Genomic DNA, 72089 nt, shown 5'->3' with positions numbered 1-72089 from the left:
ATGAATGACTAGGATGAGGAAGGGACAAATCTTAAAATGTGGTCCTACATGTAACAGTGAATGTGTGGAAATCAAGACTGATGTAAGGCAGACAGTTGTGACAAAAATTCATGAATTCCACCTTTTATTTAAAAAGACATTGAAAGCAGAAACCACATTATTGTACTTCAAAAAGTTTATGGAAAATGTTTATTATAATTTAATTCTATTTTCCATGAACTTTTTAGGAGTACCATCTTATGTATTTTTGGTGACAATCCGTAGACTTTTAAAACTTTATAAATATCTTGCTTAACCCATGTGTAAATCCTTCATGTGTGTGATTTTTATTATTACCTATGTAGTGTCTTGTATTGATGAGAGTAAGGGCTTTGACTGTGTTAGCTAGACATAATAATGTTGAAAGTATAAACACCACTGATGACACGCGTTTCAAATACTGTCTAATTTAATTCCACTAACTGTCTTACTAGTGCACTGTAGGCATTTCTAAAAGAAATCCTGCAGGGTATAAAAGTTAGGTAACTTGCTCAAAATCACAGAGTGGTGGTGACCAGGAAGCAAATAGTGGCCTTATAATCCACTCTGTAGACTGAGCTGTTAGCATTAGTCCTTCTGAGACAGCCTTGAATCTTGAGCTTGCATCCTACTCCAACCACTCATATAACTTAGAGAAAATGTATTTAGTCTCTCTGAGCTACATTTTATTTCATGTACCAGATGTATTATAAGGCCTAATTTATTTACAGCACTAGAGTCTATCTTGAGCATCCATGTGCACTGGTTTCTTTTCCTTCCTAAAATGCTTGTCCTTGGAAGGTGCAAGGAAGAAGAGAGGTAGCACTTTGTTAAGTACTTTGATGCCAGATTTCAGGGTGAATCTGTTCAGGAATAAAAACTGTGCTGACTGAGAAGAGGAAGCCTGGGTTATCTTTAAATGTGGCCCTGTGACTAAACTGGCACAGCAACAGAGTCCCTATAAATGCACATGACCTCATGACTGCACAGTCTTCTTGTCTTTGTGACACTGTTTGCGCATTCTATAATATGTCACAGCCCTGTTGAGAGGGCTGCTGTGAGGATGGCAGTTTATACCAGCAGGAGGTAGTTAAGATTCTTAAATTGTCCTTCAGTATTCAGAGTAGAAACTCCCTATAAAAGCAGAATTATAATTCCAAAAGTGTTTCTATAGTAAAAATGTTAGAGAGGATAGAGAGACTGATCATCTGGTACAAACTTACAATTAGATAGGAGGAATAAGTTCTGTATAGTAGGGTGACTGTGATTAAAAATATCATTTTAAATATTTCATCATAACTATAAGATTTGAATGCTCTCACTGCAAAGAAATGATAAATTTATAAAGTGATGGAATTGCTAAATACCTTGATTTGATTATTATCAAATAATTATCAAATGATTGACATTATCAAATTATTATTGATTACCATACCATAAACCATACATATGTATAATTATTGTGTGCCAACTAAAAATGAAAATTGAATAAGAGAAAAGGAAGAAAAAATACAAAAACTAACATATCTTCAAGGAGGAAATGTAAAGACATACAAATCAAACCACTACAATTAGCTATCTCTCATTCTTTCACTGTGTATGTAAGAGGTGCTTATTAAATATTTATTATCCTGAATTGAAACTTATCTTGAGACTGCCATTTCTTTAATGCACTGCGTGAGATAACTAACTGAATAAGGACCAAACATATGAACAAACGCTTGAGTATAATGAAGTTCTGTTTTGGGAGTGGCTATTAATAAATTAAGTAAATCAGCATTTCAGAATGCTAAGCAGGCACTGAGTGACAAAGACACAAACATTGATAAAGCCTTAGTCATAAATCAATTTCATGGAAAAGAGATTGTCAGACAAAAAATTACTTAGAACTGTGCCAACAATCGTCAAAGAAACAGAATTGCAAATGGCAGATGAGATTTCTGGGAGTCCTTTCAGAGAACTGCTGGACACTGTCTATCAATCTCTCTAGGGGTTATTTGTTATAAGATCATGCACCTTTGATTGCCCTTTATTGACGAGGTTATTTTACATCTCTAAAGGGATGAACTCTAGAGATTGTGGCAAACTGATCACAATGTAGATGTTTCTTACTACTGAAATGCAAATAGATTTTGTCCAATCAGAGTAAAAATCTCTGTAAGAGATATTCATTTGAAGGAGTTTTTTTTTTTTTTGACAGGCAGAGTGGACAGTGAGAGAGACAGAGAGAAAGGTCTTCCTTTTGCCGTTGGTTCACCCTCCAATGGCCGCCGTGGCCAGCGCGCTGCGGCCAGCACACTGCGCTAATCCGATGGCAGGAGACAGGTACTTATCCTGGCCTCCTATGGGGTGCAGGGCCCAAACACTTGGGCCATCCTCCACTGCACTCCCAGGCCACAGCAGAGAGCTGGCCTGGAAGAGGGGCAACCAGGACAGAATCCAGCGCCCCAACCGGGACTAGAACCCGGAGTGCCAGCGCTGCAAGGTGGAGGATTAGCCTACTAAGCCGCGGCACTGGCCCGAGTTTTTAAGATTATTATTTTCCTCTTTAATTGACAAGCTAACCAAAATGTTGTTTAGATGTTCATTTTATCTTCGATGAGAGTCATGATGTCACCATCTTGGAAAGTGTACTTTCACAGAAGAGAACTACTGAGTACCTCCTAGGGAGTTGGCACTAAACTCAAGGATGTCCTTTATGCTAACTCATTGAATATTCCAAACAAGTCTGAAAGGTGGGAAGATTTCTTTGTAGAATTCTCATACAAGGATAAGAGTTCTGAGGTTTCAAGATGAAAACATAAGTTACTAAACATTTATGGAACAACTTGAGAGGTTTGTTACTAGGGAGGGCCTGCCTAACCAACAAATAGTTCGAAAAACAAACTGGAATTTTGGCTTATTAAATGTATAACATGCTTGGGTAACTACCTTGTAATATTAGTTTGCAGTGTTGTATTATAATCTACACAAAAATAATTAAATTTATCCTGTTATTTCTACATTTGAAAGGGAAATTCATCTTTTTATAAAATTCAAAATGTATCTTTCAGAAACTTAATAAAGAAAGTTTTTAACATGCTAGTCTACTGAATTTGCTCTGAACATATTTATTGTGTGGAATACTTGAATTCTCTTTTATTGCTAAAACCTTTAGGCAAGTAATATTTTATAAAATACTTTATAAAATATGCTTACCTACTTTCATTTAAACATATAATTAATCACAAAGTCAAACAAAGAAAAATACAAGGAAACCATTCATTTACTTGTTATCCTTGGCAGCAATACTAAAAACAAACTGAAAGAAAGAAAAAAACAAAAATGAAAATCTTAGAATTTTGACAGGTTTTTGTAAAAGAATAAAAAATACTAATACAAGCAATTATATAATCTGTTTTTAATAGCTTTTTCTGCCTAATCCCACTGTTTCTCTTCCTGTCATCCATGGGTTATCTCAGTAGGAAAACAGCTACTTTTCCCATTTAAAATATGTTATCTCAAAAATTAAAAAAGACCGGCCCGGCGCTGTGGCGCAGAGGGTTAAAGCCCTGGCCTGAAGCTCCAGCATCCCATATGGGTGCTGGTTCTAGTCCTGGCTGCTCCTCTTCTGATCCAGCTCTCTGCTATGGCCTGGGAAAGCAGTAGAACATGATCCAAGTCCTTGGACCCCTGCACCCGCGTGGGAGACTAGTAGGAAGCTCCTGGCACCTGGCCATCTAGATAGTAAATCAGTGGATAGAAGACCTCTCTCTCTCTGTTTCTACCTCTCTCTGTAACTCTGTCTTTCAAATAAATAAAAATAAATCTTAAAAAAAATTTAAAAAAATTAAAAAAGAGAAAGAAAGGGATAGATAGGGACAGTGGGACTGAGAGAGGGAGAAGAGAGGGAAGGAGGGAAGGAAGATCATTATATCCTTAGAATTGCTTCTACAAACTATATTGACTTTGATAAAAACTCATTAATAATTAAAAAGAAAATAAAATACAACTGGACACAGAGAAACCTCAGGAAGGTTAAAAGATTCCCTCTAAAAGTTCAAACTAAGTATGACCTTAAACAGATTAGCAGGGAAAAAAGCATGCAAATGTATTGATATACAAATCTACACAGTAGCCCTACACAAATAATGAGACTGCAAGAAATGCCAGATGCTTGAAGCATCAGTATAGGGAAGAGGGGTGTAGACAAATTAGAGTTGTAAACGATTTTAGAGGAAATGAATGAATCCAAGAGATATGATTCCAACAAGATTTTTTTTTATAAATATTTTATTTATTTGAAAGGAAGAGCTATGGGAGGGGAGAGAGAGAGAGAGAGAGAGAGGGAGAGAGAGAGAAAGAGAGATTGAGAAAGATTGGTTCCACGTGCTGGTTCACTCCCCAGATGGCCACATTGGCTGGGGTTGGCCCAGGCTGAAAAAGTGAGATTCATCTGGCTCTCCCACGGTGGGGCAGGGGCCCAAGCACTTGAGTCATCCTCTGCTGCTTTCCCAGGTGCGTTAATAGGGAACTGGATCAGAAGTGGCATACCCGGGACTGGAACTGGAACCCATATGGGATGGTAGCTTTGCAGGCTGCAGCTCATCCAGTTAAACCACATGCTGGCCCCACCTTCTGGAATTGTAATGAGCCTGACAGACCATTTCTTGTGACAGAGTGCATCAGGTGTGGTGACATTGTTTAGTCTTCTTTCTAGCAATAGATGATGAAATTTCAGTGAAGGAATGGAAGGCCATTGTTTTCTCTTTGGCTGGTCTGGTCTGGTCTTAGGCAGATAAAGGGTTATCAGAGTCAAAAAAAAAAAAAAAAGGGGGGTTATCAGAGTCAAGCCTGCTCCAGCATCTGCTGATTGTCACGGGCATTTAATTTAAAATAAAGAGTATATTGGGGTGTTGCATTTTAAGGAACATCTCCTAGACTTCTTTGCTACCAAAAGAAGAGCAAGTGCACAACAGTTACAGCAAGTAGTATGAGTTTTATTGATAGTTTATCCTTGATAACTAAGTTGAAGTTACACTAAAATATGTTTGTATAACTTTATATAACCTCATATTTGGTATTTATTTATAATCTAGCAAAGATGAATCATAATCTAATTTATTCTAGCATAAGAGGCCCTTAGATTATCCATTATTATGGAGAAGGAAGAGAGTCTTTGGGGTTCAAAATGAGTCTTAGAGCCAGATGAACTTGATGAATTCTGACTTTCTTTTACCGACATTCCTAACTTAGCCAATTTTTCTAATCTGCTAAAGCCTCTTTATTTAGGTATATGTTTCCCTCATGAGAATATTATGAAGATTAGATTGGATTGCATGTATACTGAATTTCATATATAGTTGATCTTCATAATAACTACAATAGATATGATAAAAATAAGTATAACAAGAAACAGCTTTCGCTGAATTTGAGTGATGAGGTCATTCTTGGTTGGTGTAGTGTTTGTGTTCTGTAATTAGAGAATGTAGCCAATGAAATAGAAAATAGCAGAAAGCTGGGGTTTGAAGTTGATAGGAAAATGACTAACCAAGGACAATATTGAAGTGAAATACTAATGTACATGAACGCATACTCTTAAAAGCTAAGATTTTGCCTGAAGGAAAATAGGGAGTCATTGAAAGGTTTTAAACTAAGGAATGTATAGGGAACAAAACTATTTCAACACAAGGAAATGGTAAATATTTGAATTGATTAATATGCTAACTATCCTGATTTGACATTCTGCAATGCATACATGTATCAAAACACATACTGTACCCATTATACAATTATTGTCTGTCAATTAAAAATAAAGACAAAGAAAAACAGTTTATTCAATGAAAAAAAAAAAAGATACAGTTTCCCTAACTAGACTCAAGGCTGAGACCCTTAAAAAATCAAACAGAAGAGTATCACATGTATTTATTTGATATAAGTGATATGGGAAATTTTAGAAATGAAGACCCAAAGAAACAGGATAATTTGTATATTTTGATTCTTTTTTTGAGGAAGAGTGGATTGAACAGAGATTAATCTAGTGGTAATACAGTGGGGCAATATGACAGTCTGTTCTGATTTTTTTTTTTTTTTGATATCGCTATACTTCCAGATAGAGAGAATGCACCTATCAAAAGAGGATCTTATGACTTGCTTCCATGAATGATCAGAAATTTCTTCCTGGTTTTATGATCTAATTAAGGGGAACAGGGTGGAAGGAAGGTAAGTGTGATTTTTCCATTTCTACTGTTTTCTCAAATATCGAGATACAATATTTTGGAATAGTATGACCTGAACTCTACCAAATACTCACATTAGTCCTTTACACTAACAATTTACATATTGTGTGGCAAATGGAATCTTCGATTGATTTCATGTGAACATGGATACTTGTTAAAGACCCTTCTGAAATAAGAAAGATAATGATAATTTGAAGTATCATACAACTTGAGGAAGCAAATGTCATCTGCAAATCTTCTTAAATCATATCCACACATGATTACTTCTTTAAGTACAAGGTTATACCATAGCTACAAATTATTGTGCGTCCAGTTGTTCAGTCAAGTTACCTCAGATATCTACCATACTACAAAGACAGAATTGGGAATTAATGATACTGATTGTTATATTTACCTGCCATTGCACTTTAGAAGGTGGCAGGTTGTTATTGCCATATATCTATCATCAGGGGCCCCTCCTATTACCAGATACACCCTATTGGAATTTCGTGGACACAATTTGACCAGGTAAAGCAGACGAGAGAGGGAAAAAACACGAAATTGGAAACATTCAGTTTCTCTCTCAAAGATTTGAAATTGATGTTAATGTTGAATTTGGCACATATCAGTACATGGATACAGCAAGAGACTTTTAAAGAAAGAAAAGAAGTAGATAAACAAAATGCAAATGAATGTTATTAATAAGCAGAGCAGTCACACGTACACCACATGCGCCTCTCTTCTAAGTTTCATATTCTCACTGGAACTCAAGCATGCTGTGTATTGCTGGGGCCATGGAAGAACTGATGATTCAAATTGCCTGGGTACATGTGCATATGTATTCTTTAAATATAACTTCTATTAAATAAAGCAATTGAATAAGTGTCCGTGTAGGATTAATCAAACTCAGGCCTATCTAGCTGCAAAGTTTCTGTGCTTTCTCCTACCTCATCTCTCCTTCACATGTGGGCCAAATCCTTGGATTTCTATGATTTCAGGGGCTTTATTATTTATTGTTCTGATATTCAGAATAGCTGAACTCATGAACAAACCCTTACATTGTAAATGGATGATCTGCTTTGTCCTCATATTGGATAAACAAACTGAAAAATACACGTCTAGGTAAATTAGGTTGTTTACAAGAAATTCACGTGGCCAGCCAGTCACAGTTGGCCATTATTATTTGTTGATGTATATCATATTGGATTCTTAAGCTCCAACTCTATCAGAGTTCTATAAATGTCAGATATGGTTTAGATTACTGCCCATGAAAATAAAGTTCGTGCACATGAAAAGCTAAAACAAGTATAAAATTAAGGAGGCCAGCGTGACTATATAATGGACCAAATTGGTACTATAGCTACTTATTTCATCATCTTAGCCTTTCACATTCTTGTTTCATAAGAATACCTCAAACAGTGCTTTTGTCTGTAACATAGCTATCCTTCATAAACAAGATCTATGGGCACAGTATCGAAAAGAAATTATTTTCAGTGCAACTAAGTAAATTCTTGAATGCAAAGCTGGTGATAAAAAGAATACTATTTCTTATGCGAAGTAGTGTGAAGATAATTCAAACTATGGTAGGAGATAGCTTGATTATTTTCACCATAATAAATGCATCCATAGATGCTGTTTTCACAGTTGTATCTCACTGGCCTGATGTGGAATTGCAGGGTAGAAGTCAGCCAGAAATAAAGAGTTTAACATTGATTGCTAATATTGTTTGCTTCCCACTTTGCATTAGGTAGGTGAGTACCAACTCTCATATATTTTTCTCTCATTTTCTGCTAAACAATGACCCCTATAACCTGAAAGAAAATTAGTAGTGTGCAGGAAAAATATTTTTTAATGATCCTGAAAAAAGGTTAATTACCTTAACAACTAGAAACTGTTCATTTCTTCTTTGAGTCCCTTTTAATTCCCTTTGCTGCTGTAGCTTATTTGTCAGACATTTATATCTCAAATTATTCCTTTTTTCCTTTAAAAGATCGGGCCCTTTCTAGATTTAGACTTTGGCAGAAAGTTCTTTTATTTCTATAATACAAAATAAAATCCTTGATATTTACAAGATTTATTGATAATCTTTCCATATTACCTTAAATATGAAAATACAAGTAAAGCTAATGTGAAAGATTACTCCTTGTTATGTTTAGCTTAATATTGCTGTTCAGGTGATAAACATGAGTTATTTTTAAGGAAGAAATATGTTATTTTAGTTGTTATATCCAATTTTTGCATTCTTAATGTACTTTTACACAATCTTGATTCTAAAGCAAACCTGACTATCTACCTGTTGGCTGCTAAAATTAATATGACTTTTGGCTTGGAGTTCATTTTATTTTTTTCTATTCTCAAGGATATCTTCTACACATAATTCTTTTTATTATACATGCATTTGTTTTCTGAGGTCAACTTCCTGGACATGGATTATTTGTATATCACATAAGACAAAAAGAAAAACAAACATGAATTAATGAGTGAGACTGTGAATCATTTAGCTCTGTACTCTTCATGGTGTCAATCATATAATAATCTAGGGGTATGCAAAAATCAGATGTCTGCATCAGAAGGCAAAAACTTCAGCAAAAGTGATTGAATTTTTCAATTTCACTGTAATTCCCACCATCAATCAATCAGGCAATCAAATCACATTCATTAGTTATTGTTCTTAAACGTATATTGAGCACAAATCAACTTATGGCACAACATTAGACATTAAAGATATTTACCAGTATGAGAATGAGTTATTTTTATAGGAGCTTATATTTGACATGGGGCACTGAATATACGGACAAAATATAAATATATTTAAGATTGTGTGTGATGCCCATCAGAAAATACATTGTTCAGAGATAGAAGATTTTGAGAAGGTGATTCTCATAGGTCAGTTGTATTTCTGTACTAGCAGAGACAATGGTTCTCTTGTTTCAGATGATCTTTTTATAAATTATTCTATAACATGCAGTTTAGAAAGCAGATACAGTGTGACTTTGAGTATAGGGTAGATTTGTGTGATGCCCAGTGTGATGAAAATAATATTTCTCTCTAGGCTAAAGTTAGGCATGTTTACCTGTAGTTCATTATGGAAGCTTAAGGTTTCATAAATTTAGGGTTTCTTAACTTTCATAAAAACCTAATGTGAGCAAATTATCTATGTCACACTATAGATTTGACTCACAAGAGGGCTGACATAAACATAAAGTTCATGATGCTTTCTGTGCCAAATTCTTTGTCTCTGACCTAAGAATCTTGTGTTTTCCACCAGTGTGTATAAAATTGTGGCAGGCTCACTAGTCATCTTCCAAGCAAGGGGAAATTTTAGGCCTTTCACAATTCCTTATTTTTGAGGAAAGAATCCCAATGATTTGATGATATACAGGTAAATAATTTTTTCCCCAGGATTTGACATATTCATGGTAACGGTGTAATGTTTAATTACTTGGAAACTTGGACTCTGTCGAACTCCATGTAACAAATGACTAGAGATGTTGTTTCTAAAATGTGTAATTAGCTTGTTGGTCCAAGAGTGAAAATAATAGGAAACACACATTTAAAAGAAAAGGGGATTGGGAAAGTTGGGTAATTTAAAACCATAAGTTTGATTTTCATTTTACTTGGATTATCTGACCATAAATAACTCCTAATGACAAATCTGCTATTTTTTGCTCAAAATTTTGTATAGATGATCTTTTCAGTTGGAAATGCTTGTTGTAAATTACATTATTTCTCCACACATTTGTTCTCCAATTGGATTTTTGGCAAGGGGTGTTGGATGTCATCATCTTGTTTCCATACAGAAATGTGTGTACTAGAGCTTTGAAATTACAGCAGCTAGTATTGAAGAAAGCTGCCTATTAAGAGACTTAATCATGGGAATGCTTATGCTCAATAAAAGTTATCAAAAGGCATTATCATAATGAGGAACTTCAGTGCTCCTCAAGTTTAGCACCTTATGAATTATGCGGAGATATTTTTGAACTACAATGCGACACTAAATTAGGTTCCTCTGTCGTTAAAAAAAATTAAAGCATAATCAGTTACTATTCTCTGCTCATTTCTAATTTCTACAATGCTGCCTTGATTTTGTAAACCTACAGAAATCACATCTTTTCCTTACTTCTTTTCCTGTTTTAATGTCACTTTCCTTCAGTATCTGTTTTCTTCTAGGACTGCCTTAAGAAACCAATTGGCACTGGTTATGATTCTTCATGGTGGAATCCAGCAAATGCTATTGTCATTTCTCTTAAGCCAGACTAGTCTTGCAAACAAGCTGCTTCCATATAGTGAAAATAAAAGGGGTAGAACAGAAAGAGGAGATCATGCATATCTTAAAATAAAACAGCCATATGACAGTTTCAGGCCTGCATTTGTAGAGAATTTGCATATATCCCATTAAGCGTGCCTGAGCTCCACTTTCAAATTCTGATGTTGCAAGTCAATTTGCAGAGGTCAATAATATCTTTTTCTAAATGCAAGTTTTCTTATAATTGCACCTCAATAATTGACAACTGGTCCTGACAAAAAGACGAGAAAGACAAGTGTTTGTTTCAGGAAACATCAATATATGGTATTTTGTAGATAGGGACTACTCTGGAAAGACTCTGCTATTTTTGGACCATTAACATCAAGTCAAGGTTTCAAATGATAAATTCAATTAGAGTGGAGTTGACTAAGTGATCTAAAATAGTGTGCATTAGGAGCAATGTACCAGCATGGAGTTCATTAAATGGCAGTATCAATGTGATCACCTTTTAGTAACACAATCAATTTACTGCTCTTTGAATAGTAGTGGTGGTCAGACTAAATTAAATTTAATGTACATTGACCAAGTGATTAACAGTATCTAGACTTACAGTATCTCACAATAAAGAACGATGACTTTCAAGCATACCTGGAGCAAAGAGAAGAATGAATCACAAAATGGGCTAAGTAAGGTGAGGAAACGGGCCTTTTGTTTGCTTCCAAGTATTACAATATTTTTTTCTCCCAAAGCCTGCAAAAAAAAAAAAAAATCAGACTAACAGGAAGTCTGTGAGCCTCACAGATAGTACAAACTGGAGTGCTGCATTGGCAAATTGGTGTTCCATTTTCATTTTCATCAAAGCCTTGCAGTTTTACATTGCTGAATTCCTACTGACGGGTACTATGCAACAGGGCTATTGTGATACCCTATAAATAGTCATTGTTGCTTAATAAGGAAAGTTTGACGACTCAAAGACGGGCAGGCAAAATGGTTTAAGTTTATAACAAGTGCATCTGAATCCTTCATTTTTCAACTCATTCCTTAATGTACGAGATATGAATAAAAGAACAACAGCAAAGATCTTATCTAAATGGTGACCACATGTGTCACTTTCAGATGTATTTTTCTATAATGTATATTTTCTACCCAGAGTCCTGTTGCCTATTAGCATAATATTTGCCAATACTATCACAGCTATGTCCTACATTTCATACTTGCACTTCAAGTGTCTGGCTCTTTGATGAATTGAGGGAAGGGGATGGAATTTAGTGCTGTGTTGAAAATCTTCCTGATATGGTTATGCTTGATATGATCTTCAGGAAACAACAGCCTCTTATACTTCAACACAAATTGGTACTACTGAGAGTCAGAACAAGTTACATACCAGAAATTCTAACCTATAATAAACACAACAGTTGCTACCAAACAAAATATATTCTTCAATGCAGAATTCTTTAAACTTTACCCAGGTTTTGCACACAATCTTTAAAGCACATTTTAACTTATGTTCTATGAAAATTTGACCGCTATTCTGTTAAGTCAGGCTAGGGTGTGCTATAGCTTTACAGCTGAAAGAAATCTGCACCCCACAAATCAAAACAAGATGTTTCATCAGATTATTGTCAGAATAGATAGGAAGAAGGCATGTGTTTGTATGTGTTCATAGACAGGGGTTTCTATCCACTTTTTTAAGGTCCAAGAAAGAAGAAATTTGAATAACAATATTTTAAGTATTGATTTTTACCTACTATAAATATTTCAATGCTCCAAACCATTCTCAATTTAAAACATGTTGATTTCATAATTTAGTAAAACTGCTGTGGTAATTTTTCCTTAAAAATATTTTTATAGGCCGGCGCCGCGGCTCAATAGGCTAATCCTCCACCTAGCGGTGCCGGTACACAGGGTTCTAGTCCTGGTCAGGGCGCCAGATTCTGTCCCGGTTGCCCCTCTTCCAGGCCAGCTCTCTGCTGTGACCCGGGAGTGCAGTGGAGGATGGCCCAAGTGCTTAAGCCTTGCACCCGCATGGGAGACCAGGAGAAGTACCTGGCTCCTGGCTTCAGATCAGCACGGTACGCAGGCCACAGTGGCCATTAGAGGGTGAACCAATGGCAAAGGAAGACCTTTCTCTCTGTCTCTCTCTCTCTCACTGTCCACTCTGGCTGTCAAAAATAAAAAAAAAAAAATATTTTTATTGTTCTCCAAATTTTAAGACAGAGAATTCTGGAGAATAATTAAAATTCTGGACAAGTAAGTATGTCATTAAGAATTTTACTATATAGTTTTTAAATATAATTTATGACATTCAGTTTAGAGTTCAGGTGGAGACACAGTGCTTTTTCTAAAGCATATTTAAAATTTATTCACAGATCACTTTTATGGGAATTTTAAATAATGCAATCATTTCCTTGTTAGGATCCTCCCCATTATCCCAACTTTGAAAGACACTCTCTTGAAACAAAGCATTGGTAAGGAATGAAGCATTTCCAAATTTCATTAAATGAACTTTGAAAATATGCTACACTCCTACAACACCCAGCATTGTCTAGACCCCATGAATATGGAATGAGAGAAAATCAGTCACTATCCATGAGAAACTTGGGCTCATCTTTCTCTCACATAGAAGATGGAATGTGAACCCATATACAGATTAAATTCATAAACTTAGGGAAAAATATTAGTTGGCCTTCACATAAATTGTGCAATCCTAAACCTTTTTCTTATGTACAAAAAACATGAACAGAGTCTCATTTGAAAAGAATCTTTAGTGCTTGTGAGAGGAATGCTGAACATAAGCAATAGTTTACATTTATGAGGAGGCTTCCCTCAGGATTTTTTTATTATTTTTTTATTTTTTTTATTTTTTGACAGGCAGAGTGGACAGTGAGAGAGAGGGACAGAGAGAAAGGTCTTCCTTTGCCGCTGGTTCACCCTTCAATGGCCGCCACGGCCAGCGCACCGCGCTGATCCGAAGGCAGGAGCCAGGTGCTTCTCCTGGTCTTCCATGGGGTGCGGGGCCCAAGCACTTGGGCCATCCTCCACTGCACTCTCTGGCCACAGCAGAGAGCTGGCCTGGAAGAGGGGCAACCGGGACAGAATCCGGCGCCCCGAATGGGACTAGAACCCGGTGTGCCGGCGCCGCAAGGCGGAGGATTAGCCTAGTGAGCCGCGGCGCCGGCCATCCCTCAGGATTTTGAGATAGCTATTTAATTCATTTAGCAAATGGTTAAGGACCACTTCAATGTGCCATTGGGCACCTTTGGGCATCAATTATGAAGACAGGTTTGGCACTTTTAGTTGGAGAAGTGAAGAATTGTATAGAACATTTATGTGTTTTACTAGGCAAAACAGGCTAAGTACATAGAGTAAAGGTACTTCAAAGGAAGGTAGCTTTGATTCCTGCCAGAATCATGTTCTATATTCCTTAACATGAAGGTTACAAAATAGGAAAAAGAAAGAAATATGTTCAGCACAACAGTTGGAACTGCTTTAACACAATTCTTTTTCTTCAAGATTTATTTATTTGTTTGTTTGTTTGTTTGAAAGGGAGAGAGAGAAAGGGAGTACTTTCACACATAGTTCATTCCCCAAATGGTCTCAACAGCCAGTGGTTGGCCAGATGCAAGATAGGAGACAAGGGTTGCATTCAAATCTCCCATGTGGGTATCAAGGACATAGGCACTGAGCATCTTCTGCTGCCTTACCAAGAACATTAGCAGGGAGCTGGATAGGAAGTGGAGTAGCCAGGACTCCCAACTGCCACTCTGATATGGGATGCCGGTGTAGCAAGCAGCGGCTTAACACTCTGCTCCATAATACAATCTCCAACACTAACTTCTTGATTTAGTTAATATATACTCTTAGTTCTGCAGAAATTTAGTGTTGAGTGTTTATGTCTTGATCCAACTACTCTAGAAAGGGGTGCTCACCAACATTTTTTTGTATGCTTCCCTCCAGAATCTCAAAACTGTTCCATGTAAAAGGATATCAATCAAATATTTTTCAACTCATTACTGGAATCCGAAATTATGCTACAAAATGTTTTCTTTTATGTATTTAATATAAGGACTTAAAATCTCAAACACATAAACCCTTTGGGAAACCTGCCTTTCTTCGAATCGGCTTTTCCTTATCATGAGTGCCCTTTTGAAAATGTATAGCTATTTACTCATGGTGTTTGTGAATGGGGGTGTGTATTTATTGAACTCTTGTGGGTGAAAGTGATTTAGGAGGTCAGAGAGGGTGCCCTTTCTCCGGTGTAGTCTTTACAGCTATTCAGCCCTTGCCAGTCAGAATGTGATGGATGAGCTCAGGAACTGAACTCTGACCCTCACTGGGAGAACATGCCCCTTGTCAAAGTATCTCAAAAGATTCCCATTATCCTTTAATTTAAAAGATTCTTGAATTACTTGCAATTTTTGCCTTAAGTAATGAAAACTTCCTTTTCAGTTTAGAAGTTAATAGCAAAATGATGTAGTATTCGGAATAGCCACTCGTGGTATAATATTGCTATCTGACTCAAATAATGTTAATACTACAGACAGAAGTACTAATGGCTACTCACTTATTGTCAAAATAACGGACCAAATTAACCTAATGAATATAATTTATCTGTAGCCTTTCCAGTTCTTGGAGAAGACAAATTGATTGTGATAGAAAAATAAATTGTTTTTGGTTTTATGCTGAATTATTCCTAAGGACATGCATAAACACCGTTTGTTATATGTAAACCCTTTGACAAAAATCACACATACATATAAACTTAAGTTCAGTCAGCATTAACATGTCATTAACTGGATTCTCAAAAATAACTCGATGTCTGACTTTTTCAGTCTCACATCAAGGATGCCATTTGCTGTGCTTTATTCTATTACAGTAAAACAAGCCTGAAAAATGAAATTCCAAACCCCAAGTTTATCTTAGAGCTTTCAAAGATGTCTCTAAGACAATTGTCCAGATGCCTAATCAAGACATGTTTAATCAATGGGAAATTATTAAATACCATAGGAAGCTACATTAAAATTATTGTAAAACAATGTACATGCTGCTGCGCCTTCCTCCATTTAGGTCATTCATTTTCTAAGATGTGGCTATCAGCGAACACCACAGTTGACATCTTTATCTAAAACCATTATGTGTCATTTAAGAGCAAAATCAGTATTGTTCCTATTTCACAGAATTTATCAGATATTAGAATGCTTTTAGCACTATGTCTGGGTGACCTGATTATGACAGATTTATTTTCCTTATAAATTGCTTCTAAAGATAAATATAAGCCATTTGGGAAGAGATTTATTCTTTTCAAAATCAGAAACTCTAGCTACAAGAAAAAAGCTTGCAGTTGAAATAGAAGCAGTATTTAAATATTCAACATTCAACAAAGGACATGACTAAGTTAAGTCTCTATATAATCAGGAAACATGGGATTCTACCAAAAAAATTATTCATGAGGAATGGAAAGGTTAAAAGAGGTGAAATGCGTAAATCTTACAAATTAAACCTCACAAACACAATTTAAGAATAAATTGAAACAATATGGATCTTGCTTCCACATGTATTATGTGTATATCGTAATTTAAACACTGATTTAATTTGATATTTCAAATATTGCTGTGGTCTAATTTGATATTTCAGTTCCAAATAATGGCCCACATGAATGATGATGTTTTATTATTATGCTGTTTATTGGGCCTTCTTCCTAAATTTATCAGTTTAGTTACCCCTTAAATCACCACTTAAATCTGACATTTTTAACCCTTTTCTCCTAAAATGTCATTACAACTTTCCCTAGAGTTTGATTAAATGAAATTATATTGATATTCAGCAGCATTTTATCAGTAATGTTTTATAGAACATTTCCAGGGAGCACACCTCTAAGCACATGCAGATACTTTGGGTAATCTGAGAATGGTATTCTTTGGAAGGGTTTATGCAGAGTATCCATGGTCATTTGGGAAAGCTCTGATGGATACAATAAATAATGCTTTTTGGCTTCCAGCAATTTTTATAGAAAGGCTAATCAAGTTTGTGTGACCAAGAATCTAAGTTTTCCTATCTTGATTCTCTCTTCCTTATTTTAACTTCAACAGTCTCTTCTCATCCAGGTATGTTTGGTCCTTTTCTTACTATGAACAAGATCATTACTTCCATAGATACTTGTAGGCTAGCTTCTGTGTGAGAGGTGCTAATATGGTAGGTAGAACACATTTGCATTTTCACAGGTTTAATATTTTCCCCATCAGGATTACCCAGCTAACTCTCAGCCTTGGAATTGTCCTTGGACGAAGGCAAGGAAAACTTTGAGTGAGGAATAGAAGCAAAGTTTGGTGTTGGTACTCTTTTTCTTTTATCTTCTAACTCCCTCCCAAATCCAGAAACATAGTAAATAAACCCCAGTCTTATGCTACCTCTGAAGTCATCATGGATTGATGTTTTTCCTTTTGAATTTACAACAATAGAATATACAAATTGTAATTGTTCTTTATTATTCTCAGATAGGTACACAAAGATCTATCTACCAATTTCCCAGAAATAGAATACACTAAAGATGGGAAAAGTAATAGCATGCACTCTCTTCAAAGTTTCTCTTTTTAAAGTTGTGCAAAAATCACTGGGCGTTTTCTTTTTTGTTTCAGAAAATATGGAGAAAATTTCCTGAAGTGTCCCAAATAAAGTAAGAAAGACACAGATCAATGCCACAATTAAATCTGTATCAAATGAGGGAAAAAAACAATATGTGCAACTGATATTTACAGTTTCTGGCCACAGGCACATAATTGAAATGGTCAAAAACCCTTGCCCTTTGAGAACTCACAAAATAGCACTCAGAATTTGGCCATGGATAGTCAGAATTTGTGACTATAAACTATTCAGAGAAAAGTCTCCTGTAAACATTGTGAAATTTTTAATAGTTTATGAACAAGGAGCTTTGAATTTTCATTTCGTACTGGCCTCTGCAAATGATATAGTCAACTCTTTCTTATGTTGTGATGGAAATTCATTTGTATCCACTTGGGTTCTCCAATGCCTGGAAGCCAAAAAACAAACAAACAAACAAACAAACAAAAACCAAAACTCACCATGAGTAAAGGACTAGACTTGGAACAGTCTCTTTAATAACTGAGCTTTCCTGCCACTTCTTCAATAGGGGAGAAAGGGACAAGAAAGACTTCTGCCCATTGTCTGTACCTTGGTGTAATGAATTGCATTCTTATCAGGTTGGAATAATCAAAAAGAGGTCTGTCATTTTGACAAATTATGAAACAACCTTTCCCTGGCTGTTGAGCTTTTCTCTTCAGCACTTTCTTCTTTCCGTGGAAACAGGTAAATAAATTGTCAGAAGTGGGAGATCCACCTGATTCCTTTTAGGCCTTGTATTCATGAATACGCACCCTGCAGGCACTCGGACTTTGGAAGAGAACGCTTTGGTTTAGCTCCTCTGTGGAGAACTTACAAAGGTTTTTCTTTTAACTGAATGACCATGAGCAAGTTTCCTACATCATCTTTCCCTGAGACTCTCACTGGTAAAATAGGAATAAAAGTGTACAATGGACATCGAATTTATTTTATATGCAACATAAATGATTTAATGCACGTTAAATGTTTCACAAATTTTTGGCATATATCAAGGTATGAGTATGCTCAACCACTTTTTCCAAATAAGTTTAGCTTCAATGTGAATCACAGAGTGAGTTGTAATACACAACTTCAATGTGAGTTATAAATGCATACATTATCTACAATAACGTACAAGATTCTTTATAATTGCCTTTTGGTAATAATTTTATTTCCCTTTTACTACTGACATTATATGTGTTGCTTTTTATTGTGCTTTCCTCCACTATATGAAACTTTTTAAATAAATAAATATTATAACTATTTTACATGAACAAACCTCTTTCTAGTAGTTTCCTTTTTGGGCAGAATTCTACATTTTTTCTTTTTCTAACTAAATAAATTTGACAAGTAAAATGAAGCTAAAATATGAAAAATCTGCTTAATATTTTTGATAGTCATAGCTTGAGACTAAATATAGTACTAGCTTCCATATATTAAATCAAGCTGCTGGTTATTTCTATGAATCATAAAAATATCATTTCATGAATTTTACTTAGATCACAAAGAACTGATAATATTACCCTGGCAAAATGAGATTTAGATCCACATTTCTGAGCAAATGAATATGGAAAATTGTGCTGGAAAGTATGGCTGGCAGAGATTCAGGGAAAGAAGCTATGCAATTTTCTTCATGGCCCCAAAAGGGGAAATGTTAACAAGAAACTATAAGGTAGCAGAGAAATCCTAATGAAGTTCATTTCCCACCAGTCCAAGAGCTGAACATTTTAGGATGCACAGCAATCAATCGTAGGCTTATTAATTATTAACATATCTTTCTTACTTTCTTCATTAGAGTTTTCACAAAGTAACTAAGAGAATGGCTGTGCCACAGACTTGAACTCTTTCTAGGGCCAATGTAGACAACAACAATCATGTTCGAGATTTAATTATAATATATGGAGCTTCAAGTCAGAAATGCCAGCGACGTCACTGGTAACATGCTTTAAAGCATAAGCTTCTAATCACCCAATCTCCTCATTCTCTCTGTGTGTGCACTAACATGCTCAGGCACACACACACACTCTTTCATCAAAATAGTGGTCATTATTTAAGTAAACACTTGCAGATCAGGTGCAGGTGTTTGAATAAACCATGGCAGCCTTTATGAGAGAGATTTCCAAGCTTCCTGGATGTCTTGGAAGCATTACATTTCTCAGGGAAGTTACAGAAGTTTACCCTGACTTACCTACAGGGCATCTATATCACTCAGTTTGGCCAATAGTTTTATGACACTTTTGCAAAGAATATCCATTTAATTACTACATTTTGAAGGGAGGGGCTTATCAGTTGGGATCATTGTATTGCCAAAGTATAAACTTTAACAAAACAGCTCTCTTAAAATATATCAACTGATTAGTATCTCCTTACATACTCTGACAAAATGTCACAATCTAAAGCTCATAATTTACTAAGGTGAATGACAAGTTGATATTAACTTAAGCGATTCTGCATTGCCACATCATCAGCCCACTGGAAGAAGTATAATTGAACAATGAGATTAAATGAATACAGTCACAAAAACATTTTAAGCTGTAAATAAAAATTTTTTTAGAAGAAAGCACAACGACTGGACTGAGCTTTCAAAATGCCGTTCAGTGCATGTGTTTCTGTTGAAATGCTTTATGTCAATCCCCACTGACCAAAAATCATCTAGCTTCTGCACAGGGTTTCATATTCTAGCCTCTTGTTTTACCTTTGTGTTCATCCCTTGTGTTAACCCACTAGCATATTTAACGGGCTATCTTCTTTCATTCCTAATATTTTGCTTGCCTCACTTTCTTTGCTTAGAATTCCCCTTCTCTTTTATGAATGTCCTGCCCATCTTCATGAAGTATTATTGGGTGCCTACTATCTATAAGGTACAACGTTTGATTCTTGTACTTGGATTCCTCATATGCACCTCTGAAGCAATATTTTATTTTAAAGATTAAGAAACTAAGGCTTTGACATGCTAAATTTCTTTCCTGAGGCTCAGAGTTATGAAATGACAGAGACTCGATTTAAAATCCAAGTTCACATTTTTTATTTTTTATTTCACAGTTGCCTTCAAGCCAGCAAAAATTCCATCTCCTCTATAATGCCTTCTCTACTAAACCTCAAGTAATTTCCAAACTCCTAAACAAAACTGTCTCCGTATAATTAACTGGCAACTCGAGCCATGTAACATTTCCTCTTCTGTAACTGCCTCCTTCTCTAAATTGTATGCTTTGGAAATGAAGGGTTCTGGTTTTGTTTTTTTTTTTTTTTTTCTAATTCACATAGGACTTAGAAAAGCTTATTTTTAAAAAATCTAAATAATGACAAAACAGGAAGTGGCATTGTTTCAAGATACAAAAATGTTTATAGCTTACCTACCTCCTTTTCTCTTAAAACAAACAACACAGGAAGGGTTTTGCTTTTATGTAAAGGTTCATAGATCTCTCCTCCATTATGAAAGGGACAAAGAAGAGAGGCTTCCTTGATATTGAACCTCTGAGTAGATGTAATCATTAAATTCAGCTGGAAGTATCCCTGTGGTTGTGTAGAGTGACCGGTGTTCACAAAAACTGTTGAAGAATTGGCATGGGGTGCAGGTGTAGGGAAGGGAGGTACATATTGGGAGAGTATAGTGGATTCAAAGATCAGCAGTAGTATTATATCAGGCAGATAACAGGCACTGAGTACTAATTGTTATTCGTCTGCTAAAATTTATTGTCAGGGGAAAATAGGCATCTGCTTAGATTCAGGGCAATATCCAAAGTTAAAATAATTATACTGAGGCCATCAGGGTAGGGAGTCTAAGCAATTTCAGGATGAAATCCAGCTCAGCATCTTTCTTTCTGTCTACATTAACTTTAGACAAAAAAGCTATGTAAAACATTAGTTAATAACATACAACACTAAGCCAATCTCAGAAGTAGAATTGCATGAGGGGATTATACATTCATCAAATTTCCTCTTTAGCCCTCTGAAAACAAGCATATTTAAAATTTCATATTGTGATACTTGTTGTTTATTTTGCTAATGGACCTTTAATAGAAACAAGTGAAATATCCAATAAAAATTTTCTATGGGATGCCGTTGGAAACTGGAATTTAATATAGCAAATATTTCTAGAATAAATGAGTGGTTGAATGCTAGCAGGTTAGACATTAATAATAGAAATTCTAAATTTAATCCCTTTGAGGTCATGATTACTTTTGATAATCTTTTAAATTTAATCTAATTAAATTCAGAAATTGCTGCTTTCTTGTTTGGAGCTACACTAATAAGTGATTCTGTAAGTGGATCCTGAGTTCCAAAGGAACCTCTATCCACTCTAGGAATATTCAGAGATCTAAGTGAAAATTCTATAGTTAATGAAAGAAACAGTTTCAAAAATGAGCTCTAGAAGGCAGGCACATGTGACAAGGAAGTGAATATTAATAGTCAGATAGCAGTGTTGGAGGAATGATACTTTAAGAATATGAACATTGACATTTGTATAATTTGGTTTGGCACTACCTCTTGGGTCCAAAACTCTGTCTGAGTGAGCATAAATGCCAAGTAAACTGTTTCAACTTATTTTTGAGTTGCATTTATGTACTTATGTCTGAGTTCCAACTGCAACTGGTATTACATACATTTAATGCTCTCTGGAATTCATATGGTGAAAGCAAAGAAAGTTATTGGTTTCAAAGAAGTAGCAGGGGAAATGGTGCATTTTGAGAAATGATAGAAAGACAATGATAGCTTTCATATTGGGGAAAGGAAACAACACATGTGACGGAAGACTTGGAATAGAATTTTAGATGAAATCGGTGCTAATTGGAGGATTGAAAGTTTTAACTCTTCTGAATTTGAATTTATTTATTAAATTGATGTAAAACAGTTAACACCCAACACTGAAGTATTCTCATTTGATGTGAGGAACTAATATTCGGATAATAGCTATGAGTTCTAAGCAGCCCTTTGAGTGTATGAAAGACTTGACACATATGCAGATTAATGAATCTTTTTCCCTTGTACATGATCTATTTGCTTTTAATAAATGACATAAGAAAAATGATTCTGTAGGCTGGTAAGACTTGAAGCAGCCTACTCTGCCAAAAATGTCAATACTTGATCAATGTGCTATGTTTTATGTCACACAAAGTACCTCTTTTTCCCCTCCTGTGAAGGATAGGACTGACTCCTTAACGACATAACACACTACTTGAATGACAGTGCAGGAAGTAGTGACTGGGAATTTCTGAGCTTAGCTTTGGTAGCAGTGGGTTAAATACTCAAAACAACAGCAGTAAGACTACAGAGAGGATCTTGAAGTAGAGGCAGAATAAAAAAAAAAAAAAAAGGATGAATGAGCGCTGCACAAAAATGTGAAGTCATTTCAGTGTAGTTCACCCTGTGGTCAAAGGATGTTACAAGGTCTTTGCCAGATCAAAGAGAAAGTATAATTTTCTCAGTATCAAGGAGCTAAAGAGTGAAAGAAACAAAAGTGGAACCTCAAAACACTTTAGTCAAAGTAGGAAATGCGGGAACTCAGTGACGGAGAAGCTGTTCCTGCGTTGAAAAGCTTGAAAATCCACTTTTGATTGTAGATGAGCAAAGGACAACGCAGAGACTGAAGGGTAAACATGCCATGGTTAAGAGGAACACTTTTACCATGGAGTGATGCTGATGTCAAGAGGATGTTTACGACGACCTTCGCGATCAAGGGTAGACATTCTGTCTGGGCTAGGGGAGTGAGGGGAAAATCTCAGTGTGTGAAAGCAGAGTTCAAATTGAAAACCTGGAAGCTTCTCAGAAAACCACTAACGAGCACAGGTGTGTTTCCAGTGCACCCTGAAGGTGCATTTCCAGTGGCGACATAGAAAAATTGAGGGTATTTTGTGGCTATTTATTTAAAACATGGCTATTCTGAGTTATTATGTTATTTTCTAAAATATGAAGTAAAAAAATCATGGCATAAGATATTACGTATTTAAGTAGCTCAAAAGACTCATTTAATATACATAGTTGATTTTTATATTGTGATCCAGTTTGTACATAAAATTATATACCTTCAACATGAGATTACATAAACATGTTAGTCCTTGGAATCAAGATTCACAGAACTATTTTGAATATGTTTCCACTAATTATTTACCAGTGAGTGTACATTTAAAGAGATAATATGTCCAACCAATTAACAGTAAATGCAGAGAAATATGAGGTTTTTCTTATACTTCAGAACACACACTATCACTTTGTTTTCTCATGGATAAGCACACTCCTAGGTTTTTTCATGATAAAAATATCTTAAATACTTATTTTTTTTAATTATAATTTTAATGATAACCTCTTCCACCATAGCCAATGTGCTTGCATGAAAAAGTAAAATATAATTTTGTCCCTTATGGAAATGAGATCTCATTGAAGTAGCCAACATTATGGTCAGTATTTCACCTGTTCTGTTCATATTATATAATAATAAATATTTCAGTTGTAAATACTAAAGCTAACATTCACATATGGATAATTAATGGTTAGAAATGGTTAGTAATCATGTCCTTCAAAGAAGCAGAATGGTACAGAAAATTCAGTTAGATTATATTAACTTGTTATCTTGTCAGTGTAAGAACTCTGCCACATACAAAGACAGAAAGATACTTTTAGAATGTTGACAGAGTGCTTTGTATTCCGGGCCACACACACCGTTATCATTACTGAGATAATGTGTAGTATGCTATGTTGTAATGCATGTGAGTACAGAACCATTAAGCTCCTTTGAAATAAAATGGCACATTCCTAATATATTAGCTCTTTTTTCAGCACCCACTTCTGTGTATTTTCCTCTCACACAATCTCTGAGTCAGTTGATTTGATCTCTGCCAACACTTGTTCTATTGATCTCTACTACAGGAAAGATCTTCCCTCTCAAGCTTCTTTCCTACAACTAGTTTCTGAAATGTTCCAAACACTCTGATTATTCTTACTAACCAACCATAATTGGTTTTCATATTCCCCTTTCTCTTTCTGTGCTGGTATTTCCTTAAATTCACACTTTCCAATTTTTTTATTCTATAAATATTAAGAGCATACGCTTCTGTCATAGTTTCAGTTTCCATTTATAAATGATTTGATCTAAAACTTTATATCCAGGGACTGGGGCTGCAGAGTAGTGGGTGAAGCCTCTGCCTGCAGTGCCAGTATCCCTTATGAGTGCCGGTTCTAGTCCCTGCTGCTCCTTTTCCAATCCAACTCTCTGCTATGACCTGGGAAAGCAGTAGAAGATGGCCCAGATGCAGGCTGCACCTACTTGGGAGACCTGGAAGATGCTCCTGGCTTCAAATGGGTGCACCTCCAGCCATTGTGGCCAATTGGGGAGTGAACCCGTTGATGGAAGACCTCTCTCTCTCTCTCTCTCTCTCTGTCTCTGCCTTTCTGTAACTCTCCTATCAAATAAATAAATAAGTCTTTAAAAGAAAACTTTATATCCAGCCCTATTTTTTAAATTCAAAAATTTTATTTTCATGAGACCTGTCTGATGATTAAGATTCAATACTTCAAGGATTATGCCAATAATTTTTTTTAAATTGATACTTGTAAGTGTTCCCAAATGTTAATTATATTCCCAAAAGATAATATCCCGGAAGCCATAATCCTGAATGTTGAGAACCTAAATGATCAAAATCCCTAAAATCTCTAACTCACAATCTGAAAAAGAATAAAATCCTGAATATTGAAGTTCTCAAACCATAATATACCAAACCATAATTCCAATTTAAAAGAGGCAGGGAATTATATGAACACAGTTGAAAATTGAATTCAAAGTATTAAGACATTTTGCTTATACACAAGGTTGTTTTATCATATATGACTACCTAGAAACCTGATTGATCATTATTTTGAATTTAAGTTGAGAAGGATGGGCAATCCACTGTTAATTTGGCTGGTTATGATCTAGTTATACAGGTCTATAAAGCACACAAAGAAAGCTGGGACAGAATTTTCTTGTTACCTTGAATGTCAGAACTCCGGCTTGCCAGATAAGAAGGCATTGAGTGTTGCTCTTTAATCACCAGTATTGAATCCACCAGTTTTTTCCCTTTGTGAGTGCATGCAGAATGAATTTCTGTATACTCAAAACAGCATAGTAGCATGACACAGAAGATTGGAAATTTCACAGAGAATGCTCATGTTGGTGTATATTGAAACATGGAATTATTTCAGAAAGAGCAATGCCACATAGAAAATGGATTTGAATGTGTTTTCCAAGAAGAGCTATACCCTTAGGGAAAAAATAAAGCTATTCATCATAATGCAAGGCTTTCAAATAATGATTCTGAAAGTTGGTCAGCTTTTGTGGATTATCATGGTACAACTGCCCATAATATATCTCTGTAACAATCTTTTTCATAAATCAAATTTTCTTAATTTTTTTTTACTTTTTGCTTTTTACAATTTTTAAAAGAATTACTTATTTATTTGAAAAGTGGAGTTACAAAGAAGAAGGGTTAGATGCAACGAGAGAAGAGTCTTCAATTTGCTGATTCACTCCTCAAATGGCTACAGTGGCCAGGGCTGGTCCAGGCTGAAGCCAGGAGCCAGGAGATTCTTCCCGGTCTCCCATGTGAGTTCAAGTGCCCAAGCACTTGGGCCATCTTCTGCTGCTTTTTCAAGTGATCTAACAGGGATCTTGACCAGAAATCTAGCAGCAGGGACTTCAATCGTTGACCACACAGGATTCTGGTGCTATGGGTGGCAGTTTAACCTGCTATGTCACAATACCAGCCCCTACTTTCTAAAATTTTTCCAATGATTTAAACTGCCACTGGAAGTGGTCTTTGGATCAAGTCTGTTCAAAAATACTGACATTTAATTTCTTGGATTTCAATTTCCTCATTTATGAAATACAAAACTATATAGTCTATATATCTGATTGAAATGTGATTGCTGTACAAATAAGCTGAACAATTACTAAGACAATGGAACCAAAAACTAAAACATATCTTTGTCTTTCAGAAACCTGTGTGATATTTGAGGAGTCTAACTAGGATTCTATGTCTTTGTACTCCTACAGTTGCAAGAATTGAAAATATATTTAGATTTGTTTTGGCATGTACAATAGTTTTCTTTTACCAGCTTTGACTATGTACTGAAGTCTAGACTCTGAACTTCTTCAACATTCGTATTCACCACCTGAAGAAAAATGCCTAGGTAGAACAGGGAATGAGAATATGACATTTAATTATTAAATCAATACTTCTGCCTGACTTACAAAAACTATGTGCGATTTGAATCTGGTTAAAGGAAGCCAATCATCCATTCTTCAAATCTCTGAAAACACGCAATCATACCTTTTGCATTTGAAGGCTCTTGAAAGCTACAACAGTCTACTGTATAACTAATTAACTAACTAGAAATGAAAGCATTCCTTTTGCATTGGGCATGCGATTTGACCTTTTTCTTTTGAACTTTTCAAACAGTACTATGATATGACAGAGATTTTCTTTTTATGTAGTCATACAGAGGACTTACAGATCTTACATAAGCTCATGTGGGATAGGATGAAAAAAAAAAAAAATTCTGGCTCACCGTGTCCAAAAAAGCTGTGTACGATTCCCGTTGGTTTCATCAGTATGAAACTGATGGTTTTGCCAAGAATTTTTAGACATCAATAAAAACTATAAATAATGATATTGTTTTAATTTGACCTTAAAATTACACTAGGCATGATACTGTGTACTTGACATGGGTTATCTCATTCAATATACCCAGAAACCCTAAGAGGTACATATTTTATGGTACTTATTTTATATATAGAGAGAAACTGTCAACATAAATTTCCAGTATCACATACCATTTAAATATATTTATTAGACATTAGACATTGAATCCCAGCCTTTCCCTGACTTCAAAGCTCATTCTCATAGTCACCCAGCGTTAGACTGCGTATGCTTGCTGTGCGTTCATATGCACATAGTTTGACCTTTTCTAGGGAATGGTTAAATGGAAAGGTAGCCTCATTTCTCATTGTATCCACAGAAGATGAAATAACTGTTTTTTTTTTTTTTTTATGTCACTTTAGGGTCATTCAAGTAACACTATTATTAGCTAATTTGAGACAGATTTTCTTTGACTTAAACATCAGAATCATCTTTTACATGTATCTAACAGGATACATTTACTGGATATTCTTCACTGTCATTGATTTTAGGCTAAAGTGATAAGTAAGAGATCAACAACTGTGTTTACAATTCTTGTTGTATGCGTGCAGTTCTTTAGATCCTCCAAAGAATAGCTACAGAATGAATGAAATAACTTGTATTCCTTTGTTTTTATTTTGAGGAGAGTCCACTCCCCATTTGCTTAATACATTTGAAAAACCCAGTAGAATTCCCAGGTAGAAGAGTAGCATTTTGGTTAATGTTCATATAGATTCTCTCTCCTTGAGGTGAACAGAAACTGCTCTTGCGATATGGGCAGATTTTATTTCAAACCATAATGTTACTCAGGAATGAAGAATAAAAATATCATGAAGGGGATAATATTTCTATTTAAGGCAAATGAATATGGAGACTTTGACTTAATACAATGTGAACAGAAACTGTACTTTTATTCTTAGTGGCTTTCACAAGGAATCCCCAGGTGCTTTACAATAATTAAAAATTCTTAACAGCTACATGAAACATCAATTACTTTGGTTTATATTTTAAAACAGAGATTGATTTAACATTTTAGATGTCCAGTTGGGATTCCTTACGCATTCATAAAAGCTGCTGTTAGAGGGAGATATGCCATAGGATCAACAGCTGCTGATACAGCCAAAGACATCTACAGTTGCCAGGATGTCACATAGATGATTCTATAACAACTGCTGGAATTGATCTAACAAACTGAAAGAGTTTGGCCGGTGCCGTGGCTCACTAGTTTAATCCTCCGCCTTGCGTCACCGGCATACCGGGTTCTAGTCCCGGTCGGGGCGCTGGATTCTGTCCCGGTTTCCTCTCTTCCAGGCCAGCTCTCTGCTGTGGCCAGGGAGCGCAGTGGAGGATGACCCAAGTGCTTGGGCCCTGCACCCCATGGGATACCAGGATAAGTACCTGGCTCCTGGCTTCGGATCAGCGCAATGCGCCTCCTGCAGCGCGCCGGCCGCGGCGGCCATTGGAGGGTGAACCAACGGCAAAGGAAGACCTTTCTCTCTGTCTCTCTCTCCCACTGTCCACTCTGCCTGTCAAAAAAAAAAAAAAAAAAAGAAACAAAATGAAAGAATTCAAGATGGCAATTTAAATACGTGTTATTAGTGCAGAGAGTAGATTATGCAAGTGTCCTGAGACTCATCTTAGTCATTCTTATTGTTACAGCTACTATTTCCATAGAGCTGCAAGGATCTGACATACCTTGAAGATAATATGAAAAACAATAAAACCACATTTGGATTGCAAATACAACTTGTGGTTACGATTTCAAGTATTACACCTCTCTCAATCAACACATGGTATTAATGAGCTAGATATAATAAAATATTATAGAGATTACTTTTATTATTCCCAGTATCTGTAAAAATAGTTGTTTTTAACAAACACCAAAGATTTGTAGGAACATCAGGAAGAATAAGACATTACTGTATTTTCCTTAGTAAAACATAATTAACACAAAATAAGAAAGAAACCACTTAAAAAGCACAATAGAAAGGATAGCATAATAAAGTAAAGAGCTTGGTATTCACATTTGAGTAAAGACAATCTCACGTTGTTTGGAAGAAGAAACAATCCATGAATGTGGAGGATCCTGGCATTTGGATCTAACTCTTTCTAACACACACATACACACACACACAAACACACACACATATATATACAGAGAGAAGTGTCAGAAAATGACAAAGGTGAAGAATTAATGTCTGTAAGAAGTAAGAGAAATTTCACTTTAACTCTGAATATGCAAGAGAGAAAAAGAATAATGTACAGTATGGAAAACACACATTATGTAGCTTAGGAATTAATGAAGGAACTCTTTAGACTGTAATCACCCTGAGAGGAGGGACTGCAATGATTGCTAACACAAAACCTACACAAAACAAGTGAAATGTGTGATAAGTTAATGTTTGCAGATTACAATAGGAATATAAATTTGCTGCTTATGTCTCTGAAAATCCAGTTATCATTACACTAAAATGAACATTTATTCAGAAAGAATTGTATTTTCATATGTGGTAGTGGGTCAACTGAATATCAACTTTCAAGCAAATGAAATTTTACACCTACCTCTTATGGCATACAAAAATTAAAACACAACAAAGCACTCAATTTAAGAGCTAAAACAATAAAACTTTCAAAATATATATGTGTAATTCTTCATGTTGGTTGAATTAGGAAATGCTTTCGTAGATATAAACATAAGTGACACAAGGGGAAAAAAGGTAAGTTGGAATTCATCAAAATTAAAACATTTTGTGTTTTAAAAGACATCAACAAAGTAAAAACTCAACCCAAAGAATGAAGAAAAATGATTCAAATATAATATCCGATAAGACATTATATCTAATATATATCAAGAAGGATTACAACTCCATAACATGAAGACAACACAATCCTAAAAAGAAGAAAAGATATGAAGATAGTTTTTCCAAATACGCACAATTAGCCTGTAAGCAAATAGAAAGATGTCCAACATCATTAGCTGACAAAGAAATGCCAATTAAATGCACACTGAGATACAATTTCAAATTCACTAGAATGGACAAAAGTAAAAACAAAACAAAACAACAACAAAACCAACAAGTGGCAACTAAGATGTGGAGAAATTCTAATCCACATACAAGGCTAATGAGAATGCACATTGGTGCAGTCACTTTGGAAAACTATCTAGAAGGCCCTCATAAGATTAAACATGCAGATGTCATATGACTTGGTAATTTTACTCCCAATTTGTACCCAACAGGAATGAAAGCAAATGTACACACAAAAACTTGGACATGACTGTTGGTAACCCCATTATTCCTATCAGCAAAAAAGTGGTAAAATTTCTGATGTACATCAGTTGATGAATGGATAGACAAAATGAGGTATATCCATACATGTGTATTATTTGACAACAAAAGGAACGGAGTATTAATACATACTACAGCACAAGTGAATCTTGCACCTTCATTGAAAGTAAAAGAAACCATCACAAAAAGCTACATGTTGTCTGATTCTGCTTATAACAAATGCCCCCAAAAAATCCAATCAGTAGAGACAGAGAAAATAGTTCTTGAATGACATGAAGTGGAGAGAATTGTTAAAGGGCAAGAGTTTCTTTTTGAGAGTGATAAAAATGTCCTAAATTTATTATTCAATTCTGTGAATATGCCAAAAACCACTGAGTTGAATATTTTCAGTGTGTGAACTGTATGGTGCGTGAATTATATCTCAATTATACAGTTACAAAAATACTATATAAATTTTAATGACCATTTGAATATACTCTTTCTATGAGGAAAGCAAAAACAGATGCAAAGTATGAAAAGATTATCAAAGGATACATCCTACAAATTGAAATGCCATTACAAATGAAATGATCTAGGAAAAGTTGGCAAATATTTTAAAAAGTAACATAATCCAAGATGTTAATTGATTACTTCATATTAGGCAAATTTTTAGTAATGCAAAAACAGGGGAAAAAGAAAATATTTCATTAATCAAAGAATATTCAGCCTTAGCTAGTGTTGCACACTAGCTAATTTCTCATTAATTTCTCATTAACTGTTAATGCAGCTGGCAAAATTGTTAAAAGGACTTAGAAAAAAATTCTTCAGCACTTCTAGAAAAAGCTTACTTGGCATGGTCTTCCGAGTAGATCAAAGGAGCCAATCCTAACATTCACCCAAGTTAAAATATACTGCATCCAAAGTTGATAAGAGGTAAAGGATCAAAATCAATTGGAAGAGCATGACAGTAGAAGCAGGCAAAATGATATAAACTGAATGAAACAGTAATAAAGGCAAAGGTGAAAAAAAAACAAAAGTTAGTTGCATGGCACCACTTCCTAAACACCCTCTCAAAAAAAAAAAAAAAAAAAAGTCTAGCTTCTACTGGCAAGCTGTAAAATACAATGAAGAAACATATTTTCCAACATACTCATATGCATGAAAGACAATAACACTCTCCCATCTGTGGAACGTTATGTCATATTGCAATGTAGAAGTTATTCTGGATTTGGAGAGGGCTCCCTTAGCAGATGCATCTACAACCTGCCCCACAACACTTTCCTTTGAGTAGAAGTATGTTAGAGCTCAAATAACATTCTTTTTCAGTGTACGTTGGTCTATACTGAAAAAGAAACAACACATAGAAAAAGTAGATGTGGTAGTAATAATCACCAGAATCACAAGACACATTTACATTATCGTAAAACATGCTAGAAACTAATAGGCTATCATTTATTGTCCGTGTCTGACAATTGTGGACATGTTTATGGAGTTCAAAGCACTTCTTTTTCTCTCCTCAGATTCCTTCTCATCTAGACAGCAAAGATGAGCATTTTACAAACAAGCCAAGAGACTTAGACAATTCAGTTGTACTTCTGGCGATGGAGTAGGAGTACATGTGTGTGAGGAAGGGTGCCAGTGCGAATGTAGAGTCTTAAGAGGAAAATGAAAGCTGAAGCATTTTCCAGAGCTTTAATTCTGCATCAGTACAATTAGGAATACAAAGACCATCTTGTCCTAGTTTAAGACAAAAGAGTGTATATAATTTATATTATACGGTATATGTAAATATACTCTATTATATAAATTATATAATTCATTGTACAGTAAGAAGAAAATATACATATATACCAATTTCAGCAACACATTTGCACAGGTCCATTATGTATGAGAGCCATATCTCTTCTCAACACAGGCTCCAAAATATAGCCTCTTTCCTCTTGCTTCTTCCCCATACGTCCTTCACCCATAAAATCAGTGATTCTTTCAACTTGTGTAAGTCAAATGGCCTCACACATTTGCTTAACATCTTCCCATTCGATTCAAAGTCAAAACTGAAGTCCATAAACAGGCCTATATAAAGTTTGGTACGGTCAGGGCCCCTGGTGATCTTGTGGCCTCACCCACTACATCTACCTTCACTGCATGCTCAGTGTTCATTCAATACATCAAAAGTATTCCCACTTCTGGACCTTAATTGTCACCGTGCCTTCTACTAAGAATGCTTTCCCCTAATCCACGTAGTCTCCTGTCTCCCTCACTTCATCAGTATGTAGCATTTAAGCATAGATGAATAGTGATTTATTAGGTATTTATTTAGCACCTACAATAAAGTAAAGAGTATTTTCCTCCCAGTGTATTTTTGTTGAGCAAAGCATTACACTTGCCGCTATAACATAAGCAAAGTGGAATAAAAAATTTTCTCTTGGGTGCTTATATAGGGAATGAAAAAATAAAATAAATTGTTAGATATAGCATTTGTATTTTGCAATATATCTCAGAGCAGTTTAAGTGGAAATCAGGATATGGAAATCTGAAGATCCTAGAACACAATCTAAAAGTCAGAGGAATTTTAAGAAGCTTCTCAAAGCTAAAATATCTTATATATAATCAGTGCATAACAGCTCACATTTGAGTTTGGAAGAGGACTTCATCCTGCCATTTAGGGCCTTCTGATTCACACTTGACACTTTCTCGCCTCTTTCCTTTCTTCCTCCCTTCCTGCCTCCCTCCTCACCTTCCTCCTCACCTCCCTCCCTTTATGTTTTTCTTCCCTCACCATCGTTTTGAACCATAATGTTCAGGAAAATGCATACACATCTCTCATCACAGATAGGGGATTAACAGTTAAGATGTTTTCCAAGTGCTGGAATTTGAATGAGAAATCTCAATAACTGATAAATTCATTAAGAATATTCAGCTCCTCTGGGGCCAGTACTGTGGCACAGCAGGCTAAAGCCATGGCCTGAAGCGCTGGCATCCTATATGGGTGCCAGTTCTAGTCCTGCTGCTCCTCTTTCGATCCAGCTCTCTGCTATAGCACCCACGTGGGAGACCTGGAAGAAGCTCCTGGCTCCCGGCTTCGGGTTGGCGCAGCTCTGGCCGTTGCGGCCATCTGGGGAGTGAACCAGTGGATGGAAGACCTCACTCTCTCTCTCTACCTCTCTCTGTATCTCTGTCTTTCAAATAAATAAAATAAATCTTTAGAAAAAGAAAAACATTCAGCTCCTATTCTGCCAAACATGGATAAGTGGAGTGTCACAATTTTGTGGTATCTACCAAATTGAAACAAACCTAGTTCACAATAAAGAATAATTACGTTTATGTAGGGCTTATTAGGATTGCAATGTTGGAGGTAAAAAATTCAAGCATTGTTGAAACATGCTGTAAGGTTTCCCAAGATGCTGGCTGGTTCTATAGCCCAAACTGCAAGGGAGGCTGTTAATTACACCTTCCCTTTGTAAGGAATTATGACTGGTTCAGCAAAGGTCAAACTCTCTTGTAAGAAGGGGGTTAGACATAGTTTTAGGAAGCAAGCAAAGGGGATGCTTCTACACAGTATTATAGGGACTATTTCATTTTATTCCAAAAATAGCAGTGTAGTACAGTTTATAGGTCCTCATATATCCAGGTGGGTGTGTGCAAAACAGCTTGTTTGGCTCAAGAGTTCAGGGCAGATGCACCTGAGGCATGTTTGAACAATACCACTCTGACTTGACTTTGAGTGCTTGGAATTAGTGCTGCTCCAGCTTAATTTTCTTCTTTGACTCTGAGCATGTATGAGTCTGTAAGTCTAATAAATTTAGACCTTCAATGAAATATTTCAACCATATCAAATATAGTTTATTATATGTAGGTATGATGTATTGCACTTCATAATATTTATTTAATGCATTACTACCTTGCTTTTATTTTTGTGTTTATCGGGCAACACTTTAAAATAATAGTCTGGTTAAAGTAATTAATGTTGAATTACAGTGGAAATCCAATTGAATTACTTGTGACATTCACATTAATACTAAATGAGTTCACTGTGATTAATGCTGTTAAATAGATACCACAGGAATTAATATTGACTATGCAATTATTTTAAAATGTTACTTTTTATTGCAATTTATACCAACTTCTGTTTTTAAGTAAACCTTACTTACTGGCAGAATCCAATGACAGGTATACCAGTTGAAGAGCCCCAATGGTGAGTGCCCAGTGTGTTTTGTTTCTTGTATATAAAATGGAAAAATGTAAGGCTTTCTTTTACTCAACCCTCCTTAGTAATGGCCTACTTATGGTCTTCAAACATCTCAAGGTTACTGTTTATCTTGGCTCAAAACTTCTTAGAATCAGGGTGCCCTTCAATTATAAGCATAGTTGCCCAAGTCCTGTCTATTCTTTAGGGCTCCTCTAAGTCCAATCAGCTACATGATACTTTCTCTAATTGCCCAGCTAAACTTATTAACACAGTAGTACTTTGGAAGAGCTGGAGCACTTACATCCTTTGAGATTTAAGGTGTGGTACTCTACTAAGCTGTTCATATTTTTAATATGTACTTGTACAAATATATTACACACAAATATTTTTACTAACAGGTGTTTCTGTATAAACTGTATGTTTTATATCAATTGTTAAATAATCTGTAGTTATACTGGATAGGCACATTGTTATTGGTCTCAGAATATATTGGGAAATGATAATCACTTCTATTCTTATTGTACGCTTGTGTTAGACTGCCCTGTTAGGGTATAAAGAATAGCAATCAATTTAAGATCCATCTTAGTGATTTCTTGACAGAAAATTTGCAGGTCTAAGAGCATATATGTTTTGTAAAAGTATATAATAAACAATATTGCACACAAATGTAGCAAATATTTTGAAAATGAGTTAAATAAGTCAGTGAAAATGCAACTGTGAAACTAAGACATTTTCATTTGGAAACAGCTGATTATTGCATGTTAGTAGAAATTCCTCCTTTTAATAAAACTTGCTAGCAAATAGTCAACAAATCCCAAAACCAAGGAATTGCATCCAGAACAGCAGAAAGAGAGCACTGAGGATTATGTTCTGTAGCATTAGTCAGGGGTCAAAATTAATTGTATACTTCTATTTTAGGAATTTGCTTATGTGGCTATGGGGATGTGGGGATAAGCAGTTAGAAAATCATAGTGCTGGCAGGCAGGAGTTAATGCTCCAGTCTTGAGCAAAATATCTTCACTCTAGGAAATCTCAGATTTCATTTGAAAGGCCTCCAGATAATTGGATGAGGCCCACCCATATTGTCAAAGAGAAATCTCTTCTACTTAAGGTAGATTTTAGCCACGTTTACAATTTTTTTTTTTTTTTTTGCCAGGCAGAGTTAGACAGTGACAGAGAGACAGAGAGAGAGGTCTTCCTTCCATTGGTTCACCCCCACAATGGCTGCTACAGCCAGCCGCCAATCCGAAGCCAGGAGCCAGGTGCTTCCTCCTGGTCTCCCATGCGGGTGCAGGGCCCAAGCACTTGGGCCATCCTCCAGTGACTTCCCGGGCCACAGCAGAGAGCTGGACTGGAAGAGGAGCAACCGGGAGAGAACCCGGTGCCCCAACCAGGACTAGAACCCAGGGTGCCAGCACTGCAGGGGGAGGACTAGCCAAGTGAGCCGCAGTGCCAGCTTTTTTTTATATGTTTTAAGATACTAATCTTAGTCACTTGGCTTCATTAATTATAACTTGTAAAGAAAAGAAAAATAATGGCTTAGCTTTTTCATTAACACCACACAAAGTACTGATGATAATTGTATATAGATGAAATGATCAAATGATGAATAATCTGTATCAAAAACAAATAAAAAACCTTCTAATAAAATGGCCCTGAGAATAATTTTGCATGTATAAGATAATTAATGCCAACTAATAATTGTTTCACTTTATAGTCATGTTTGGGGCTTCAATTATTTTCTTAAAAAAGCATGAGAGCCATGAACTTTGTTTATGAAAGTATATTTTCAGATCATGCTTCACATATAGATTGATTTGCATTTTTTATCGATTCTGTTTTTCTCCAGGCTTTAATAGATTTACTAAAAATTAATTATGTTTCTCAACTTCAGGGAGTTGGTCTGGAAAACGCCGAAATACTTTCATTTTTCCCAGTCACTCACATAAATGTTCTGTGTTTATGTCCGTGTATAATTCCTCAATTTAACTTCAAGATAATGTTTATTGTATTTCCATAGATACTGTAGCTTATTGCATTTTTCTAGCCAGGAGTATATTTAAACCGAAAGTTTTTGTCTTAGTGTCACAACAGAAAACTGTTATTTCCCTTGTCTTTGTGTGACTGTGATGCAGTGCGTAAAAAGATTAGAAAAAAAAGAGAACTAGAAGTGTAAAACCCAAAAGGGAATGTCTCTTGGCCTTACACAAAAATAGGAATACCTGTAGGATGAAGCCATTCAAGGATTATATTCAATTTCCAGCTAACAAATATAACCAGTATTAGAAAGCGAAAAAATTTTGTACACATCTAAGAGGTTGTGTTATTTCATAAGTAATGGCTATGTAATATATAAAACCAGTATCAGTGTAGTCCACAAGAGAAAGTATATTTACAGCTATTTAAAAATGACGAACTGAAGAACATTGGGGGAAGCTTGCTTCCTTTGAAAGCAGGATTCTTATCTCCAAAACATAACTGCTTTTCCTACAAATCTTATAATGCCTTTCACGGCACATGTGCAATAGCTGATCTTAAAAGATACATAACATCATGTGGCTGAGTATCATTGGGAGAAATCCAGTTCTTATAGTAAAATGTAGTTTCAGGCTTATCAGGTGGTATTTGTGGCATATCTTGTTAGAGGAGGAAATTATCATTGTTTCCATTAGTGATGAGTGCACCAGAATTTAAAATTTTTATGCCTTGAAGAATGTGTTCTGTTATCATTAGTTTATTATTATGTCATTCTTTTCCTTTAGTTTTATCAGTGTACTGACTGCTTTTATTTTATCTAGCTAATGCTCTAACTATTATTTCAATATTTTCCTCCGTTATTGCTTAGATTAGAATTTTTACTTTAGTGCTTCAAAGAATGAATGGAAAAATAATTCCTCTTTATTTTCCATTATTCTTTTCTTCAAAAAATAGATAAATTAAGATTTGCCCTTTGTTTATTTCTTGCTAAATGGGCAAAGCCCTGCTTTTTCAGTAAACAATTTGAATAGTATACAGTGCATATAATTTAGATAACACCACTGTTATCATTAGCACCCAGTACTTTTAACTTTTTTTCAAGAGGGATTGGCACAGATCAAAATGCCCACTTTCATAAAAACATTAGTCTTTGCTCTTATGCAGCTCTAAAGCTGTATCACATCTATGATAAAAGTTCATGGAAAAGAAATGTAAAGATTAGTTTATTTTACCACAGGAATTTTGAAATCTAGAGTCTGGAATTTTGGTGCAGTAGGTTAAGCCATACCTTATCTGAGAAACATTTGGAGTCCTGGCTGCTCCACTTCCACTCCAGCTCCAACATGTCTGGGAAGAGAGGGGAAGGTGGCCCACGTGCCTTTGTCCCTAACACCCACATGAGATGCACGGATGGAGTTTTAGGGTCTGCTTTCAGCCTGACCCAGCCTTGGTCATTGCAGCCATTTGTGGAGTGAATGAGCAATGAAAGATTCTCTCTCTTTCTCTCTCTAATTCTACTTCTCAAAAAGTAAGTAAATCTTTTGTATTAAAAAAGAAGAAATTTAAAACTGATGCATATGAGAGCCAATGCTGGGCCACGCTGAAACCAAGAGCCTGGAACTCTGTCTGGGTCTCCCATGTGGGTGTAGGGGCCTAGGCACTTGAACCACCCTTCTGCTGCTTTACCAGGCACAATAGAGGGGACCAGATGAGAAGTAGAGCAGCTGGGATTCAACCGGCACCCGTATGGGATGCTGGTGCTGCGGGAGACCTAACTCACTATGTCACAATGCTGGCCCACATATGAGGGTTCTATAAAAAAGCTCTTGGAAATTTAGGATGATGAAAAGCTATGTATGAATTTCAATATATTTCTACAAAAAAGAAGTTTTAATCTCATTTTCCATGAACGTGTATTCTTCAGACAAAATTGACTTTCAGTCTTTGGAAATATTTGTTGAAGTGCATTTTATTTTATTATTAATGACTTTTAGCCATTCCATATTTAACAAAATGTTTATTTATTTGAAAGCAGAGTGACAGAGAGAGGGAGAGAGGTCTTCTCTTCACTGGTATACTATCTACATGGCCACAAAAACCTGGTCTATGCATGTGGAAGGCAGGAGCCAGGAACTCTATCTGGTCTCTCACATGAGTGGCAGAGTCCCAAGTATTTATGTCATCTTCTGCTGCCTTCCCAGGTGCATAAGCAAGAAGGTGAACTGAAAGCGGAGTAGCCATAACTCCTGGCCCTCTGTTTTGGGATGCCAATGTTCCAAGCTGCAGCTTAACCCAATGTGGTTCATCAGCAACGCCCTGTCTATGATATTTTTAACAGGAAATATCAGGACTTTCTCCAGGTTGATACCCGTAAAACAGTTATTACATGAAATGTATAATGTTAGGACAGTTTTATGACAAAGCCATTGCTCATATTTTCAGGTCATTCTTACATTACACAGATCTGAAAAACTGGATTTTGGGGGCTGGTGCTACCTGCAGCATCAGCATCCCATGTGGATACCAGTTGGAGTGCCAGCTGCTGCACTTATGAACCAGTTTCCTGCTTACGGGCCTCGGAGAGCAGCAGCAGAAGATGGGCCAAGTACTTGGGCCCCTGCACCCATCAAGGAGACCTGGAAGAAGCTCCTGGCTTCAGCTTGGCCCATCCCTGGCAGTTGTGACCATTTAAGAAGTTGACCAACAGATGGAAGACCTCTCTGTCTCTCTCTCTCTCTTTCTCTGTGTATCTCTCTGCCTCTCACTCTCTCTGTAACTTTGCCTTTTCTTATTATTTGAAAGGTAGAGTTATAGACAGTGAGAGAGACAGAGAGAAAGGTCTTCCTTCCTTTGGTTCACTCCCCAAATGGCTGCTACGGCCGGTGCTGTACCAATCTGAAGCCAGGAGCCAGGTGCTTCTTCCTAGTCTCCCATGCAGGTGCAGGAGACCAAGCACTTGGGCCATCCTCCACTGCCTTCCTGGGCCACAGCAGAGAGCTGAAATGGAAGAGGAGCAACTGGAACTAGAATCTAGCGCCCATATGGGATGCCAGCACCTCAGGCGGAGGATTAACCAAATGAGCCACGCAACTTTGCCTTTTAAATATAGATAAATCTTTAAAAATGGATTTTGTAAACTTAATTGTGTTTCCTATACAGTTTGTATAAAGATATTTTAAAAATATAAGCCAAGCTCCAAAAACCTTCAGTTATTGATGTGGATTACATTTAAAAAAAAATTAAATACAATTCATTCTCAGCATGATTTATGAATCCTACAATTACCTGCCACCCATTTCTTCCTGTAATCTCTGCTCTTCCTTTCACTCCCTGCCTCTAATTCTGGTGTCATCCAGATACATGGCATTTCTTGCCTGCCTGAAGACCCAGGTTTCTCCTGAATTTTGGTCTCTATACTGTTCTTTCTGTGTATTACATTCTTTTCTTTCTTTCTTTGGCTGGTTAATTTCTTTTCATTCTTGGACGTAAATGTGGAAGTCATCTCATCAGGAGAGGTTTCTCTGTCCTTTCAGGTCTGGGTGAATTTTGTCACCTTGCTCTGTTCAGAGCCTTTTGTACTACCCATGATCGGCACTTCTACCATGATAGTAGGACTCCCTGTCTGCCTACATAGTTCACCAGCATATACTCACCACTTAGCGAAGGACCACAGACATTCTCCATAGGAAACACTTCTTGAATGAATGAACAGCCTTGCTTTGTAGCGGACTACGCACTACACACATAGGCAGATGTCTGTTTGCTCTACCATTTTAAACAAAGCACAATGCCTTATTCTCATTTCTCTCCAACTCCTTCACATTGACGTGTTGTCTAATAGTGTTTTGAAGTCATGACCACGGGTGGTCTCATTCTAGTCTGTGATGATCACTGATTAAAAAATACACTAATGAAATGTGTTCAGAAACACAGAGTGGTATTTTTAGAAAGTTTTTTTTCCTCTTTTATTCAATTAATGAAGCACTAGTATCCATGGGTATCCCTGCTGTTAAGTAGTTAGCTTTCTCTTTTAGCTTTAATTAAATATCTTCAGTTAAAGGAGACTTTTTTATTTGTTTTTAATCACAAACAAGTGACAAATGTCTGGATCTTCCTGAGATGTTTTCTGATCATATTTAAAAAAATAGATTGTTGAAGTTTTACCCCACTTTCTCACATTCATGAACTTGACTGTTGCGATGCTTGCTGGGGTATTTAGTCACCATTCACCATGAGCTACGTGAATGTAAATACAGAGTTTTGCATCAAAGCATTTATTACATGAAATGAAACTTCTACTCAAATTAATATAGCTAAAATACTTGCAGAAGAAGAAAATCTGAAGAAGAGGCACTTCTACCTAGAGACTAAAAGCAGTATACATAGAACGTTATAAACTGTTTTTGAGGGTAAGTTGTATTGTGGTGCTCAGTTTCATGTTTCCCTTCTTTATAAACATGGTACTTCCATAGTTTTCTATCAAAGAAAAAATATATATTGAGAAGATTTGTTTATTTATTGGAAAGGTAAAGTTACAGAGAGAGACACACACACACAGAGAAGTGAGAGATCTTTCAACTGTTGGTTCACTTCCCAAATAGTTGTAATGGCTCATGTCTGGCCTCAATGAGGTTAGGAGCCTGGAAGTCCATCAGGGTCTCCCACATGGATGGTAGGGGCTATATACTTGGGCCGCCTTTCACTGCTTTCTCAGGCGTATTCACAGGAAGCTGAACTGGAAATGAAGCAACTGGGACGTGGATGAACAGTTATAGAGGATGCCAGTGTCGGAAAGCTGCAGTTTAACCAGTTGTGCTACAACTCCAATCCAGAGACAAAAAATCTAAATCCACAACATGAAAATTCAGTGTTTAACCTAGTGCTTAAGATGCTCATATTAGAGTACCTTGGTTTGATTCTAAATTCCAACTCCTGAATCCAACTTCCTGCTAATGCAAATCCTGGGAGGCAGAAGTGAAGGCTCAAGGGATTGGGTTCCTGATTGATTCTCTTGTCACGGAGACCTGTATTGCATTTCTTTCTCCTGGCTTCAACCTTGGCACAGTCTCAGTTGATGTGGGCATTTGGAGAGTGAATAAGTGGATGGAATTCCCTCTCTTTTACTTGTTTCTCAAATAAATAGATGGCTATTTTTAATTGTTTATTTTGGACTAATGATTTTGTTTTCTATTTTATTTATTCATTTGTTTATTTTAAAGGTAGAAACACAAAGAGAGACAGAGACAGAGACAGAAAAATACGCAGAGAAACTGTCCATCATCTGATTTATACCCCAAATGGCTGAACAGCTTGAGCTGAAAAAGACTGAAGCCAGGAGACCCGAACTCAATCATGTGTCCCTAAATGGATGGCAGGGACACAAATAGTAGCTATCACTTGCTGTCTCCCAGGATACACATTGGTGGGAGGTTAGAATGGGAAGCACAATCAGCACTTAGACCTAGGCACTTCTATAAAGGGAGGTGGTTATCCCAAACAGTGTCTGTTTGTCATCCCAAACAGGTACCAAACCCCTGATCCACAGATAATGTTTAAAAATAAGATAAAATAAACAGCGTGACATTGCCCTATTGTTTGTAAATTGAAACTCTGATCCTTCTGTGGGAGTGAAACAACTCTTGATTAATATTATCAACTATTAAAATCAAACATTAGGTTTATTCTGTATCTTAGCACCATTCAAGTAGAATAAAGAGCTTGAATATTATTTTTGCAGGTCACTGGCAATTGTGTGTCACTGATATAATGGATTACTTTCTGATATTTTAAAAATAATTATGTAGTAACAAGAGAGACAATAATAAAGTTTTAATTATACATTTCCCATGGGTGTACCCAGTACATATTCAAATCATATAAAATCATGCAACACAATGTTTAAGATGAATTTGGCTATAATTTTAGGTAAAAATAAATGAAATCTACCCAGATGTGGTTTCTAAATTGTCCATGTGTTCTCTGTTGTAGCAGTGCCAATAACTTTTAGGAATTTATAATAGTGGATTCCTTAAATGAACTATTTCTTATTGTAAATCAGTAATCTAAAATTCATTATTCTGCATCGAATGCATTTTTGGATAATTCATAACCGAACTCTTCTGAGAAGCTCTTATGTTAATAATCTGTGTACCTCAGATATCATTTTAGTAATGTTCTTTCTTTTTCTCCTAATTGTCATGAAATATTGTGTTTGCTGGCTTTCTCTACTTCCTCACTACTTCCTTCTCATTACTGGACCCAATTTTTGATTCTAGTTCTTCATCATCATTAACCTCTGAATATTTGGCCTTGTGGATCACACTTCTCCATGAATGTGCCCTCTGTTGACCTCAATACCATTATTGTCTCATGATTTTCTTATTTTGCTTCAAGGCATCTCTTTGTTCATATTGTCCTGAATCACACGTATTCCTTTCTCTTTTTTAATTATTTTATTTATTTTGAAAGTGAAAGTTACAAAGGGAGAGGGAGAAATAGAAAGAGAGAGGTCTTTCATGGGATGGATCATTTCTCAGATGGCTGCAACAGCCAGTGCTGGGCCAGCCAGGAGCCAGAACTCCTTCCAGATTTCTCATATGGGTGGCCAGGGCCCAAGCCCTTGGGTAAACTTCTGTTGTTTTTTTCAGGTACTTTCATAGGTAGCTGAATTGGAAGTGGAGCAGCTGGGGCTGAAACTGGTGTCCATATAGGGCACTGCATTGCAGGCTGTGGCATTACATGCTAAGCCACAATGTCAGTCCCAGGGATTCCTTTCTTGTTGTCCACTTAGGCCATTTGGACTAGACCATTATATAGTCAAAGAGAAGCTAGGAAACATGAAACAACATCACCTCAAAGGAACAGAGCCTGAAAGCATTAAGCAGGTTCAGTATACCCCATAAACATTCCTGGATACAGAATACCACTGAAGTCTCAAAAGATCATTAGTGTGTGGATCAGAAAATGACCTTAAACCTCTGGTACAAACTTGACTAAGGCAACAGGGCTCAGCGGTGAGGACATGTGCTGTATTTGACAGCAAACCAAGAGCAATAACATTAATCTCAGACCCCAGGCTAGTATATCATGAAGCCATCTATGGTCAAGAGTGATGCTAAATCTAATTAGGGTTGAGTCTGCTGGACATAAGTATTTTATAAAGTTGAAATAATGCCAAAGACAGACCTTGCTATGATTTGGATGTGGTCTGTCCTCCAGAGGTGTACATGTTGGAAACTTACTTTCAATTGTGGTGGCATTGAACTGGTAGAACTTTTCAGAAGTGAGGCGAGTGGAAGGTGGCTAAGTCTGTGAGAAGGATTAATTGTGTTCTCACACAAGAGTGTTCTAGAAGAACATCCCATGAGAGTGGAATGGTACGGTTTTCTTGGTGTCTTTCCTCACTCCCTTCTGCATAGCTGGTTCCTTTTCTGCTATTCTTCCTGTTGTGGCACAGCCAGGCAGCCCCACCAGGAGGCTGGTGTCATGGTATGTGGGCCCTTCAGCCATCAGGAAAGTTACTCTGCTTCAGGTGTATTGTTACAGCAACACAGACTAACAGTGACTCCTCCATGCAAGCTCCACTTTGTCTATAACCCTTCAAGATCACTTAACTATCTATTACCATCACACAAACCACTCAAAAAACTTAGTGACAAACCAAAAGAACTAATCTCTCATGGTTCTGTGTTTTGAATTGAATCAGCTGGGTGGTAATTACACCGGTTGTGATTGCAGCTCCAAAGACTTGACCTCAGTTACACAATGTCAGTTCTGCTTCATCCTTTCGACCTAAGCAAATTAAAGTATCAGCCCATATTTTAGGTAAGAGTAATAGACTGCACCACTCAATGGAAAAAATGATAAAGAATTGGTAGCCATTTTTAATATGTCATACATATACAGCAGAACGCTATATTGTAGGAACAGTTTAACAAGAAAGCAAACAGAGAGAAGGAGAAAAAAAGAAAACTTTGGGACTACAGTTTAAACATTGTATTCTGATATTTTCAGAGTAGACTAAAATTATACAATATAAACATTTTGGGGGAAACCACATGACGCTGCTGAATCATTGAACAGATTGTCAAATAAAATCATTTTGCTCTTTCAAAATATATATGTACATCTGCTACTTGTTATGCACATGCTATACTTTTTTATTTGAATATATGTTGGATCAATAATTTCTGTTTCTTTCCAAAAGTCATTTGTGACTACTCCTTGGCATAAATAATTATCATTGAGCTGACGGTGATATGTGGTACGTGACATGAATATGTGTTCACTCATCATAATAGTTAATAAATATCAAATTTATTAGCCATAACATATAATGTATATCATTAGCTAATAATCAGACCATTGAAATGAGTTTTTCAAAGACGTCTAAACTATAATGCAAAGCAAAATAAACTTATATTATTTTGTTTTCTAGATAAGCTTTTTTTATTCTATTAATTTTTCTGCTTCATGTCTTCTTGATGATTTTACTTAAATCACAATTTTTGAGATTAAAGAGTGTATCAGTCTTAAATAGCTTGTAGAACATATTTGTAGAGAAGGTAGAAAACATTTTACAAGTAGCGGATAATTTTACAACACAAAAGACTATTTTCACCATTTGAAATCCCTTTTTAAGCATATGTTTTAATTTAGATTTTAATTTTATTTCTCCTTTATGAATTTTTAAATGAATGGAAATCAAGAGCACAGTTTCCAGCTGCAAGGAGAGTCCTGTAGTTAATGATTTTCCTGGAGGATGGGTCTAGGGAGATTCGTTCTTTCGGAGTAGTCATCATGGAAAGAGAAGCAGCGCTCAACTGCCTGCATACTCTCGTCTCAAGCCAGACCTGAACAACTCTTGCAACTCTAGATTGAACTGTTAGAGCTGTGTTAATTTCTGTAATACCAGTGGTAATTCAGTTGGAAAGTATATTAATTTCTAGGTAGCGCAAATATTTTCACTACTATTTTACAGTTGCATGACACTGTTAATATAACAGCAGAATGAGAATTCACAATAACGTTCCTCTTTCAGAAGAAATTGAAAATAAAATTTGGATTTTAGAGGAATTTTCTTGAAAAATGTTAAGGGCTGGTGTTGTGGCTCAGTGGGTAAAGCTGCTGGCTGCAGCACTGGCATCCCATTTGGGTACTGGGTAAGTCCCAGCTTCTCTACTTCTGACCCAGCTTCCTGCTAATGGCCTGGGTAGGTACCTGAAGATGGCCTGAGTACTTGAGCCCCTGCTATCCACATGAGAGACCCTGTAGAAGCTCCTGGCTTCAGTCAGGAGCATCCCTGGCTGCCACATCTATTTTGGGAGTGAAACAGCTGCTGGAAGATCTCTTTCTCTCTGTTCTTCATCTCTCTCTGTAACTCTGACTTTCAACTGAATAATTGAATATTAAAAAAGAAGAAGAAGAAAAAATTTGGTCCAAAGACATTAATTCTTTATTGTAGCATCAGTTTGAGGCCCTGGTGCTCCATTTCTGATACAGTTCCCAGCTAATGTACCTAGAGAGGCAGCAGACGATGGCCCAAGTCCTTGGGCCCCTGGCACCCATGTAGGAGATGAGGATGGTGTTATCTGCTCCTGGCTGCAGACTAGCCTCCATCTGGCTGTTGTGGCTATTTGGAGAGTAACCAGCAGATTGAAGATTTCCCTGTGTGTATTTCTCTGTCTCTCTCTATTGCTCTCTCTTGCTCTCCTACTGACTTTCAAATAAATAAATATTGAAACAAAATAATAACAGTTTAAAGAGCAACCTTAGTAAATTTAAAGAATAAAGTGAAATAATGTGAGATTTATTGCAATTTTGGATGCTTCCCTTATTTAAAGCCAAACAAGTGACTAGAATGAATGGCAACTTCTAAATATAACACGCTCTTACAAGCTTTTATTATTTAAATTATAAATGCATTTATCCTTTGTGTGTGTATGTAACAGTGTGTTTAGTATATGTTTATACAGATTGCTGTGCAGATAGCTACACATTTAAGACTTGTCCTTTTGTATCCTCCACAGCCCTTAGTAAACTAACATAGTATTTTATAGCAGTTCATTCAGTTGTTGTAAATCATTCATATGGAATCCTTAATGTTAGACTATACAGGCTATTTGACTCCAAAGATTGATATTATCCAAAAAAGTGACAAATTAAATTTTAAGGCTATTACAATTGACTTTGAGTTGTGAAAAAAGAAATTTTACTGGTACTACAAAAATACAGTCCCTATGGTTTACGTTGGCTTGTACATGGAGCAAAACATCTCAGGCAATTAAATTGATACAAGTATGGCACACAGCAGTGTATGAAAGAATTTTATTACCTTTCTCACAATAGTTTAATAGTATTGTGCCTAAAATTTTAAGCATGAAAATAGCTACAAAATAAATACCTTGGAATGAAAACTACATGTTTTATTGCCTACATATTTTATTGCCCATAAATATTACCACTGCTTTTTCTTAAAAACAGAATTATTTTCTCTTTAAAAGAATTATTTATTTTAAAGAGTTACAGGAGAGAAAATAGATGTATTTATTTGAAAGGCACAACAATAGAAATAGGAAAAAAAGAGAGAGAGAGAGAGAGAATCTTCCAACCACTGGTTAACATCCCAAATGGCACAATGGCTGGAACTGGGTCAGGTCTAACCCAGGAGACACAAGTTTGTTCCAGGTCTCCCACGGGAGTGCAGGACCATCTTGCATTGCTTTTGCATCTTGGACCATCTTCCATTGCTTTCACTGGCTCAATAGCACGGAGATGAATCAGAAATGGAACAAACATGACTTGAACTGGCTCCCATTTGAGATGCCGGTGCTTCTGACAGTGGCTTAACCTGCTATGCCACAACGTGGGCCCCCAAAATAAAATTCTTCTTGCTGAATAATCTACTTTTCCAAAATCAAGAGTCCCTGCAATCATTGAGTTCAGCTTTCAAGGAAAAATTGTGTACCTAGATCGTTTTCTATCCAGAGAAACTTTCAATGTTCAATTCTGTTGTTTCAGAATCTAGGTGCTTTACTTCTTAATTGTAAATTCTTGATGTTAACTAATTCATACTACTTAGAAAATGCCTTGGAGAGGCCAAAAAATTATTTTCTTATGTGCTAGCATGTGTTAGATTGCTAGATGAACTAAAGCAACCAGCTGATTTAGGCTTAACATCTAGTCAAATGTGTGGAAGAGTATATTCAAACTAATAATTTCAGTAAAAAATGTTTTTACACTAAGTGGTAAAAATCCTGTTACACATAATCATGATGACTAAGCACATCATTTCATGTCTAGAAAATCTAGAATTAAATGGCAATTTGTATGCATTTTGAAATACTGAGGACATTTTCATTTGCACACACATATACAAACACAGACACACACACACACAACCATCAAGGTTTTACCCTTATCTGGATGGCAGATAAGTATCTTTCAAGAAAGGGTGAATATTAAATAAATGCAGCAACCTCTAAGTGCACTGAATTTGGCATATGTAGAAAAATTTTTCAATATCTTTAATTCTAATTTCATTCAGATGTATATTTTACATGGGCATCTCCAGAGTTAGCATTATTCATTCCGACTCACTATAAGTGCAGTACAACTGTGAGGAGTGTGTTTCTAGCACTTTGATTTAACAGTATCTTTACCACTTTGCATGAAGAGAATCAACATAAATTTTTTTAAATAGTCTGTACAAACATTTCCACTGAGAAAACACTTTTGCAGCTACTTTTAGGTATCAGCACAATCCAACAGCCCTTATAGTAAACATTAAAAGTATATATCAGATTTCTGAAGTTGATTTCTAATACTCCATTTTTTTCTGCTATTTTCATAATCTAGACCCAGCTAGCATTTTTCATTTGTATACCACCTAGAGAACAGCTTGATATGTGCACTGGATAAAATTATAAAATTAGAATTTTATGACATTTTAATTTCAAGGTTATTACAATTTTACTTAAATGTATCCTTTTAATCATTATGCAATTAAAATGATTTTTCCTAAACCTAATCTTTAGCTAATCCATGGTATACAATTAATATTATTTAATTTGAATTTAATTGAACTGGACTTCTTTAAATGGGCAGTTGTCCTATTGCATTCTTCCTTTTTTTTTAAAGATTTTTATTTATTTATTTGATTGGTAGAGTTACAGACAGTGAGAGAGAGAGACAGAGAGAAAGGTCTTCCTTCCATTGGTTCACTCCCCAAATGGCTACTATGGCCAGAGTAACGCCAATCCAAAGCCAGGAGCCAGGTGCCTCCTCCTGGTCTCCCATGTGGGTGCAAGGGCCCAAGCACCTGGGCCATCCTCCACTGCCTTTCCGGGCCATAGCAGAGAGCTGGACTGGAAGAGGAGCAACCGGGACTAGAAACTGGTGCCCATATGAGATACCGGCACTGCAGGTAGAGAATTAACCTAGTGCACCACAGTGCCGGCCCCATGCATTCTTTCTTTTAAAAAAACTTTATTTACATTATTCAAAAGGCAGAGTTAAAGAGAGAGGGAGAGACAGAAAAAGAGAGAGCGAGAAAGAGAGAATCTTCCATCCGCTGGTTCACTCCACAAATGACCATAATGACTGGAGCTACACTGATCCAAAGCCAGGAACCAAGAGCTTCTTCCAGGTCTCCCATGTGGGTGCAGGGGCACAGGCACTTAGACCATCTTCTGCTGCATTCCCAGGCACATTAGCAGAAAGTTAGATTGGAAGTGAATCAGTGGGGACTTGAACTAGTGCCTATATGGGATGCTGGCACCACAGGCAACCACTTTAACCACTACGCCACAGGGCCCACTCCATGTCCTACTACATTCTAAGAGAGACTGAGATGAAGTGTCAAATGGAAACTTTAGCAATGTAAAGTGTGTTTCTGGCAGGCAGTGACCACACAACTGGTATTCAGTATTTATAAGGGTTTACGAAAGACAAGAAGCAGTGCTGTATTCCAAGATTGGGTATTTCATGGCAACATGTAAATAATACACTGTGCTGGAGAAAGCAAACCTAGGTCAGAACCAAGCAATACGGCAGAAAATATACAGAAAAAAATATACAGAAAAAAAAGAATGCAAAAAAATTGGCTATTCAGTTTCCATTCTCAGAGTTCATAGACTGATTAAATGTCACAAGCAAAAAAATAAAAAAATCTAGTTTGCGAGTACTTAATACTTAAATAGAGTTAACAAGGAAAGATATAATAAAATGTTAGGTACTCAGCTGAAGTGGATACTGTTGGATCTCTGCCCCGGTAGGAAGTCTTGGAAAGTATACCCTTAACTATGCAGGCTTCTCTCCTCAGGGCTAGAATCCACAGACATCTTCAGTTGATCATCATCTCCTCTTGAGGTACTGGAGCTATTAGTTCCAGCAAGGAAATTGCATAAAGTTTTAAGTCTGCACAGGGCATCCAACAGCTAATTAGGGACTAGTCTCATAACCTAATGCTAATCTGCCCTACCTCCATGCGGGACAAACCGCGAAGTAATTTATGCCCTGGAACTCTTTGCACCTGGAATTGCACCTTGCTTGGTTTCTTGGCATGAATGTATCACCTCACTTCCTCACTGGCTTCTTCTGAGAACCCTTGTACACAAACTCCATTCTCAATGCTCGCTTCTAGTAAAATCTGACTAAGCCACTTGCCAGTCAGGAGTACATTGCAACTCAATTAGGATTCTAATCTATAGGCCGATGCTCTCCATCCAGTTATGGTTTCTGTTTCTTGTAGAAGGTATTTCTCAAAATGTACTTTGAAAATTATCTGCATTGGAATATTTTTGGTCTAGGATTAACATATTTAGGCTCTGTCACATATTCACTGTATTAGGCTCACTGAGGCTGGAACAGGGAAGGTGACATACTTAAAGAAAGCCTCTAGGTGATGCTTATGCACATGAAAGTTTAAAAAAAAAAAAAAAAAAACAACCTCCGATCTGATGTATGATAAGTAGTTTTTTTTTTCCTAGCTCCCAGATGGTTGGGGCTGCTATTTGTGGCAAAGTATAGGCTGGCTATAACAGAGAAACCAGACAGATCTGACGTTATCTGAAAGTATACACACTGTCTGCCAGGAATGAGTCAATTTCTTAGAGATAATAGACTTATTTAAGACTCTTTTTAAAGATGAGGAATCTAAGATCTAGTGAGGTTAAGAGATTTGCCCAATAGCATGAAAAGGCCATCTTTCGATGGAATGAAGACCCAGGCAGCTTCTTTCCCAAACTTCTGTGCTTCTGTTATCCATGTAGCTGTTCATATCACAGCTCTTGAAACAAAGCCACATTATAATTAAAAACAATCAACAGCACAATGTTTGCAACCACCAGCAGTAGTTTTGCCTATGGATATTTTGCCAATGAAAACATGAATGTATACCTGCTTCAATGAGAAAAGATTGTTTCATGTGTGTTTTTAGATTCCCCTTCATTGTGGCTAAATCTATTGAATAAGAATGATTCTGATAGTTACAGAGGCCGGGTTCAGAGGAGCCACATATAGTGATATTTTCATATAGATGCAACTTTCCCTAGAATATGTTCAACTATTTAATGGCTTAAGTTAAGTAAGCACTGGAATAATTAACTTAAAGTACTGAAAAAATTCAAGTGCTTAGTACCATGTGAAAAAACAAGCATTGCTTGGGGTCAGCAATGTGGCGTGGTGGGTCAAGCCTTTACATGTGGTGCCAGCATCCCATATGGGCACCGATTCTAGTCCTGGCTGCTCCTCTTCCAATCCAGCTCTCTGCTATGGCCTGGGAAAGCAGTAGCAGATGGCCCAAGTCCTTGGGCCCCTGCACCTGCATGGGAGACCTGGAAGAAGCTCCTGGCTCCTGGCTTTGGATCTGCTTAGCTCCAGCTGTTGCAGCCATCTGGGAAGTGAACCAGCGATGGAAGACCTTTCTCTCTTCCTCTCCCTCTGTCTGTAACTCTGCCTCTCAAATAAATACATAAAATCTTTAAAAAAAAAAAAAGAAAACATTGCTGAACTAAATTGCTCACTGTTTAGGCAGTTGATTTGTTATCACGTGGGCAGAACCTGTCTGTATATATAAATATGTATAGGACCATATTCCAATCACAAAATGAATGTCTTGGGAACGTTTGATATTTTTGAATACCAATGGGTTATAGTTTAAAATTGGCACATTTATTTATTTTTTAAAGATTTACTTATTTATTTGAAAGGTAGAGTTACAGAGAGTCAGAAGCAAAGGCAGAAAAAAAGATCTTCCATCTTCTGGTTCACTCCCAAAATGACCACACCAGGCAGAGTTGCACTGATACGAAGCCAGGAGCCAGGAGCCAGGAGCCAGGAGCCAGGAGCCAGGAGCCAGGAGCTTCTTCTGGGACTCCCAGGTGGGTGCAGAAGCCCAAGGACTTGGGTCATCTTCTACTGCTTTCCCAGGCTATAGTAGAGAAGCTGTGTTGGAAGTGAAGCAACCAATACTCAAACCAGCTCCCATGTGGGATACTGACACTGAAGTTGGTGGCCTTACTGACTATGCCACAGCACCAGTCCCAAAAATTGGTACATTTATACATATCATTTTTGCCCTGAAATACAAATGGAAAATCAAAACAAAATAGCTGGTATTTGGATTTTTTCCTCACTGGTTTTACCAAATAATCACAAGATTTATTTGGGAAAAGTGAGTTGTCTGATATTTTTACTTTATCATTATAATAGAGTTATAATTTCATTTAATGTGAAATTTGCATTTATAATGTTTAATTATTACAGTTTTTGATGAGTTTTGTTTGGCTAATGCTACATTTTATTTTCATATAAAATTAGATTTTTTGTTAGTCTTTGTGATTCTTTTGGGGTTATGCTGTAGAAAGATACTTAGCTGCTTCTATTGAAATAGCCACATTTAAAATGAATAATTCATGAGTTGTTGTTTTGTATAGTTCTTAAAACACCTCATCGGATAGGGCATTGTTTGTGTGCTTATGGTGTTTTTTCCTCTTTTTAATGGCAACAGCAGCAAACCACGTAGTAACTGCAAAACACAGCTATTAAGTTTTATATTTTTATACCCAGAATGTAATCTGGAAGCTTTAGAGTATGTCAAGGAACTGTCTATCTACCTCAGAAAAAGGACAGCTTAGTCTGATATAAATTTATTAAGGTGTGTAGCTATGCCAAGACTCATCCTGAAGTAAGTAGCTGCTGTATAAAGCAATCTTAGCAACCATAAGATAGCAATTGCCTATCTTTACAAATCCACTATGCATTCCATAGGCTGTGGTGCTTATTTTTCTACCCAGTCTTTCTGTTATTGCAGTGGATAGGACTTTTATCTATGTTTATGTGCTGCAAATGGTTCCTTGTCTAACATCAATTTTGCTTTACATCTTCAGGCTATGGCTCAAGTACTAAGAAGGAATTAAAGAGTAGGGCTCATAAGTATACATGCTTCCTATTTCCCTGCTTTTTCCTTCTCCTTAGTATTTGTCTTTATGTCTTCATTTGCAATGTGTGTATATAGTGTATACAATGTGTATTTGCTTATTATTTATAAAAATATAATTGTAATTCACTTATTTCAACAGTAACAAGAGGTTTTGTTTTTACTTTACGATTTTAATTTCAATACTAAATCCAGGGAATGACCTGTTACTTTGTCTTAGTCTGTTTTGTGCTAATAGAATAGATGAGGTTGGGCATTTATAAAGTATATAAATATATTTCTTAATGTTCTGGAGATTGGGAAGTACAAGTATAAGGGCCAGGATCTGCCAAGGGCCTTGTGGCTTATCCACATCACAGTGGAAATAAAATGAAAGTGAGAGAGGGTGGGCAGATGCTGTGGCACAGCAGGTTAAGCCAAAGCTTGACATGTTGGCATCTCATACCAGAGTCCTGCTCCAAATTCTGCTACTCTGCTTATGATCTAGCTTCCTGCTAATGTGCCTGGCCAGGTAAAATTCTTGGCTCTTGGTTTTGGGCTGGCTCAACCCTGGCTGTTGCAGCTATTTGGGAAGTGAACCACTGGAGAGAAATCTTTCTCTCTCTCTATTTCTCTCTCTCTTTAAAGATTTATTTATTTCAGAGGGGGGGGGGAGAGAGAGAGAGATACTAGCCTTTTTATGACTAATAATCATTCTGACACAAACTGTGGCGCCATCATGGCCTAATCACCTCTTCAGTGTCCCACCCCTTCATACCGTTGCAAGTGCTAATAACTTTCAACATGAGTTTTGGAAGCGGCAAACATTCTAGCAATAGGTTCTTGAATTGTGGCACAGTGGTTAAGCCTCTGTGATGCCAACAACCCATATGAGTGCCTGTTCCAATCCTAGCTATTCTACTTCTGATCCAGCTCCCTGTTCATGCAGAGAAGCTGTGAAGGATGGAACAAGTGTGTGGGCCCTTGCTGTACATGTGGGAGACCTGGATGGAGTTCCAGGCTCCTGGTTTTCATCTGGCCCAGTCACATTCATTGAGGCCATTTGGGGAGTGAACTAGCAGATGGAAGATCTTTGTCTCTTTCTGTGTTTCTCTGCCTCTTTCTCTCTCTCTGCCTTTTATATAAATAAATAATTTTTAAAAATTTGAACAATTACATTGGTAAAATGAGGTTAGTGCAATGGAAAGATCTAACATTAATGAACAATGGCATGACTGGGGTTAACTCTGTGATTAGCATGCGTGCTGTGTGGCATACCCAATCACCTTCTTGTCTTAGTCCCTTTACCTCTGAAGCAAAGATAACTATGATGATTCTCCATATGGAACACTGGATAATAGTATGGATGCTTATACCCTTATCTAGAAGCTGTGAATATATTATCTTATATGAAAAACAGGACCCTGTGTATGGAATACAGACTTTAGAATTTAAAATTGATTTTTAGAGCAGCCATTTGGTAGAGTGGTAAAGAAAACTGCGTCCTATTGTAGAGTACCTGAGTTTGGTTACTGACTCCAACTCCTGACACCAGCTTTCTGCTAATGCAAACTCTGAGAACCAGCAGTGATAACTCAGGTAGTTGGGTTCCTGCCACTCTCATGGGAGACCTGCATTGAATTTCTGGCTCCCAGCTTTAGCCCTGGTCCAGCCATGGCTCCTGTGGGACTTTGGAGATTGAATCAGTGGTTGAGAGTGCTTGCTCTCTCTCTCTTTCTCTCAAAATATATTTCAATTTAAAAACTATTTAAAAATTAGATAAAATAGACATTATCTTGACTTCTTTTGGAAGATGAAAAGCAAAGTAGAAGACTCAGAAAGAGCTGAGGATAAGAGACAGCAGAGTTTGAAAACATGAGACCTGGCTTGTCATGTTGACATGAGACTTGTCACAGGCTTTGGAGGTGGAGGAAGAGAACAGTGCACCCAGCAATTCCAGGATGAGTCTTCGCTGACAGTCAGTAAGGAAATGGTATCCTTAGTCCTCCAAATGACTTCACCAAAACTAAACAAGCGGGGAACCTCCCCTAGAGGCTCCAGAAAGGAACACAGCCTGCTGACATCAACCGCAAAAAACTATAATAAACTTGAGCCTTTTAAAAATACTGAATTTGTGTGTTTAGTAATGAAAGCAATATAAATGAAGACAATATTTGTAATAAATATTACCTGCATGTAGAAACATTTTTTGAACTTCAAACTATGATTCAATTCATTAAACATTTGTTATGGGCTCACTGGGTCCTCTGACAGACACCAGGCATATAAAGAAAGCAAGATATCATCCCTAGCATCCAAGAGCTAATATTTTAATAGAAGAGATTAGCATATAAACAAATAAATCAAGGTCACTCTGTTAAATTTGTTGTTACAGATTTAGTGTTAAGAACTGTGAGAGGGGCTGGCGCCGTGGCTCACTAGGCTAATCCTCCGCCTGCGGCGCCAGCACCCCAGGTTCTAGTCCCGGTTGGGACACCGGATTCTTTTTCGGTTGCTCCTGTTCCAGTCCAGCTCTCTGCTGTGACCCAGGAGGGCAGTGGAGGATGGCCCAAGTGCTTGGGCCCTGCACCCGCATGGGAGACCAGGAGGAGGCACCTGGCTCCTGACCTTGGATCAGCACAGTGCCTCAGCCGTGGAGGCCATTTGGGGGGTGAACCAACGGAAACGGAAGACCTTTAAAAAAAAAAGAACTGTGAGAGGAGAAAAGAGAAAGCTTAGTTTCTATAATTATGTGTTAAATTGCATTTTCAGTTCTAATTACAAAGAAAATCTTTCAATTTTTCAATGAAGTAGAGAATTGTTCTCTAATTTTTCCCTCTAAAGTTGTTTAAAAATATGTTTATATGTGTAATTCTTCAAGGAAATGCTTCTGTTGCATTGTGTATTTCATTAGGTCAAAAATAATTTCACTACTTTTAATTTCCAAACTATAAACAATTTTTGAACAACAAAAATCAAGTGATCAAAATGAAAATATCCAATCTGGTTGAACCTCCAAAGATGAGAAAGTTAATTATCACCAGAGAATAGAATTGACTTTTGCACTATCACATATTATTATTGTTCTTGTAATGACCATTTTCAAATGCCAACTTGACTAGAATATATAGTTCTTGAATATTTGGTTAAAAACCATTCTGGATGTTTCTATGAAGGTATACTTCATATGTGGTTAACATTTTTAAAAATTGACTTGGAGAAAAGAAGAGTAATCTCTATAGTGTGATTGAGCCTCAACCTGTTAATAGAAGTTTTTTAAGAGGGAAAAATTGAGGAAAAAGCAATTCTGCCTCCAGACGCCTTCAAACTCAGGACACAACATCAGTTTCTCCTAGGTTCCCGGTCTGAAGTACAGATTTCGCATTTGCCAATCCCCTTAATTTACTAAAACATAAATCCTCTCTCTCTCTCTCTCTCTCTCTTTCTCTCATGTCTCAGTCTTCTTTTAGTGGTAGATCTTCACTATTATAGTTCTTGACTTTGATAGTAAAGTCTTCTGTGACAAAGTCATTCTTCTGCTGTCTTTATATGAGGAGACTCTTTTGAAATATGAGCAAAACTAAAACCCTGTTTTCCAGTTGTAACAAATTATTATTAGAAAATAATTCAGAATAGAGTATATTAACCTTTATTTTATTATTATGTACCTGATATAATCATTCTTTAAATATGAGGAGTGCCTGAAAGCTCCTAAATACCTATGATATTGAAATATAAATTTATAAATAAACCAATCTTTCAGTTGTAGTTTAATGCATATTCTACTTCTAATGTTCCTAATACTATCAACTTCTGACAACAAAAGTATCATATGTGTAGCATTCACTATATTGTGTTATGCCTCTAAACTACTGTATTATTTTATTTAATTTATAAAATATTTTGGTATACTAGATGTTGTTTCTCTACTTATCAATTGGAAAACTAATTCTTAGAGAGAGTACATGGTCATATAGTTGGTTAAGAGGAAGGGACAAAACCCTTTGGTACACCTCAGTGAGAAACAGATAGGAAGCCTACCAAGATCTTATTTGGCTTGTGTAAGTAGAAAATTCTAGGTTGGGTGGAGAAAAGTCTAACTTGAGTCATAATAAGAGAGAGTTCCTCCATCAATTTCTACACTTGAGCCAGTTTACAAATTCAGAACCTTTGAAATGATGGAAACTTCCAAACTCACTTGAGGAAGGACTCAAATATCAAAAATTCATGCTACTAACCCTTCCAGCCTTCCCCAAAGGGAACTACAGCCTTTTATCAGATTAATGGTGCACAGGGGAAAAAGGAAATAGACCTTTTGGAGATTCCCAGACACTGAATCAGAGCTGACGCTAATTCCAGATGTGTCCCACGACCCAGAAGGGAGGCTTAGTAGTTTAAGGTTATCAATGGCATTTTAGCTCAGGTGTGTCTCATAATGGGCTCACTGGTCCCAGGATGCGTCCTGTGATTATTTCCCCAACTTCAGATCGCATAATTGGAATGGATAAATTCAGCAACTGTTAGACTCTGCACATTGGTGGTTCCTTGAACTATGGAATATTATGATAGGAAATACCAAATAGAAACCACTGGAAATAAATCTATTCAGGAAAGTAGTGAGCTGATTGTAACACAAAATTCCTGAAGGATTTCAGAATTCAATAGCACCATCAATGACTTGAAGGATGCAGATGCGATTCTCACCATATCCCCATCCAACTTGTCTATTTGGCCTTTGCTGAAGACAAGGATCCAGTGGGGTAGAACATGCACATTTCATATTCTAAGATGAAAAATGAGATGTTTTATCTGTCCCTTCTTACAAAAGAAGGCACAATGCCTAGAGAGTCCTCTTTGGATTACAGAGGCATTTGTTTTTGTTACTAAGGATGTTACTTTGTCCAATTATCAAGTGAGCCAAGGAGATGCTAGTCTTGACTGGGGCCCAGAATAGAAGTTTTAGCAACAAATACAGGCTGCTGACCAAGCTTCTGTGCCACATATAATCCATGATCCAGCAGCTCCAGTGGTACATAATCTGTCTGTGGAAGATACTATGCTGTTTGGAGCCTTTGGTAATCCCTTAAAAGAGAATCACAGTACAGGTCCTCAAGATTTTGAGATATAGCCCCACCATCCTCCAACTCTGGATAACAGAGCAACTTTGGAGAATCAACTCTTGGCTGACTACTGGATCTTTAGTAGACACTGAATCTTTAAACATGGAACACTATGTTACCACAATATCTGAGATTTCCATCATAAACTGAGTGTCATTTGACCCACCAAGTCATATAATTGGGCCTGCATAACATTAATCCATCATCTAATGGAAATGGCTTTTCTGTGATTAGGACCAAGCAGGCCCTGAAGATACAAGGGTGTTACATGGTCCTACTGCCTGTGGTTCCTATTCTTGCTACAGTGACTTCTGCCACTGCGTCTGAATCTAAGGCCTCATGGAAGATCCCTACAACCAATTAACAAAGGAAGAGACACTAGGCTTGATTTATGGATGGTTGTGCATGATATTTATTCACCGTCCTAAAGTGGACAACTGAAGCCAACAGCTTTTCCCAGGAAATCCCTGGATGACACTGTTGATGGGAAATCCTCCCAGTGTGTAAAACTTCAAGCAGCACTCCTTGTTGTACTATTCACTCTACCTGGAGGGAGAAATGACCAGATGTGTAATAATATAACAATTCATGAGCTGTGGACAACAGTGTGGCCGGATATTCAGGAATTTGGAAGGAACATAACTGAAAAATTCATAACAAAAGAAATTGTGGAACTAAATATGTGGATAGACCTCTCTTGGAAAAATATGTGAGCCTACATTTGTTCTACATGAGTGCTCATAAAGGAAAGTCTCAACAGAGGAGCGTTTTAGTAATCAATGAATAACCCTTCCTGGATACCAGTAAGCCTCTTTCCTAGCTTCCTTTGTCATTGGTCAATGCACTCATGAATAGACTAGTCATGGTAGCTGGTATAGAAGTTTTTCATGGGCTCAGCAACATGGATTTCCACTCACGAAAACCTACATGGCAATAGTCCCTGAAGAGTTCCCAACCTGCTCTCTATATACTAATCCTGAGTCTCCCAAATGATACCATTTACTGAGATGATCAATCAACTCCCTGGGAGAAAGTTTATTTCAGTGGCTCACTTCCACTATGTTCCTACTGAGATAGACACTTTGGATATTATTTGGCTTCCCTGCTCACAATGCTCTGCCACAAGTGACAACCAAGGATTTACAGAAAGCCTTTTTCACTACTATGGTGTTGTCCACAGCACTGTTTCTGATCAGGGAACTTACCTCAAACGAAAAGGTCCAAGTTTAGGAAATTTCACTGGACTTGCTATGTCCCTCGCCCACGCTTGAAGAAGCTGGCTTGATGGAATGGGAAATGATCTTTTCAAGACTCAATTATAAAGCCAGCTAAGTGGCAATTCCTTGGAGGATTGGGACAAATTTTCCAAAAGGCTGTGTATATTCTGAATCAGCATCGAATATATGCTAGATTTTCAACAAGTTCATAGAAAATTCACATTATCTTTTAACTACATTTTTCATGAACTTTTTTTTTTTTTTTGACAGGCAGAGTGGACAGTGAGAGAGAGACAGAGAGAAAGTCTTCCTTTGCCATTGGTTCACCCTCCAATGGCCGCCGCGGCCAGCATGCTGCGGCTGGCGCACCGCCCTGATCCGATGGCAGGATCCAGGTGCTTCTCCTGGTCTCCCATGGGGTGCAGGGCCCAAGGACTTGGGCCATCCTCCACTGCACTCCCTGGCCACAGCAGAGAGCTGGCCTGGAAGAGGAGCAACCGGGACAGAATCTGGCACCCCGACCGGGACTAGAACCCGGTGTGCCGGCGCCTCAAGGCAGAGGATTAGCCTAGTGAGCCGCAGCGCCGGCTGCATGAAATTTTTGTGAAGTTTACTCATATGGTAATGTTTCTCCTATAGTCAGGATTTACAGGTCCAGTAATCCATGGGTAGAAACTGGAGAGTTACTACTTGACAATTACCCCTAGTGATCCATAGTCAAAACATTTGCTTCTTAGTAGCAGGCCAGAAGCTATTCTCCAGTGAATCATGACTGTTACAGCTATTGACACTTTACAACGATAACCATCCAGTCATTTTCAATGTCCTCCATGAAAATACATTCTCTAGGAATATAGTGTGGGGATTTAGTGGGGCTATGTCTTTCCACCTACTAATTTTCTCACTCCTCCTTTTTAATTTTCTCATTTCATATTAGGTATTTTTAAAATGTTACCATGAATTTCGAATAATAAAGCCATGGGCAGTATTCAAAAATTCAGTAGCCAGTAGCATCTCTGTAAATAACCTCTTGTGAATGTATATATCTTTTAATTAGGAAAGAGTTTTTGGAAATATTTGTTGAACTTTTAGGCGTCAACATGTTAAATAAATTATAGAGACATTTTGATAGTTAATTTCATTTACTTAACTGATGACTGAAGGGGCACTCAATATCTGGTACTTTCAATGTGAATTTTTGAAATGAAAAAAAAAAACCAACTGATCTTTTAAAAATCAGAAAACTTTACAAGTGAAGAGTCCTTGCATTAAAGGAGTAATGGTCACACATTTATCCTTTTTCCATAAACCCTTCATTTTCGCTTAGCATTCTCTAGAATTGGACTTTAGCCATTTTTCATCTCTTCTCTCTAGTTATTTTACTGAAATCATTTCTTCATAGGTAATTTCACTGATTCCTCAGTCTAGACTAGATTTTGTCCTATTCATATATACTGTTTATCTGTCTTTCCTAGTACTTATTTTAGTTTAAAATACTTACTACTATTTGTTTGTAGAGTTTTTGAGCTTTGAAGTTTCTCAACATATGTAAGAAAATTCGATAACCATTGTGCACACTATTGTATCCCCTGTATGGATCAAGGAGACAGTTTCAAAGGAAGGTTCCCTCAGTATTTGGTAAATGAACAAATAAAATCTTGATATGTGATAATGATATATTTGCATGTGCACTTTAGACTTTAAGCTCCTTTACACAAGATTTGTCTTTCTTTTCTCTCACAATGAAAGAATTTAGTCTGTAGACACGAATTATGCCTTTGAGAAAGAATTTTTAAAAAAGAAAGTACAAATTAATAAGTACTCCTATCCATTTATTCCACTTGTGCTAAACGTTAGCAGAATAGATCTGGAAACATTTTTATTTTGCTTTACATGGACAGTACCTAATTTAAGTCTACAAATAAATGTGGACTTTATGAGAACAAGAGTTTTGTTTTCCACAGCTTAGCAAAAATATAGTACTTACTATCCAAAGGTAACTGAGAAAATTCTGAATATAATAATGAAGGCTAGATTTTTGAAGGATCTATTAACCAAAAAAGTATATTAAAATGAATATGAATGTATGATTTTGATAATTTATTTTTCATTATCTGGAAAATGCAATAGAATCCAATGAATAAAAATTGTTTTGAGATCAACTACTAACAGTTAAAAAACTATGATGATTTGTTTGGTCATAGTAAATAAGAGTGCATCAAACACTGACTTACTACTGATTCTAAAACTGTCTAGTTGAGTTTACTGGAAATGGAGAACTTAAAAATAGAGATTATAAAAAAATAAAATGGGCTTTAGAAATAGGAAGTAAGTACATATCACTTATAATGCTGAGGGAGAAAAAGGTGACATATTGAGTTTAACACATGAGAAATGCTTTAGGATAAACCTAACAATTTTTGGAGAGGAAAAGCCATTCTGTGAAATAGCCACTCATTGATAATGATTTTGTCAATTGGCTCTAAATTGCAATAACGCCCAATATTAGTCAGGTTTATTGTTTAGCTGAGCCATTTTTCACTTAAGTGGATAATTTAGCTATGTATCTGTTTCCTTTTGTGTAGTTTTATATATTTATTTTCAAATGTAATATAACAACAATGCATCAAAAGAAAAGTACAACTTTAAGAGACTTGTCTTTAAATCTGGAATTAAAAAAAAGTATAGATGATGTTCAGTGTTTTTTATTCATGTAGCTGGAAATTTTTGTAGGAAAACTTTCCAGAAGACATTAGCTTGATTTTGAAATCTTTAATTTCTAAGCATTTTGGTAATTTTATTGTGCATAACCTTTTATAGTTCAGGTCATTTAGTAGACACCAAATTCAAGAAAATTGAGTATCTAAACTGAACATAGCTATATTTTTTCCTTAGTTAAGAAATATTAGCAGTGAAATGTCTTTCCTTATAAAATCTTGCATTAATTCCTTAATGTTTTGGTTTATGGTACAAAACTTGATTTTCTTTTTTATTAAAAATAAATCATATATTCATATATTCAAGTTATAATTTCTAGAATTTTGAATTAGATTGCTTGCCAAATAAAATTACAATTAAATAAAAATTATATGATGCTATTTTCTATAATATCAGGAATGTAATTTTCTTAGATTAGAAGATAGTGAGCAAAGAAAACTTCTCAAAGCTTCCCAGTTAAACAACTGTAAAGAATTATATCATTTTTACTATAGTGAAGTACAAGAAAAATAAATCAATAGTGCAATTCTATATTCATGACAAAGATTGAAAGTACTGAAAGTTTAAACTATGTCCAGATATATTTAAGTATGTTTCCTTCATTTGGCTGTACCTTGCATTGAGATTTGTCAGTGGTACATTCTGAACATTAAGGTCAAAATATCCACTCCAGGTCTACAAAGAGGATTAGTTCTGAAATGATGCTTAGGAACGTATGCTTTAGACACTGCACTCACGAATAAGGTTTTAAACAGAATAAACAGTTCACAAATGGGCAGCCAAGGAAATAAACATCACCTCTACAGCTCCTCTCCTAATGTGTGTGTTTGATTGCTTCCAAGTCATTTCCTAACAATGTGTATGCATGCACACAGCCCAAGACAATTTGATATCTGGGAGGTGCCTTTGATCATGGGAAATAAAGTGATGTCTACTGTGGAACTTACTGGGAAGGAGGAAAATAAATAAGCGAATAAAATCACATAGACTGCTTAGCATGGGAGTTATGCAGAGATGTCAGATAAGACCAAATGTGTTAAAACATAGCAGTCACAATTTTCTAGACAATCTGCTAGAAAAGGGGCATCTGATTTGTCCAAGCTGATGTTTTCCCTTTCCAGACTACTTATTCTCTGAATTGTAGACCTTCTCATTCCCCTGAAACACTTGAAAAAGACACAAAATGTCAGACATGACATGTCCGATGTATTTCTGTAAATTCACTGCTTACATGGCCCACCTTGTACACCCACTCAGTCATACGCATTTCAGAGTTAAAGAGTCATCACAGCTGCCCTACAGTTCAGTCCAGTATCAGGTTTGGAGATCATGGTGTTTGGGGTCAAAACCACACCTAGAAATAGGGAATTTGTCTGAGAGTGGGCCTAGTCTTTTTGTACTCCTCAGAAATCTGGCATGATTTACCAGTTATTTAAGAATTTTAGACTGTTTATTATTTGTTTTTATTGCTGAATTATTCATCTATGTCATAAATATTTTGGGTTTGTTTTTTAACATGATTAAATTATAAATATACATAGCATACACATGTATTAAAAAACTAATCCAAGGGAGGCATATTTTCATTTTATGCTTTATACCAGGTAAAACTATTCTCTTTGGATTGATTATGATATTAGAAGTCAAAGATTATTAGATTTATTACAATTTAAGATTTTTCTTCATTTTCCAATAATTGCACTCCAGAAGCCCTAAGTTGTACTCTCAAATTTTAAGAACCTTGGGGAAATTAGCCAGTTTTGTTCTCATAAATTAATGACAGTGTTGAAATAACCTTTTTCCAAGGTAACATAAAAGGCTCTAACAATGTTCTACTTTCTAAGATATAATACAAGTTCTTATTTGACCTGGAATAAGATCTGTACACTTTTTTACAGAACAAGCAATGTTAGTTTAAATTCTGTGAGTGACATTCTATTCAGTCATCCACAATAGCAAAAGTGTTGGTGTGTCCTTCACATTCTTAACCCTCAGATTTTGTAGTGAACTAGTGAGCTGCCCTATTGATCAAAGTATTGTTAGCTTCCCTTTGGAGGCTGGTATTTACTGAGAAATGGGAGTGGGCGTGTTCATCTTGTGTGGTCTTTGTTTCCTTGAGCACCAGCTAGCAGTGGGACTGCTGTAATTTATGTGGTCTAATTCCATCGCTAACCCTGGACTTTTAATATTGTTGTCTAGCTCTGTATTCTATACCTGTAGTGTCTATTTTTAATTAATTATTTTATTTACTTAAAAAGCAGGGCGACAAGGACAGAGATCTTTCATCTGCTGTTTCACTTCTCAGATGCCTGTAACAGTTGGGGCTGGGCCAGCCCGAAACTGAATCTGAGTGTTTCATATGGATGACAGGGATCCCAGTACTGAGCATTACCAGCTGCCTCACAAGACACCCATTAGCAGGAAGTTGGCATTGGTAGTGGAGCAGAGGCTCAAATTCTGGCAGTCAGATAGGAAACATAGACGTTCCAAGAAACAGCTGTTGTGCCAACTTCCCCACCCCAGTGCCCACTTAAGAAAACACTCTCATTTTTTTTCCAACATTGACAGGTTGAGAATTTTTCATTCCTTAAGACCTGGTTCTATTTTGCTTAGCAATTATGTCTTATAGGACAATCCGAGCAATTGACAGGAAAGGAGGAAACTCCTCCAAAACTTGACTTAGAAACATTGTCAGTTAAATATTCCATTACATTACTCAAAACGTTCTAGCTTTCACAAGACACTAGAACACAAACAGAATCCAGTCAAGTTATTGGCTGCTTTGTAATAAGGTTTGCATTTACTCTAATTCTCAAAACATGTCCCTCACATTTAAGAATGCATCAGAATAATCTTTAAGGTACATATTTCCATCACATTCTGTTCATGGTTGTTTAGGTATTCTACAGCTCTCCTCTTTTCTTCTAATGTCCTTTTAGAGTCCGTTCATAGAAATAGAGTTGTTTTCTAACATACACCTCAAAACTTCCATCTTAACCCAATATGCAGTTCTAAAGCTCTTTCTATACTTTCAGATGTTTATTACAGCAGCACCTCCACTTCCACGTTCTGTGTCCTATCTTACTTTGGGCTGCTATAACAAAGTACCACAAGCTAAGTGACGTATACACATCCAAACTTTATCACAGCTCTGCAGGTGGGAAATCTGAAGTCCTGTTAGCTGCATTGCCAACTTCTTAGGTGGCCAGCTTCCAGGTTGCAGACTACCACCTTTTCCTTCTAACCTCACATGGCTGCAAAAGGGTGGGTGCCCTACCTTTATAACCTAATCATCTCACAAAAGTCCCAACTCCTTACCCTAGGACTTTGGGTTAAGAGTTCAACATATGCATTTGAGGGTGCATAAATATCCAGTCCATAGCTACCAATATAACAAAGGACAACAGATTGGATGGCTTAAACATAGAAGTTTATTTTCTTGTGGTCTGGTGGGTACAAATCCAAGGTCAAGATGTGGCAGGCTGATTTCTTCAGAAGGCCTCTCTCCTTGGTTTGTAATGACTGTCTTCTCCTGGCGTTTCCAAATGATCTTCCCTCTGTGTATCTTCGGATCCCAGTCTCCTCTTAGTGGACGGATAGCAGTTATACTAGACTAAGGCCTGACTTACTCAATGACCTCACATTACCCTAACTACCTATTTTAAAACCCTTACCTACCAACACAGTCATGTCCTGAGATACTCAGCATATCAATTTTGGGAACACTTAGTTCAACTCATCATAATTAAATTCTTTATTGCTCAATTTTATCTTCAATATAAAAGTGGGGACTATGTCTGTCAGACTTATTGTGAGGATTAAATTGAATACAAAAATAACAATATAGATCCAGGCTTGGCAAATTCTAATCACTAAATTTTTGGTATGCATTATTATTCTTATTAATGTGAGGTGATGTACTTCAATCAAGACCTATATCCAAGTAAGGCAATATCCTATTTCCTGTTCAAATTTCCCTTTGAGTGTTAGCCAAAGAAAAATTTAGAATAAAGAATGAATAAGTTCTAATGAAAGAAATTAATTTACCATGGAATCACCTTCTATTTGGTTTTAGTTTTTTAGTCCAAATACCGACTATTCTGTATCTAACCTAGCTTCCTGTTAAGGAGCACTCTGGGCGGCAGCAGGTGATGGCTCAGTACTTTGGTCCTTGCCAACCATGTGGGAGACTTGTACTGAATTACAAGCTCTTGACTTCAGTTTGGTCAAGTTTGGCTGCTGTTGGCATTTGGGAAGTAAACCCAGGAATGAAAAGTTTCTCTCTGTACCTCTCCCTCTCTGTCTTTTTCAAATAAAATGAAAATAAACATTTTTTTTAGAAAAATCAGTGTAATTAAAGAAAGTCTCACAAGTTATGATATATTTAATTTAGGCAGAGTGAAGGCAAATGCAAAAAGGTTGGTGAAGTTTCACCAATGGAAGCTAACGTGAGGAATTGTTGTTATTTCTGAGCCCGAATATGAGGGATAGATTTAGGAACTTACTGAAGCTTGTAGTTGTAGGAGACAACCATGTGATAGGAGCCATTGCTTTTTATAAATTATATATAGTCACAATCAATCTGAGAAAAACCAGCAAGTGGAATAAGTAGCACATTTCTCTCTTTCCAATTACTTGCTTTTAAGCCAAACTTATACAGAAATCAGAAGGCAGGAAGCCCAATTAATACTGTAGCTAAAAGTCAGGCTTCCAGGGCGTTGAATGGATTAGAGAAAGGAAGAAAGTACATATAGATAACTTGATGAGTGCTCAACATAGAAAAATAGATTGCATAGATATGTAATTAGATGCATTCTGTTGAAATTCAGCAGGTGCATCATATAGCGAGACATTTGTAATTTATCATGGTGACTAAATACATATTTCCTTGCATTGTAAGTTCTTGGTAACTTATTTTTAATATATTTCTTAAGAATTCTGAAGACAATAACCATGTCTCTCTTTCTTTTTCTGTTGACCAGAGCATACAGTGATTTCTTTTCATCCTTAGGGTTAGGTTTAGGGAGGGGGAAGAATGAATGCCCATTGATCACATGCCTGTTACACTCAGACACAGCATCAGCTGCTGTTCTACTTGAATTATCTTATTTAATTTTCACAATAATCAACAAAGATGAGTATTGTTATTTCCATGTAGCAATGAATGAAAATGAGAGAAATCACAGTAAATAAATACTATCAAATATCATTACAAATAAATAGTATATAATTTCAAATTGAGCTTTCTCTGATTTCAAAGCCAGCTTTCTTTCCACTATTTTATTTGTCTCCATTACTGGTATTCAATATTAATCTATTCAGTTCCACGTGTAAATTGGTGAAAAAATGAATCCTGGGGCCTGGATCATGGCACAACCAATTAATCTCTTGCCTGCAATTCCAAAATCTATATGAGCTCCTATTTGTGTCCTGGCTTCTCCACTTCTGATCCAGCTCCTTGCTAGTGTGCTTGGGAAAGCAGCAGCTGAGGGCTCAAGTGTGTGGTCCTCTGCCACACTTGTGGGAGGCACAGACAAAGTTTCAGGTTCCTGCCTTCAGCCTAGCCTAGCTCCAGACATTGCAGCCATTTGGGGAGTGAACCAGTATTGGAAAGTCTCTATCTCTTTCTCTCTGTATCTTCTCTCTTTCACTCTGCCTTTCAAATGTATATAAATATCTGAAAAGAAAAAGAAGAAATGGATCTATACACATTAGCAAAGATGTTCAAATAGAGAATTTTTGGTTCAAATATTATCATTGGAGAAATTGTAGCTTAATCACTGAACACTTAGATGATCATAAAAAGACAGGTTCATAACAGGATTTTTAAAAATTGCAAAGTGGGTGACAGCCATAAATGGCTGAATATGGTATAGCCATGCTGACTTTAGCTGCTCTGGGATATGAAAAGAACAAAGGAAGAATGACAGAAATTGTCCAATGAAGACTCCATGGAAGAAGAAGAGAGAAGACAGAGACACCATTGCTGCCTGCTGTGCAATGAATCAGCTGCTGGCTGTGAGCCACCACCTTACCAAGTCAGGGGAGGAAGCAATGCCCTGCTCCCCACAACTCACAGCTTTAGCTGGCAGGGAACTCCACAGTCACCACTGACTTTTACCTCAACCCCGGGGAGCTGGCTGGGGTCTGAGCAGCTGCTGGACTTGGAGAAGGGAAGCCTCACTGCTTCCCTCTCCTCCTCCACCCCTTCAGAGCCCTACATTCACTAAGGGAAGATTCCATGGTGCACTTTCACTCCTACCAGAATCATAGAGTCGAAATCAAGACAGCTTGTGGGGCAAAGCATAGATTCCCTGCATCCTCACTGTGAGAATGTTGGGGCATTAGCCCCAGAGCTACACCCACACTGGACGTGAGTCAGAGGGATTCCCTTTCTGGGGTTAACACCAAAACTGTCCATAAAAAATGTGCTCCCCTCTGAGAGATCTGGGTAATGACCTCAGAGTACCCTGTAACACCAGTACTGAAACAATTAGCTCTAAATTTGCAGTCTCACTGGAATCTATCCAGTGAACCTAGGAAAGAATCTACGTGTATTCCACCTCTCTGGACGCATACCTGCCAGAGCAAACCCTCCTGTACTCCTTGTAGTCACACTATAAGACTAGAATAGGGTTCAGTTCACATCCCCTCGTCCCAGGACTAGTACTATCGGTGTGATAAGCCACAACATCAGGAAGAATTTCCTAACAAGACCTGAGGAAGAATCCATTCACACCACACAGTCCTAGAGCTACAGTCATTGGTACCACAAGCCCCAACTCAGGTTTACCAATGCAACAAGAGGACAGACATTTTTATCTCCCTCAGCACCAAGACCAAGTCCCTGGCTATCACAATCCATAGGGAGGCTATCATCAAACCCTTTGTGACCAAGTATACGCACTCTAGGAAACCCACATTCACCCCAAAGCCACACTTTTATCCCTACAAATCGCACCAGACTAAACTGTTGGGTCACTTATAGACACAAGTGACATTGATTAAGACAAATGGGATTGATACTACAAATGCAAGCAGTGCTGGCATCTCAGTCCCTGGTGCTTCACTTCCAATCCAGCTGCCTGCTAATGAATGTGGAAGATGGCCCAAGGGCTTGGGCCCCAGCACCCATGTGTGAGACCTGGAGGAAGCTCCTGGTCCCCGGCTTTCAATCAGCACAGCTCATGCCACTGTGGCCATTAGGGAGGGGACTAGTGGATGGAAGATTCTCTCTCTCTCTCTCTCTCTCTGTGCATGTGTGTGTGTGTATGTGTGAAATTCTTCCTTTCAAATAAATAAATTTAAAGATACAAAACTGATCGTATATATGTAGAAGAAAGAAATTAGATCCTTACCTCATATCATATACAAAAATCAACACAAGATGGATCCAACACCTATATATATATATATATATATTTTTTTTTTTTTTTGACAAGCAGAGTGGACAGTGAGAGAGAGAGACAGAGAGAAAGATCTTCCTTTACTGTTGGTTCACCCTCCAATGGCCACTGCAGCCAGCGCGCTGTGGCCAGTGCACCACGCTGATCCGAAGCCAGGAGCCAGGTGCTTCTCCTGGTCTCCCATGAGGGTGCAGGTGCCCAAGCACTTGGGCCATCCTCCACTGCACTCCCAGGCCACAGCAGAGAGCTGGACTGGAAGAGGAGCAACTGGGACAGAATACGGTGCCCCAACCGGGACTAGAACCCCGTGTGCCAGCGCCGCAGGTGGAGGATTAGCCTATTGAGCCGTGGCACCGGCCTAAATACCTATATTTAAGACGTGATACTCTGAAGTTGCTTTAAGAAAATGTGGGGAAACACTCAAAAACATAGGTGCGGGGTCAGCTTCTTTTACAAGACCCCAAAGACAGGTAACAAAAACAAAAGTAATCAACCGGGATTATTTAAAACTCAGAAGCTTCTGTACAGCAAAGGAAATGATCAATAGAGTTATAAGACCTCGAGCATAATGAGAAAAAATATCTACGAGCTCCCTGACAAAGTATTAATATCCATAATATACCAACAACAAAAACCCACAATGTGATATCACTCACTCCTGTCATAACAGTTAAAATCCAAGAAACAGAGTAGCTAATACTGATAAATATGCGGAGGAAGGGAAGACTTATATACGGTTCATGAGAACGTAAATTTCTCTAGCTGCTGTGGAAAACACAATGGAGGTTTTTCTAAAAAACTAAACATAGACTTGCTATCTTATACAGCAGCCCTTCTTCTGTGTAGATACCAAAGAGACAGGAATGTTTTACTGCTATAAGATGAGAGGAGTCTGCATTAGCACACATGCTTCTGGTGATCTTTACTGAAAGAGAACTCTGTGGTTCCCACTAGCTTTGACTTCAGCTTGGAGAGCTGGTGGAGGCATGACAGCAACCTCGTTCTAAGAAGGGAGATCAATCTATTTTCCTTTCTATTCCCACTAAAGTGCACAGTGGCCAACAGGAGAAATGCCACCTCCCCAAGCAAGGTGCCTGGAACTGGAGCAGCCCACAGACCACTCTTGGATTTTGTCTGAGGGAGACTTCGTGGTCCCTACTGGTTTTCAGTTTGGCCTGAAGGGTTCTGGGAGTCAGGGTGCCGACTCATCTATGTGAAGTGAGGGAATGTTGTTTCCCTCCCCTTTTGCTACCAAAGCTCCAGACTCAGTTTCCTGAAGTGCAGTACCAATAGTCCTCTATCAGTAGTCCTCTTTGGACTGGGAGGCTTGCAACACAGACAGTGTATCCGCTACACCTGTGACTGAGGGAGCCATGCACACTGTGGCTGCCAGAATCCTCTGTGTGTCTTCTGTGCAGGCCAGAAAACTGAGAAGTGTTTTGGTATAAGGCTTAGTCTTTGGTCAATCACCCAGTCCCACTCCAGGAGCTCAGAACTTCCTGAATACTGGGGAGGGACCTTGCAGAAGGCTCAGTGTTCACACCACAAAGTGCACCTGAGTGGACAGGATGTGCAGGCACTGTGAGCTCACCCTAGGCAGTTGGTTCAACATGGATCAGAGAAGGGTTGAGGCTGTGAACATGCCAGCCAGAGGAACAATCCCCTCCCTCTACTGATGATAGGGAAGATCTGCCATTCCTAACTCGGGCGTTGCTCTGGACTCTGTGCCACCCTCAAATGCTTACCAGAGCTCCTTGGCCACACCCAGCACACACCTTGGATATCTGCTGTAAACCACAAACATTCCCTTAAGCCCTAGAGGTACATATCCAAAAATGAAGACTTCAGGGAGATACCAATAAGTGTTACCCCAGAGGTGTAGAAATAAGCATTGAAATAAAATTAACATGAACAAGGATGACAATATGACACTACAAAGAGGACAAACTAATATTTCCATAGTAGATTGTCAAAGATGAGATTACCAAAATGCCTGAAAAGGAATTCAAAAGAATGATCATTCAAAAAAACAGAGAAGAAATTATAAGAAATAAGGAAATCTATACATGCATGGAAGATAGCATTGCTGCAGGGAGATAGCAGTGTTAAAGACAAATGAAACTGAAATCTTAGAAATGAAGAATTAATTCATTATGTTACATAAAAAATTCAGTGGAAAGCTTTGACAACTAACTCACTGAGGCAGAAAAAAGAATATCTTAGCTAGAAGACAAATCTTTGGAAATATCTCAGGCAAAAAAAAATAAAGAAGTAGAAAAACTGAACACAGTGTTCAGGATATATGGGATATCATAAAATGACTAAAGGTATGTGTCATAGGTGTTCTTGAAGGAATAGAAATCAGAAATATTTAGAAAACGTATTCAGTGAAAGAATAGAAAAAGTTGCCAATTTTGAGAAAGGTGAACTTCCATGTACAAGAAGCACATAGAACCTGTAAATAGACATGATCAGTGAAGATTTCACCCCAGCACATTTTGGTCAAATTTTCTAAAGTGAAACGTCAAGAAAAGATACTAAAATCTGCAAGCGAGAATGCTGGACTACCTTTGGGATCTCTAGTAAGATTGAGAGCAGATTTCTCTTACAGGTTAGAAGAGATTAGAGAAACTTACTATAGGTCCTTAGAGAAAAAAAAATTGTCAATCTGGAATTCTGAACCCAGCAGCACTATTGTTAATAAATGAAGGTGAAATAAAGACTTTCCAAGACAATCAAAAATTGAGGAATTTGTCACCATCTGTCTGGCCTTATAAATGTTATTTATGGATGAACTACACAGAAAAACGAAGAAAGGTAATCAACACTGTGAAAGAATATGTAGGCAAAAAAACCCTTGTAATAGTACAAAGGAGATCCTAAACAAACAGAATTTTTACAGAAAATGGGATGAAGTTATTACTTTCAATAATATTCTTGAAAGTAAAAGGACTAAATTGGGTCTGCAATGGATTACAAAACAAGCTGAATATGTTTGCTGCTTAGAAGAAACACAGGCTACCAAAAAATCATAAACAGACTAAAAGTGAAAG

Source organism: Oryctolagus cuniculus, chromosome 7 (genome assembly GCF_051225735.1).
Source record: "Oryctolagus cuniculus isolate XC-2025 breed Fujian yellow rabbit chromosome 7, ASM5122573v1, whole genome shotgun sequence".
NCBI lineage: Eukaryota > Metazoa > Chordata > Mammalia > Lagomorpha > Leporidae > Oryctolagus > Oryctolagus cuniculus.
The sequence above is the reverse complement of the archived record's forward strand: the minus strand, read 5'-3'. Positions refer to the sequence as shown.